Here is a 71,932-nt window from a genome sequence, read left to right as displayed (position 1 = left end):
GAGCTTGGCTTCAGCTTGAAGAGGACACCTAAAACCACCATGGGGGCACCTGGGACATGCCAGAGGTAATTTTTGAACCCCTAAAGAGCGAGTTTGGTCATTGAGCAACACAATTGTGCAGAGCTGTCCATTGTCTTCTGCCTTCAGATTGGCACATTGTCCTGTCTGCATGTCATAGACACAGGGTATTTCATCAAAATCCAGATGAAAAGCAGTTGCCAACTTCTTTCCCATCAGTGGCATATCGCAAGACTAAATTTAGCTGCGTGTTTCCAAAGGGGAAGTGGTGTAAGTCCACAAGTCAGATGAGCAGCACCAAGCTCCTGCCAGTGGAAGTGTTGGTGGTATTTGGTTCCGATTTCACTCTGCCCGGCGCAGCCCTGACCCTCTGCTCCTTCCCCATGCCCTGTTCTGTCTGTCAGCAGCTCCTCGGCATCACACTGTGGTCAGAAACATCTCAATTAATTTTCAAACATCCTCTTTTAAACATAGCCCTCTCTTTGTGTTCAAAAACCGTGCCCTCTCCCAGTGGGATCACTTCTGTTTTATGAGTTAAAAACTCCAGGGATCTGCATCATGAGTGCATCAGGCTTTTTCTGCACAGACAGCAGTGAGGTAAGGGTGTGTAACCATCTGCCCCCTCCCAGCAGTTGTAGCAGCAGAGCAGGCTCAGGGAAATCCTCCTCGGACCTGACTGGGCTTGGTAAGTTGGGCTTTTGGTACCTTTTTCTTTTCCTTATGCTTTGTTCCAGAACACAGGAACCACTTATTTGGAGGAGACCAGTTTTTCCAAGATTACCATATTTTAGCTCTTCATGAGCACTTTCAAAGCAATAAACCAAAATTTATCAGCAGGTAAGAGGCTGGGTACCCTGAGGTCCTACAGAGCAGGGTAAGAACCTGGTTACCCATGTCCTGCAAGGCACAGAGCATTCCAAATTCCATGGATCTTTAGCAAGATTTAGACTGCCAATTCTTCTTTCTTTGAAAATTGGTTTATCAAGTCCCTTAAGTGCTTAAGAAAGTGTTACCCTGCTTTTTGCATATGTAAATGACTGTAGATAACCAGGTCTGCTGCCTTTCCTGCCTGCTTTGGCCCCGAAATTCCAGTGTTCCTTTCAGCTTTGGGGAGGGATGTGTCACAAAAATAAAGAACCCCACAAAAATAATAAACCAAACAGCTGTGCTGTGCCAGTGTGTAAATTTTGGGGGAAAGGTGAAAATTTCCATCTCTCAAATAAGTGAAGTTTTAGAATATCTCCTGGAAGGAGCACTGGGATTGAAAAGTGACCCAGTGTAGTGAGTTTCAAATATACCAGGGTGTAGGGGCATGGTGAAAAGTGTTGAGTCACAAGCACACTGAGTGTGTGGCTACTTCAATTATGCAGAGATTTAAAGGATATTTGAAGAACTGAATGATTTTCTTATGTTCATGTTTCCCATTCCTCCATAAGAGCAGTGGTCCAAGTCGGACTCTTAATGTGAAGATTCCCATTGATTTTAACAGTACGTAAATTGCAAAGGGATGATAAGGAATCAAGTGTAATAAATTATTTTGAGACACTTATCTCTTCACTATTATCACTATTGGGGAAGGCAAATTAACTATTTATACCTTTTAAGTTCATCATTAAGGGGGACTCTAAACACATTTAATCTGTATTTTGAATACAGTTTTATTATATTTGCAGAACTCTCAGTTTCTTTTGAAGTTCCTTGGCACCTCACAGGAGTGCTTGTCAGAAATACCTCTAAATATCAATATAGTCTTTATTTTATTTCTAGATCACCTCTTTAGCTCTTGAAAATGGTTTTCTTGTAACGGAAAACATTGATTAATTACTGATGGTATTGATGCAGACAAGTAAAATGATTTTTCTGATTTTTACAGCTTATAAAGTACAATCTGTCTCAAGTAGCCATGATGCAGAAGAGACCTAGGAGCAGAAGGGATGTTACAGATGAAGCAGCTGATTAAAGCCCTTCCTGCATCTTCAGAATGATTTTTGTGGACATGGTAAACAGGAAAAGTGAAGTCTGGGACTCGATCTTGGGGCTGGAGACAGAGCAACGCAGGTCGAACCAATATGGTTATAACATACGTTCTCCTCTTTATTCCCGAGATGGCTGGTTATATACAGTAAGAATAGTTTACAGTAACAGGTGCATTTCCATTGGCAGTGAAGCGTGGACAAATATGTAAACAATCACAGTTTAAGGCAGCTACCGTGTCTTTACAGTAATTGCCCTATTCTATTGATACCCATACCTTAACCCAATTTCTAACTGCGCCACAAAGCTTATCTACTTCTACACAGGCCAAAAATCTGAGGCCTAGCAGGCCCAAATCTGAGGCCCAGTTTGGGATAGCTCAAATCTCATTCCACAGCACATTATGCCCATGATCTCTAAGAAATTCGGTTACAGAAAAGCATGCAGTTTAATGTTTGCTAAAAATAAATGCTTGAGAGAGAAAGAAAAATCACTGTCTTAATGAGAAGTGCACTGTTCATTAGTAATAATAACAGTAATAATAATATAATTATTCTATAATAGTTGTTGAATAATAGTTGTATTGTGCCTGTCTTTCCATCCCAGGGCTCCATGGAATTCTGGTGATCCCTGTTGCTCACACTTGTCACCATGCTGGCAGAAGGCATCCTAACCAGGCTCATCTATAAAGAAATCTGTCATCACGATAAGCCTTGCAAATCTCCTGCATCCCAAAAGGCTAAAGAGGGAATCTGGAAACAGAAACTTGTAGGTATCCCAAAAATTACAGGCTTTGCTGATGGATGTGAGAAGTGGGAGGAGCTCTTCGCCAGGAGCAGCAAAGTTGAAGCTGGGAGCAGCCCTCAATGGGAATCCATAGAAAAGGAGCCTGCAAAAGATCAGGAAATGCTGGTTAAAAGAACTGCATCCCCAGCTTTACATATCCCCAAGAGAGGAGGAAGCCTAGACCAGGTGTATTTGTACAGATCCTGGCCATGCAACAGCACTTACCAGAACTATCCTGACCAGCAGATTGGGGGGGACCATGTGGGGGGCCACACGTGATTTGGGCTGTGTCCTGGACCATGTGTGTGATGAAATTCCTGATGGCCCCGTCCTGCTCTCCACTGATATTCCCCTGGGTCAGTCCCCTCTGTGTGAGCAACCCGAAAAGCCCAGTGGGATGTCCCTGCCTGGAGATGAAGCTGCAGAAAGGAGCCTCGTGCTCAGTCACGAGCCCTTTTCCAACTCCATGCTCAACAAGTACATGGAAGCCAAAGTGGCAGAGCTCTACAAACAGTTTTTTGAAGAAAACCTGTCCAGGTGTGGTTCCATAACAAACCTCGTCACCTGCAGCTGGATAAGGAACAGCCTGGACCAGATAAGTGTTCAGATCTCCCAGGAGAAGAACATAGAAACCTCCAAAGCCAGAGGAGCCCTCTTGCACTCATTGGCTTTGTTCAGCTCCCGCAACGCTCCCAACAGGAACAGCTCTGAGTTCAGCACCCCAAACCTCCAAATCTCCAATGCAGTGAGTGCAAAATAGAGCTTCAGGATGGAATTCACATCCTGACTGAGCTGCTTGGCTCAGTAGAGGGATGGGATTCAGGTATGAATGTTTCACTCTAAGGATTAGGTTGGGAAATGGAAACATTTGCACGCTACACTTGTTCTAAATAATATTTTAAGTCTTAAACTCCTTTGGTAGCAGGGGAAGTAAAGGTCACTGTTTTCTGTTTTCTAACGGAGAAATTGAAATCAATTTCTCTCCAAAATACTGGTTAATCATGTTTTTATAATATAGATGGAATCATAGAACTGTTAGAGTTGGAAATGACCACTAACATCATCAAGTCCAACCATCAACCCAGCACAACTAAATCATGTCCTCAAGTGCTACATCCACGCATAAAAGAATTGTCTGCAAAATAAGCAAGCAAAGGTGACTGCAGCATTCCTGAAAAAAATAGTGCAAGATTCCTGCATCTTCATTTGGAAATTTAAATGCGAATTTTTGTATGGAAATACTGTTGATTAGCTCTCAAACACATTTTCTCCCCTTGCTCTTGCTTCTCAGCAAATATTTCAGATGGAAATTATTCATTATGTCACCACTGTAAAATGATAGATGAATTGGACTGTTACCTGCTCTGCAGAAGCTTTTTTCTAATAAAGTTTTTTGTTGAGTGTTTTTGCTTGTGGTTGGTTTTTTGTTTGTTTGTTTGTTTGTTTGTTTTAATCTTTATTTCTTGGGCATGTCTTAAAATCATCTCTGAACTCGAAGAAAATATCAGCAGGACTGAGAAGAAGCTGCTCCTGAGGGAAAAGTGATCTGAGTGGGCAATGTAAGGACGTGGGAACTGACAGGGGTCAGATTTTAGGCTTCAGGCACTTGCTAAAAAGACAAGCGAGCGACTCTCATTCTGGCCTGGAAAAATCCTAAGGAGGAATCCAAACAATCCTTGGGAGGTGAAAAACAGTTAGCAGGTGGTTTTTTTCTAACTTGTTTACTGGAAAAGATGTTTACAAAGAGGTGTAGGCTCTAAATGACCAATCATATTCATTGTACCTAAGTACTGTATAAAAAGAGGGTTTTGAAGAATAAAGATCCCTAGATCCCTCTCTCACTTGCTCTAAGCCTCAGAGTCCATGTCGTTATTTCCACACTGTCCCTAAAACAATAATAACATAAGGACTTCTCTCTTCTGATTAAAATGACAGGGAAAGATAATTCCTGATAAGGAAATAAATTAATAAAGTCAGACTTATACACATCCAAGACCTAACTGGTCATTGCCTGATCCAAAATTCCCACTGTAATGTATGTTGCAATGTAATTCATGCTAAATACAAAAACTACAGCATCTTCTACCAAAGCTGAGTGACAAGAAAAACTATATGCACCAAATGATTCAGATACCAGAGACAATAGCTGTCTTCAGAAATGTGTATTTCAAGAAGATTATTTGTCTAACAAACCCCTGTGATATGCATTCGATATGCATCCATGATATGATAATATTCGTCATCAGAGAAGCATATTCCAAAAGGATTTTCATGTAAATTATTCACCCAATTCCAGGAAAACTTTCATCAGAAGCGGCCACAAGAAAAGAACATGCATTAATATGAGAAAGAAGGACAAGATCAGGAGAAAATAAGAAGACCACCCCCCCCCCCCCCCCAGTATCCTGCAAAGCCTGAAAAAGGTATAAAAGCAGTATTTTGTGAAGTACAAGAGTACAGAGTTGTAGAGTCCAGACCCAGTTCACCCAGCGCCGATTGCCTGGCTTGGCGCTGTTTTGCTTGTGGCTTTTCCAATTTTACTTTGATTATTTAATAAATTCCTTTAATTATTAAATTGGCTAATTCATTTATAATACCACTGACCTTGGTGCAAGGAATATTAGCAATACTGAATCTCATCCTTGCTTTCTAAGAGCATGAGGAAAAGGATGATTTGCTTCCTTACGCATTGCCCTAATTCCATGTGTGTCTCATTAATCTCCTCAGCATTCAAAATCAAGACAGGAGTCCTTTGGAAGTGGCCAAATGGCTTCATTAAATTCCAGAGGAGTCCAGGGTGGGCAGAGGTCTCCAGATTTGCTTGGTGGAGGTGCAGAGAACAATTTAACTGAGCGTGAGAGGGTAAATATTCCAGAGGACAGCAGTAGCCAAAGGGTTTGCAATTATCTGTAGCAAGAAGTGCTCTGAGGCCATTTGTGCTGCTGTTAGCGTAGGAAAACATATAAACACACAAAGGCGATCATATGCGGTTCTTTATTTGAGCGTGCGGGACACAGGGGCGGTGAGACACCCAAATGTTGTGCCCAAGGATACAAAGTTGCTTTGTGATTTTATACCTTCAAGTTACACATACGTTAACTAGCACCCTCCCTCCTTAGCTACCGGCTCTAATTCTTAGTTACTATCTTAAATCATGCTTATGCTTTACCCTGAGCTATACTTGATTTGGTTAAAACAATGCTTCCCAATCATCTCTTGGGCTGGAGTCACACTTGATTCAATTAAAACAATAGTACGATACTGGTTGCAGTAAGCTGACGTTTGTTCCAAGGCCAGGCTGTGTCAGGTTCCAGGCTGTGCGTCTTCTACCTTCCCCCCACCACCGGTAGTTAGCCATACAGAAATTATTATTATTTTTTTAACCCTCCACTATCACTGCTGTGCCCCAGACCTTGCTTCCCCCTGGGATCTATTTATAGTTCATGCCAAAGTCTGGAAAGAAGTTAATTGCATGAGGTTCTTCTTCAGGAAATGAGGAAGTCGGAGGTTAAACCTGAGCTCCAGACTCCAGTGGTTTTCCATCCTTCCCAGTGCTGAGGAATGGTTGGAGGAGCCCCTCCCTGCTCTGCTGCTCACCTCAGCCCCAGCCCCAGGGATTAAAGTCAATGGATCAGCAGCAGCTGCTGCAGTGGGAGAATCCCTGATGGATCTGCTGCTCCATCCCCAGGACAGAAATGGAGTGGCAGAGGAGAAAATACATAAATAATGAGAGTTTGGCAACACCTAAGGTTACTGGGAAGTTGTGTTCATCCTATTCCTTCTCAGAACTGGTTTCAGAGCTCATTTTTAAATTAATTTTATGAAATATGTAGACAATTTTAGCTGGAATGGAAACGAAACCACATAACAGCAGTGTTTTGAGGAAAATAGGTCATTTAGACCACCTCAATGACGTTTTCACAGCACAAATGGAGGTGCAGGTAAATGCACATTGTTAATGTAAAGCACATTGTATTTTGTTACTGATTTTATGTAGTTTTGCCCATGGAAAAATATTGCCCATGTGCTTTCCCCCCCAGCATTTGTTAAACTGGTTCAATCCACAATTTAAGTAACTTCTCAAAAATAATTTCTCTCTGTAGGAAGAACGATGTTGCTGCAGAATATATTTTAGGGGCAAAAATCTGTTAATTTCTAAAAAGATGAGGCAAATACATTTATTACTATCTTAAATACTATTTTAATTGAATTTTATTTTAATTGACATGTTGCAATCCATGACCTGCTTTGGATTTTATATTTGGAAGATGCCAAGCCCCATTATGAGTTTAACTCCATCAGCTGCACCGGAGCAGTGCCTGTTTTCACAAGGAGGAAAAATGCTTCAGTGAACTCAAATTCCATGGGGAAAATCCCTGGAAAGGTGCTTTTCCAGCCTGCTGAAGGGCATCAGCTGGATTTCATTACAAAGGAAAGCAGTGCCATATTTTACAGGGCAGACATCCATGGACAGATTCTGCCTGGAGCTGATTTTTATCCACATGCCAGAAAAATCTCATGTTGAAGGAGAAATGCTGGCAGGGAATTTTTACCTTCATATTCAGCTCTCATTCTGCATTCCCACAGAGGAATATTCACCAGGTCCTGGGTCCCAGACCCTGTAGAAAGCTGGACTCTTCAGTTAAATTTCCCCAATTAATCCTGTAGTCAGGATGTTCCCCAGCCTGCCTCAGTTGTGGGAATTAAGCCCCTCTAGAAGGTGACTTCATCTACCTAGAGGATAATTAGGATTTTTACACATTAACAATTTTTCTGAGATTTATTAAATAGTCAAATGGCAATATCTAGTGATGGTTTCCTTTAGTATCTTCCAGGTCAGGATTTCCAGAGCTTTACAATCATTTTGCAGTGAAATCCCAAAGTCCATCTTTCTCTGGAAAGAGGATTATTTCTCATAAAAAGGATGTCCAGGTGTGCAGTACAACAACTTCCATCAATTAATGTTCTATTCCCATTGAATTTAAGAAGGACTTAAAACCTGGAAGGTCAAACCCTTCCCTTTGGGACTAAAAATTCTGACTGACAATCAGAAAAGTCTCAAACACTAAATACCTGTATTTTTCATGCATCTCTCTTTTAATCAGGAAAAAGCCATTTGCTTTTTAAACAAATGAAACTAAATCTGAGGGGCTCATTTTTTCACCCAAAATGCAAAATATTAATCTACTTTTAATGGGCTGTGTCATCGTAGGATTTGAGACGGCAGAAGAACAACAAGATGGACTCTCCATCTCGAAGACAAAGAGCAATCTTTATTTTACATTGACCTTTTTATAGACAGTTCCGAGCAAAATGAAACATAATTGGACACTCAGAACAACACCCCTTGAACACACTTGCAAGTAAACAACAAGTCGGGCAAGCACCATCTGTAAGGATGAAAAAACACCTGTGGAAACTGTTTTTCAGCTTCAAGGACTGTTTATGATCCTCCTCACAATTTCTCAGGCCAGTGTGAGAAAGTTATGTGACTCAATTTCTCCCAGACTCTGCTGTTGCTGCCTGATCTCGTTTTCAGCATCCACAGGGCTGAATTCTACTTTTAGCAGTGTGTTCTTTTCTTGCTCTCCACTAGTTTATACAGGGCACGGCAAATCCAATTTTTTCTCTCTGTTTTGCTCCTGTTTTACATACAGATTTCAAAAATTCAGATATTCGATTGTAATTAACCTAATTTTCTTTTTCTTTACCATAATGTCCTCACCACTTAATCCTTGCCTGCTTTTCCTATGAGTTCATTTATTTGTGATAATCCCATAAATCTGTTGGGAATATAAATCACTTGGGAGGGTCAGTGGTCATTTGGTAAATAAGTGCCCAGGTGCTGATGAACCTTCCACTCCCACATCCACCATCCTGGCTCCCTTCTGAGGGGAAATAAAAGAGTTTTAGTATGGAGCTGTGAATCCCAGGAGGTTGAAGATCTTCCCTTTTCGTTCTTGTTCCATGTAGGGGTTGTGGATACTCCCCTTCACTTGAGGGCTGTGCTCTTGGGAAGGCAAAAAATCCGGAAGAATATTTGATGCACTGGAGCAAAGTGGGGGGAAATTTGTGTATGGAGCTGAATTTTTGAAATTTGCACAAAATGTGTTTGGAATCCTGTGTCGTCGATGCCCATCAAGGCTTTGTTTTCCTTGGGATGCTTGTTTGGGGCTCTCTTTGGAGGAGAAAGTTTGTTGCTATTTTGTGTTATGAACAAATTTCCCGGTCCTGGAGGGGGCTGGGCTATCCCTGTCCTAGCCCCATATCGAGACAGTCGCTCCATCCCCCCAGAGGAAAACACAGAGCACCCATTAGCATATTAAAAGAGCTCTGAGCTCTCAGAATGCAACCCCCCCTCCCCAATTTGTGCCATCTCCCTGCCTTTTAGAAAAATTGGGGTTTTTCCTTTTTGCAGAGAACCCCATAGCTGGGGTGAGGCTGCTGTCCCTCGAAAGCGGCTGACCCCCTCCCGGCTACAGGTAACCCCCACACCCGAGCAAGTTTGAGGACGGAGGAGGGAAGCTGCCCTGAAAGAAAGCTGCCCAGCGGCATTCTCCTACCTCATTAAAATGTGAAAAGGAGTAGCTCATACCTAGATAGCCCAGTCATTGTTCGCTGTAACTACCTTTTCAGCAGGGATACCTCTGCTGTGACCAGGACAAATGCATATGCATTTGTATATGCAAATAAAACCCCCCCTGTGAATCCTGAGAGGGTTTTTTAGAGAAAATGCACCCCAAGGTGAGAAGCTAGATGAATCAGAGGAGAATTAGATAGTGCCCTGGCCAAGCAAGAAGTGGATGCACCCCCTGGCCTAGTTTGAAGATTCACCATTACCTATGAGGAGTTTGGATGGAATGGGAACCGGCTAGCTGAAGTGACTGAGACAGAGAACTGGAAACTCTCAAGGTTTTTCCCTGAGGGTAAAGAGCTGACTCTGCACTCTAGTGACAGACTGCCACTGCTCTGCCTTCTGATGGTAGACCAGAGAGAACTCCCAGCTGTTCCTATGGGAACAAGGACCTGGCATCTACTGTTTGCAGTGGAATGATAAACTGGGACAACACCTGCTCCTTCGGATGGCTGCAGCAGCGTGGAAAACTCTGATCGGACTCTGCAATCCTGCTGATGACTTTAATAATGAGCTGATCACTTTAATAAAGAGCTGAATATTAATAAAGGCATATGCCCTCTTCTTTTCATTTTGCAATGCCATGGGAACAATGTGGCATCTCACCACTTTTCCTGGGGCTTTGTTTTGTGGTGTTTCTGAAAGAAAGGTGAGTGAGGAGCTGAGAAGCTTCCCCTGGAGAAGGGAAACTGCAGGACCCTGAGGAGCTGGGACTAAAACCAGCTGCAGAAGAGCTGAGACTCTCAGGGGTTTTCTGTGTCCCACCACTGCTGCTCCTCCTTGAGGGTAAGTGGGAACAGCATCTTTCCTAAATGTAGCTCTGGTTGGGTAAAGCTGAAATACGGGCTCTGGGCTCTGTGTAACAAGGGCCCAGAGTGACAGGACAAGGGGGAATGGCTTCCCATGTCAGAGGGCAGAGTGAGATGGGATATTGGGAAGAACTTCCTGGCTGTGAGGGTGGAGAGGCCCTGGCACAGGGGGCCCAGAGAAGCTGTGGCTGCCCCTTGATCCCTGGAAATGTCCAAGGCCAGGTTGGATGGGGCTTGGAGCAACCTGGGATAGTGGAAGGTGTCCCTGCCCATGGCAGGGGATGGCACTGGATGATATTTGAAGTCCCTTCTAACCTAAACCAGTGTCTCATCCCATGATTTTTGTCTCCTTGTCTCCCCACGCTGGTGCAGGAAGGGTTGCCCTGCCTCTCTCTTCTGTGTTGGGACATAGAAGCTTTCCTTTCCTGGGCTCTGATTTGCTATTTAGGGATCCTTGATCCTCCTCAAAAAAAGCTTCTAATTCTGTGCAATAGTAAAATTTCTTAATCTGCTGTGTTGCTGTTTTTTGTTCTCATTCTCCATCTGTAGTGATTACACACTTCTGCTTTCCATTGCCAAATTTCTAAGGCCCACGGACCATTTATTCCCTTTCTCTATTACTCACCCTTACAAAGCTGATATTTCAATAATTGATTCCTAATCTGAGAGGTAACAAAAGTTAATGAAGATGAGTTAGAGAACTCCCAAACCTGCTGTCTCTCTCTTTTTTTTTTTTTTTATTTTAAGCTGTGTTGGTTCTTTGTTTCAAATGAGTGAGATTTATGAATGTAATGGAATAGGGAACAGAACTACAAATGAATTTCCTGAAAATCTTGCTTTGAAATTTTAAATTACCAAATTTTGTTCCTCTTTCCCAGTAGTTCAATTATAAAAAAACCCTTTGCTGGAATAGAAAGCAAAAACATCCATGTTGCACACATTAGATTTATATAAATCAAAGTGTGAAATGCTGTGTGTGGATATTGGTGCTGGTGTTTGCATGGGAATGGCCACGGGCACAGCTCCCTTTCCTATCCAGGCTCTGCTCCAGCTCAGCCATCAAACAGCAAGGACAGGTCACTGATCACAGGCAAATGGCTTGGGGACAGTTTTATTGAATATTTTTATATAACAAAGACATCCTTGGAAATAGCCACCTGCTTATGTTCATTCCATGAAGAGAAACAAAAGGCTGCGTCCAGCAGGTAAAAAACTTCAGGGAAGTGTGGATTTCTCCTGACAGTGTGTGGGACCAGGGTGTGGTGTCCTGGAGGCAGCCAATAAATGGGAACTGATCTCCACATTGAGGTGAGATCCATTAATTAAATATCCCAGATCTCACTAGTAGAGAGGCAGAATTTGCTCACACCTCTGCTGAGATGTATTCTTTTAACTTGTTCCAGCTGCTCAATGTAATTTTGTTTGAATTCTCCCTAAACCCAGATTTTTGACTGGAATCACTGATGTTATATTAAACCTCAGCCTGCCTGGGCTCTGGGTACCCACCAGGCTCCCCAGGTCCCTGCAGCACCAAGTTACTTTTTAGTGTTCCCGTAGCCTGTGATGTGCTGACAGACCCCACGTGGTGGCTCGAGGTTTTCCGGGGTTTCCTGTTCCTGCTGCCCACAATAGCTGCGGGTGGAATCCTTCCCAGAAGGGGAAGTGAGATGAGTGGTTTGGAGCTTTTTAGGGTAAGCTGGAAAAAAAAAAAAAAAAAAAAAAAAAAAGAGAGACTTACTTCTAAAAAGGGCCAAAAAACAACAAAAAAGGTGGTACCACTAAAACATCTGAGTGCTCTCAAATATCTGTCCCAGAGGTCAGCATAGAGCACTGAAGGGTTTCCCTGGAGAAAGCCAAGAGCTCCCGCAGGGATATTCCACCATGGTACTTGTGGGGTCATGGTCCAGAGGAGGGTGTTCCCTGGGGAAAAACTTGCAGAAAGGTCATGTTTTTATTGCAGGAGCCTGAATTTTGGTCACTGGTATCACATCCCACAATAACTCTGTTCTTCTCCCAGTCTTCCTCATTCCACCAGGAGCAAGGTGCCCGTCAGCACAATTGTGGGGATCAACATCCAGCCTAAAGACTGAAAAAGGTAGGAAAGAGCATAACATTAGGGAAAAAATGAAAGCCTGTCCATAAACATAGGGTCAAATGGTGTTCACGTGAAAAAGTGAATCAATAATATCAATAGCCATTACCAGAGGAACAGCATGAATTCTGTTATCATAGAACTTTGGAAGAACATTTTGTCTTTGGCTTTTGGCTTATTTGTAGCTAATAAATAATGAACTTGGTGGTCTTAGAGGCCTTTTCCAACCTTAATGATTTTATAAGCTAGCTTTCTTTGAAAAACAGAGCATATTTTAAAATAATCCTCCCCGTTGACCTTCCTCAAATTCTGTCCCAACTCTTTTGTTTTTTTCTACTTGCATTATTAAATAAATATATATTCACACACAAAACCAGTTTCCAGGATGCTGTTGAACTCCCCACTGCAAGGCTGTTTCCCCCTCCAAGATGCAAATGTTTCGTTTTTGACTTAAGGGAAATGTAGGTGAGCATTTAACTTTTTTGCTTTTGTTTTTGCAAGAATAACGAAAGACAAAATGGATCATTTGGGGCTGGAGGGGAATGGGAGATTGGCAGAACTCCTTTTCCATGCTGCCAAATGGAACAAGTCCTCAAACCCATAACTTTAACACCCAATTTTTCAGCAGAAAAATATGATGGCTTGAGATGTGAGCCTAGGCTCAGAGCTCCTTCCATTGCTCTTCCTCTGGCTAAATAATTTCTTAGTTACTTCTTAATTGTTGTTAAGAGCAGTGTTCTCCCTTCTTCAGAGTAATGAGTGATTTCTTGTTTGATGTTAGGAAGAAATTCCTCCCTGTGAGGGTGGTGTGGCCCTGGCATAGATTTTCCAGAGAAGCTGTGGCTGCCCTGGAAGTGTCCAAAGGATGGAGCTTGGAGCAACCTGGGATAGTGGGAGCTGTCCCATGGATGGGGGGTTGGAATGAGATGAGCATTAAGGTCCCTTCCAACCCAAACCATTGTCTGATTCTATGAAATTCAAATGAACCCTGGTAAAGCAGAAAGAAGTCTCTCCTCGAGGGTATCACTGCATCCCTCCTGTCTTCCAAAATGTGTCCTCCTCTTGCTTTACAAATGGGATGAGGAACAGGGAGCTCATGTGGTGCTGAGGCCCAGGATTTGTGTCCTGGGCCCCCACAGCTCAGAAGTGGGTCACCAGCCTGTCACTGGCACTCGATTTTGGTGTCACTTAGGTGACTGAAGGGAACAAATAGGCCATCGATCTGTCTGGTAACAGCCCCGGGCCCCAGATTTTAATTACCAGTGTTCTTTGGGCTAAATTTGTGCCTCTTGAAACATCATCAACCTAAATGAAGCTTCACAATGGAGGAATTTGACCCAATACATTTTTTCTCCACTGTTTTATTAAAATCTGTTAAACACTGCTGCAACTACCTTTATTTTTCTAACTATTCTGAGCAACTCAGGTTTTGATGCTGTTTTCAAGAGAGATGAAGAGAACTTTTCCTGTTAATCATTTTATAGGAAGCTTTAAGTAATTGTAGAGCCTTATTTGTCCCACATAGGTGCCCTCCATTCCTGCAGCTCTGTATATAGCCCAGCAAATTGGGTGATTTACTTGTTTTTCCAAATGAAAACTGATTTCTTGTAATGTTTGTGTTGTTCTTTGTGTGGGCACTGCAGAAATCCAGGGGAACCCCCTGTGTGATGGAGCTGTTTAGGGATGGGGATTTTTATGGGACCTGTTCTGTCAAGTCTGTCTGTTCTAACAGCAGTGAAGGTTATTTTTTTCCCTCCAAGAGAGGTTTATGAGGGACTGGTAGCCAAACCACATCAAGAGTTGGGACTAAAATGTGCATTGTACCATTGGTCTGAGGGCACATGAGGCCTTTCCTCAAGGAAGCATCCACAGAAGGAGCTCCTATTTGGGCATGTGGCACTAAAAAGCACCACTCTAAAGTGGGATCTCCCAGCTGGAAACTGATGGGCCAGGGAGGGAAACCAGCCTGAGGTGGAGCATTTGCTCCTCCCTTTGCAGCCACCCCCACAAGCGCCGGCGTCTCCAGCAGTGCTTCCAACCACTCACCCACCACAGCGGGAGCAGCTGTGGCTTCCAGGGATATGGAGAGCCAGGGACACAGAGCTGCAGCTGTTCTGGCTGGGTCCTGGCTGGGTCCTGGCTCTCCTGTATCCTCCAAGCCCCCTGGGTGCGAGCCCTGCAGGAGCCGCTGCTGGAGGACGCGATCCTGGAGAACATCAGCTGGGCTGCGGAGGAAGCCCAGGGCAACGACTCCTTGGAGCACGCATTCTTCTCTCTGGATTATCAGCAGGTCCAGGTCCCCTTTGAAATCACGCTCTGGATCATGCTGGCATCCTTGGCCAAAATAGGGGAGGCCTCCTGAGAGGATGAGGAGGGACGAAGAATCTCTGTGGGGGTGGTGTGGGCAGGGGTGGCCTTTGCTCCATCTCCTCTCTGGTTTGGAGCCTGAGGTAACATGCCAAACCCTTGGAATTTGCACACTGTGTGCCAGAGACACTGCACAGGTGGAAAACAAGATGCATTTTAGGTTGGAAATGGTAGTTTTCCATCTAGAAATTCACACTTGGGAGTGCTGTTGCTGTTAGGAGGAAAAATGCTAGGTTTCCAGGAGGAGGAATTTGATTTAACTGCAGGACACACCAAGGTATGTGTTCATCTTGATTTCCTTGCCAGCCACGCTCTGTGCAGGTGGTCCACTGACATCTTCATCTTAAAATGAAGATTCCTTATTCTTCTAAATGTGTCCTGTGTCTGGCCAAGGAATAATTCCATCCATGTCCAGGGTGTTACACAGCCTAAAATAAAATTTCTGTGCATTGATTGTCTGTGCAAGGTCACCTAAGAAAGCTTTAAGTTATGCAAAGTATCTGATATTTTTATATTTTCCTCTGAAAAACTGGGCACAGGAAAGTGAAAATTATATATAAATATTTTTCTCCAGGAATTGTCTTCAATTCTGTTAAATTACTGCTATAAAAGTTATTTTACAGCATTTTTTCTTGTATTTCTTTTCCTCAGAATGGAGAAGTCTCTAAGATTGGGTTTGATCAGATTTTTTCAGATGCAAAGGGTCTTTTTGTCTGACTAATTTCATATTACATAATGAGACCCTAATTCTAGTCACATGCATGAAGACATAATAATGATCAGAGATTTAAAAAAAATATTATTCTTATTCTAATTAGGTTTGTTTCAATGACTTTTTCTTTTAATAACTCATCTTGTACTTCTGGTGGTTGCTCTAGTCTTGGGCATTGCACAAGACTGGCTTGATTGGTCATTTTTTAGCTTTTTAGCTTTAAATGATAATGATTAAATGCTATTAAAAGTGGACTTTTTTATAATTAGTGGGAAAGCTTTTTGTGATTTTTTTGAATTTTAGTGTATAGAATCTGTATTGTGTTTAAAATTAGAAGTTACTATTTCGGTTAGTGCTGAAGATGGGCTGCTGACTAGATTACATAATTAATAATTCCAAATACTGTTTTATTTATGCAGATTATTACTTTTTGTTTATTACCTCAATATATCTCTCTAACCTTATGCTATGGTGAAATGAGGTCTGAACAGACAGTAATTTGAGAAAGTTTGGTATTTTCAGTAATTTTTAGATTTTCTAACTAATTTCTGAGCAACTTCACCCTCACTGTGTGAATTTATTTGTGCTACTCCGAGATGTAATCTGCTGACAGTGGGAGTGTGGGGACCTTCTGAGGCTTTGGGCTGGTGAAATAACACCAGTTTTATCTCTCCGTGCCCTCCAGGGTTCCATCTCTACAACAAGCTGCCTTCCATCGTTCCCAAAAGCTGTTTGTTGATATTTGTGGGACTCATCATGGGGGCACTAATCTATGGATTAAATGTAAGGTCACCACCAGTGATGGACAGAGACATCTTTTTCCTCTACCTCCTGCCCCCCATCATGCTGGATGCTGGCTACTTCATGCCCAGCCGCCCCTCTATTGAGACTATTGGCACCATCTTGCTCTACGCAGTGGTGGGGACCATCTGGAATGTGTTTGGGATTGGCTTTTCCCTGTATGGGATCTGCCAGGTGAAAGCCTTCCAGCTGCAGGACGTGTCCCTGCTGCACAACCTCCTGTTCGGCAACCTCATCGCTGCCGTGGACCCCATAGCCATGCTGGCCATCTTCAAAGAGATCCACATCAACGAGAAGCTGCACATCCTAGTGTTTGGGGAATTGCTTCTCAATGATGCTGTGACTGTGATGAGGACCAGCCTGAACTGGGATATTTAACCTGCAGAGGATGGTGCTGAGTGATGGGATGGGAGATCTCAGCTTGCAGAAAAGGAAAGTCAGGCAAGCCTTTATTTACTTCTACAGCTCCTGGAAATGAGGTTGTAGCCAGGTGGGGGTTGGTCTTTTCTCCCAGGGAACAAGTGACAGGATGAGAGGAAATGGTTTCAAGTGTCACCAGGGGAGGTTTAGATTGGCTATCAGGGGAAATTTCTTCATGGAAAAGGCAGTCAAACATTGGCACAGGCTGCCCAGGGAAGTGGTGGAGTCACCACACCTGCAAGTGTTTAAAAACCGTGTGGATGTGGCACTTGGGTGAAATTGGGTCTATAAATGGGATCGGAGACCGAGCAAACGCAGGTCAGACCAACATGATCATATCATACGTTTCTCTTCTTTATTTCACGAGATGGCTGGTTATATACAGTCAGAATAGTTTACAGTGACAGGTGCATTTCTATTAGCAAGGGAGCGTGAGCAAATATGTAAACTATTACAGTTTAAGGCAGCAACCGTATTTCCACGCTAACTATCTTAGCTAAGGCATGTACACACCTTAAGTGAATTTTCTAACTGCGCCACAGGTTTATCTACTTCTAGGCAGGCCAGAATCTGAGGCCTAGTTTGGGATAGCTCAACCTTTATTCTATAAGTCATCCTGCTCCTGCTACACTTGGGGACATGGTTTAGTGGTAAACATGGCAGTGCTGGGTTAACAGTTGGACTTGATGATTTTGGAGGTATTTTCAAACTTCAATGATTCTGTGATTTGTTGAGGGAAAAGGCATCAACAACCCCTTCTACCAGAGTATTCCTGGTCCAGTTCTCTGGTCTGAGGTCCTGGGCAGCATTCAGGTGAACTTAGAAGTTTTCAGGTTTCTCTTTGACTCCATGTCTGGGGACAGAAATGTCCATGAGGGCCACAGCAGTCCCCTGGTAGCAGCCAGACCTCCTGGGCAGGAGGTGACGCTGCACTGGCCGAAATCCCAGGAGTATATTTGGTGTCATGACCACATCTGGTGAACATCCAGTTAACAGCTGTTTCCCTCTTTCCTTTCCCCCCCAAGGTGCTCTACAAGCTCTTTCACTCTTTCTGTGAGATGCCGACCATCAAAAGTGTGGATGTTTTTGCTGGAGTTGGAAAATTCTTTGTGATTGGGCTGGGAGGAGTTTTAGTGAGGCTGAGTTTTGAGTTCACTGCCGCCTTCACCACGCGCTTCACCAAGGACATCCTCGTCATTGAGCCCCTCTTCATGTTCCTGTACAGCTACCTGTCCTACTTTACTGCAGAAATGTTCCACCTCTCATGGATCATGGCATAAGTGAGGCCCGGAAGCTCCTCTCTCCAGGAAAACTTCCTGCCTACATTCACTGAAAAATACTCCAAAAGATTTTTTTAGCTTATTTTATTTTCCACATGGCACAGTCAAAATAAACATGGGAAGAGTTACAAGGATTTAGTCAGCTCCTTGGAAAAGTTTGATCTTGGTTTGCAGCACATCTGTTCTCACATCCCATTCCCCATCTGCATGTCCTGCCTGGCAGCCCTTGGCATGACAGAGCAGCAAGTGATGAGATGGAAACTTAAGCCTGAAATATTCCTGCTTTTTGGGAGCAGAGGATTCTAATGGAAACCTCTGCTTTGGAGATTCTGACTTGGCTCCAGAAGCTCAGACACACCTCATGTCTGGTCTCAGGTGTCAACCAACACCTCCATCTCCAGTAACATTGCGAATCTGCTGGCCAGTTTCAGCCAAAGCTTTCAGAGATCATTCAGTTCATTTAATTTTCTTTTAACTGGGTAGATCTTTCAATAAAAGGAATAATTTTGGGCCAGATCCTTCAGATTTAAGAGACTAATTAAGCTTTGTGCTTACCTCGTCAGACATCTCACTGTCATAGCAGATGCTGAGACAAAAATAGCCAGAAAGACCCCAATGTTCACCAAAATCTCACCTTGGAAAGCAGAGAGAGAGGAAAACCAGAGGGATCCAGCCCTCCTGGATTCTGTGGGCTGGTATCTATTGAGTGTGGTTCTCCTACCCAAACAGGTCAGCTGGTGCTGAGGATCACAACCATTTAATATTACCCCAAAGACACCAAAATGCACCTACCCTGCATCAGCGGCTGCAGCGTAAACAACTGTGCAGCTGATGAGAATGAAGATAAAAAGAAAATAGAAAAATGAAGTGGGCTCCCAGCTCAGCACAGAAGCATCTGGGAGATCTATTTCAAAACGAATGATGTTGCTTTGGATATAAACCATTCCTGTGTCTTGCAGATTTTATTTCCTCAGCTGGTTAATAGGAGCAATATTTGAGTGTTACTGAAAACAATTCCAGCTCTGGGAATAGGTAGGAAAAGCCTATTTATAGGAGTGCAAGACAGAACAGTGAAATAAATATGCTGCATAACCATCGTGGAGCAGAAAACATTCAATCCTAATGGTGGTCTCCTTCTATCAATCACAATCTGCTGTATCCAATATGGAACCCATTTGCTGTTCTTTTGAATAATGCATTTTTTTCTAAAGCAAAACAATGGCAAAGGCAGCTGATTCCTGCACTGTGCCCTTCTAATTGCCAAATTATAAATGCCTCTCTTCTAGATCTGGAGTTCAAACAATTCATTCTGTTGTGGCCAAGGAATACTGTACTATAAAAAGCAGCTTTTGGCAGTTTGTTTCTTTGAAAAATAATTTGCAAAAAAAAAATCAATTCTTGTCCTGGTTTAGGACAAATTAGGGCAAAATCTCTAAAAGGAGCCCCTTCAAAAACAAACCCCCACAACTCCTCCCCCCCACAACTCCTCCCCCCCCCCCCCCCCACCGGGTTTGGGAAGAATTTCCTCGGAGGAAAAGTGGAAAAAACTTGTTTATTAAGAAAACAACAACAAAAACCACTCCCCAACACAAGAAAAAAACAGCCCCAGATGACAAGAAACGTTTTCACCAGTCCAAGAGAGAATGAACGACTTGGGCAGTCTCTGCTGGGGAGGGTGCCAAGCTTCTCTCACAGATGAAAACTCGGGGGGGAGTTTCTTGACGTTCCCAGATCAAGGTCCGGAGCCGGTTCTGATGTCTTCAGGAGAGGGGAGGAAGGAAAGAAGGGGAAAAACAAAAGCAGAAAAACGGCAAAAAGCAAGCAAAAAAGCAAGAGAGCAAAGCCAGCAGCAAGTGAAGCCGAAAGCCAGCAGGAGCAAGCGAGCAAGCAGCGGGGGGAGGGACGCGGCTATTAGACAAAACAAACCGAGAGCACGGGAACAGAAAACACTCGATTGGGATACAAAGCACTGTCACCCCAGGACAATTCTACATAGTCCAAAAAATATTAAAAAATCTGAATACAGCTCAGTCTGTGAAACTGTTTTGCAAATGGGCTTTAGTTTGATTTTTTCCTTTCTTATTCTCTTTTTTCCCCCCTGCCTCTTGCCTTGGTGGCAATGTCCATCTTTAGACAGGAAAAGACAAATTTATTCCCTTTCTGTGACCCTGTTGTTATCCCATGCCTGTTCTCCAATAGTCATTCCCAAACAACAGCTCTGGAAGTTACTTGCCCATAAATACTTGGATTTCTTAGTTTTTAACTGTAACTATATTCCTTGCTATTTTTTGAGGCAGACACAGAAACTGAAATTTTTTTTTTTTTTTCAGTCTGTGGTTCCAGTCCCTGTTGCTCTTTCTGGCAAAGCAGGTCAGACCTAAAAAGTATAAATCAAACCAGACCTGTATTAGAATATTTTTATGTGCTGGTACATTTTCTTAGGAGATGAAAGATGTGAACTCAAACATTTGGTGAGAAAGGGACTTGAATCATGATCTCCTGCTGCTGGATAACAGAGGATCCCACTCCTCAGCAAAAGCATCGTGACTTTCCCAATTCTGACCTTTTTCTATCCTCTGCTTTTGCCGCAAATCCTCTCCCTAAAGCCCAGTTTTAAATTCAAACAGACACAAATGTTTGTGTCTTCAAAGTAATGCAACATGTTAGTGAAATTCTGAGGTTAAACAGGATATTTTCAGTGCAAAGCAGTAACTGCCTGGCAGTTCTCTGAGCAGCTCTTAGTTGATAGTTCTGGGTGAGCCACCACCTCTCTCAACACCTTTGTTTAGGTCACTTACCTGTCCTGGTCACAGCAGGTGTAACCAGGTCACACCCAGAGCTATGGACAAGCCAAAGATCTGCTTCTCTGTTGGCTTTTCAGTGATCCAACATTGTGATGTTCCCTGTGGAGAAGACTAGATGTGGCACTTGGTGCCATGGTTTAGCTGAGGTTAGGGTTGGGTTGGACTTGATGATCCGGGAGGTCTCTTCCAACCTAATGATTCTGTGATTCTGTGATTTTCAGTGCAATAAAAATATTGATGGCCTTACCAAACAACACGGGAAGTCAGATCTTGGAAATTTAAAGTCCTTTTTCTATTCCTGCTGCAATATTTAGAACAAAAATGTTTTGATCCAGATTAAAATATTAAAAACAGAGCTTCAATGCTTCGAGCGCTCAATTGTTTTGACCTCCTAGGATTGCTGGCCTGAAAATGTATTGATTTGAAAAGCTGATGAATTAGGCTAATGCCATGTTCCCTGGAACTTGAAGAACCAGTTATCCATGAAAAATTGCCAGGCAATTGCAAGGTCAGAATTTGGCAAAGTTAAAAAACTGGAAACGATGTGTGGGGATGGGAAGAGCTGAGTGTTGCTTTGTGCTCTGATAAAATGCAACAGGTGATGAATTGTTCATCTCTTAAAATCCAGATTTGGACAGTTTGGGAAACCTATAAAGTATTTTATTGTCCTAGTGGTCCTGATACTCTTGGACTGATGTAGGAAGTGAATCAGCCCTCAGTGAAATGTCTTCAAACATCCATGACTTGATGAAACCCACTTTTTTTCATAACTGATGTGTTGATTTTCTGTGTTAAAGGAGAAAAACATATTGTTTCTTTTCCATTGTTTATTTTTCACTTCCTCAGCATCATTTCCTGTGCCATGGGCATGAAATGTTACATGGAGGCCAACATCTCCCTCAAGTCCCACACCACAGTCAAGTACTTCATGAAGATGAGGAGCACTGTGAGCAACACCCTCATTTTCATCTTCCTAGGAGTTTTCACCATCAGGGAAAACCACAAGTGGAACTAGCCCTACATTTGCTTCACGGTTATTTTCTGTCTCATTTGGAGGGTGCTTGGTAGGGGAAACTGTAGATCTTGATTTTTCATGTATGTTAATGTTTATGGGAGTGAGAAATGAGGTTCCATTAGATGAGAGGGTGCTCTGCCCCTCCATCATCCTTTCCTGCTCGCTCTGCAGTGTGATTATTCCAGATGGGAATGCTAGGACTGGACTGGAACATCCCAACCGATGCTTCCTGCTCCTCCATCTTACTCAATTCCAAATCTTGCATTTTGCTGCAGTTCCCTGCTCTGTGCACTCTCTGGTGCTGGATAGAATCTCTCATGAGATCTATTTTATCAGTGTCTCTTTTGCCATTATCTTCCTTTACCCTCTTTCATTGCCACAATCTCCTCTTCCATTTCAGTGTTTTTTAGTCCCTTGGTATTCTCCCAGCAGGAGGGAATCTGTAGGTATATCTCAGGGTTGCTGTTCCCTGAGATTCTCCTCGGGGTTGCTGTTCCCTGAGGTAATAAGGTTTTCTCCCAGGGTTGCTGTTCCCCAAGGTAATAAGGTTTTCGGGCTTCTCTAGCCCTAAAGGTTCCATGCCGGAGCCAGAGAAAACAAGCTGAGTCCGCCAGTGCATGTTTCCAAGGTTGTTTATTCTTCATTATCTTTCAGTTCTTTCTCAGCTCTGCCAGGCATCCCCAGCAGAGCAGAGCACATGGCAGACTGGGCGGATCAGAGGGTCCCGGACCCTTTGTACCATTTCTCTTGTCCAACCACCATCCACAACATACTTTTTATTTACAGACCCTTACCAATATTTACTACCTATGTTAACATGTCATTTCTACTCTAAACCAATCCTTGTGATACAACTCAGCAGAAGATGGGGGAAAAGAACAAGAACAAGGAAGACAGGGCCACTCCCCAATTCCTCCATCTTGCCTCTTCAATCCCATATACTAAAAATCCTAGATTCTACATTTACATTCTATGATAAACGAAATACTACTTATTTTGAATTCTCTCAGCTTGTGATTCTTCATACAATATGGGCATTCACTCCCATGGACTGGGATCAGAGGCAGTGTCCTCCTGGGCTCTGTGTGAGGCTAGTTGACCCCCTTGTACAGATCCCAGACCCCCCTGTCCAGTCTCCAAACTCTCCAGGGTGGCCAGAGGGATGTCCTGGACTCAGACAGGTATATACCTTGGAATGAGAGATCCATGAAAATCCTCTGACCCCATATTCTGAATTGTGGCAGATTAAGGGATTTAATTCATAACAAGCTCATGTACAGCAGCATCCTTCACTGGGAAACTGGAGGAACATTCCAGTAGCTGTCCTAAATAGATGAGATTTGGGACCTGAACTGCGAGGATGGTCCTACTCCTACTCAAGACTTTCAGGTTAGGCTTGAGAGTGGCAGAACTGGGGAATCACTGAGGTTGGCAGGGGCCTGTGGAAATCATCTGGTCCAACACCCTGCCCGAGCAGGGTCAGGCAGGCAAGACTGTGTCCAGATGGCTTTTGGTTATGTCCATGCATGGAGAGTCTACAGCATCCATGGAAAACCTATCACCTCACAACAATGAAGAGACGAAGGCTTGGTGATAATGAGGAGCAAGGCAGGAAAATACTCTCCTGTTAACTTATCTCTGCAGTTTCTTTAGCTACAATTACCATGAAAACCCAAGTCCTGGTTCCAGAATTCCCTGGGATCCCATTTTCATACATTGAAAATGACCAGAAAAAACAGATATGTGGTGTTTCCATTCTCCTCAGCTGCATCTTGTGCTGATTCTGTGTTGGGAGAGGCTAGACCTCCATTCCTCTTACAATGTTTGGTACCTAATGAGTGCAGAGTACCTCAGTTATGGGTATTTTTATATATTAATAATATTTGTGAAAATAACAGCATGCATTTTTGGCAAAGAATCCGAGAGCTTAAAAACATTCAACAGAATTTATGTTTACAAACCAGTGAGTCAAGCAGTGAACTCGAATTTGACAGACACTTCAAGAAATTGTTTAAATAGGTTAAGCCATGATTAGCAAGGCAGAGCACAATGGGGTTTATTAGCTGTTGGGACATGTCAAAGTTTGTTTTAATAACTGTGCACCATACTTGGAAATGTGCTCATGTTGGGGGTTAGATTTATTTCTTTTTTACTTATAGAATTTCCCCCCATAAGTTGCTAGGAGACTAACTACCGGGTACTTTTGAGTGCTTGACCAAAACAAAGAAGTGGCCAAAGGAGAGGGTAGCACTGGGCTACACCTTTTGTTTTTGGGTCTCTGGGAGTTTTCCCTCCAAGAGGGGAGATAACGTGAGTTTTGGGGCAGTTTCCGGCTCTTGCTCTTGGCATCGCAGAGGACGGTCAGGCTGCTTCTTGCTGTGGGAAGAGTTCACTGGCACCACCCCATCCCATCCTTGGAAATCTACCATCATTTGCTTCTGTGCCCAGGAACTCTGAGCTCGCCTCCTCCTGCCCTGCTGGGCCGGTCTTGCCCCACCACTGATACTTCTTCAGAGCTGCTTTGAGGCTTTCTGCTACTCTGTGGCCCTGCAGTGCCCCTGCTCTGCTGGGACATCTCCGCCATTCCAGCTACCATCGTGGAGCTTCTGAGCTCATCCACCAGCCTGGGATTTTCCACCGTTCCAGCTTGGTCTCTCAGAGTCCTGCAGGGGCAGTGAGATCAAACTGCCCCAGGCTTTGTGAAAGAAAGCCCTCGAGGTTCCTGGTTCTGTTTATTATTAATGCTGTAGTTGTTGTTGTTTGTTTGCTTTGTCATATATACTAGTAAAGAACTGTTATTCCTATCACCACACCTCTGCCTGAAAGCCCCTTTAATTTTCTAAATTAGAATAATTTGGAGGGAGGGGATTGGAATTCTCCATCTCTAGGGAGGTCCTGCCCCTCCCTAGCAGATACTTGTCTTTCAAACCAAGACAGCTCATTAGTCAGGTTTTTGTACATTCAAGTGTTTTATTACCATTAAGTGGTTTATCTTAAATTATTTGCTCAGATAAAAGTTCTCAGTGAGTTTGATTTATTTTTAGTTCAAAAATTCTTCATTGAAAGATATAAAAACAACAATGGTGCAAAAGCACCCCAAAAATCCTCCCTAAGCACAGCCCTTCTGAGGGCAGCTTAAATTATGCAGCACATTATTAGGGAAGGGCTCAGGCTGCAGCCACCGTTTTCCAGTCAAAATCTCCCTGGAATTAAATAAGAACACCTAAACCAGGGCTGGAAATTGTCTGAGTGGTTCTGAACAGGGTGTTCCTGTCCTGCAGCACCTTCCTGGGAAGCTGTCAGGGAGCTGGGAGGTTGAGAACTGGGAAGCAGCTGCACCAAGCCAGACTGGGAAACTCCTGCCTTGGAGATGGTGGTTGAGATCAGACCTGAGCCTATTCAGAGCCATCCAGCAGCTCTGGATTAATTATTAATTTATTATTAAAATTAATTTATTATTGTACCTTATGATACAAGCTAAAATTACGGTTTTGCTCTTTACTGCGAATGTTTGCAAGGCATTTATTGCTTTTTCCCAAATTACGCTTAACTCTGAACGTATCTTTGCTCTTTTTCCCGGTAAAACTACAACGTCCCATAGCAATCTGCCTTTCTCTTTCCATCCTACTTCTCTGCAAAGAAATGATGGCCGCTTTCGCTTTCCTTCTTCCCGAACCCATAGGGTTACCCGATTTATATCAGAGTCTTTGATATTTTCGCCTCTTTTCGAGACAATGGACGCTAAAAGCTGCATGGCAGCCAAAAGGTACCGGTCCATAATTGAATCCCTCCGCGTCTGCCGCTCTTACCTTCTCTCTGCTGACAGTAGGTGGCACTGTCGCCTTTCTAACCAATCCAATCGACAGACGCTCCCCGATCTGCCCCGAGTATCCAGGACTGTGTTCCGTAAGCGACACACACACGTCCTAAATCAAGCAAGGTCTTTAACATTTAAGTCTTGCTTACAGCATCTAAGCTCAGCGACGGCTAATACGTCTCACTTACAGCATTGAAGCCCGGTGGACGGTAAATAAGTTCCGCTTACAGCATCGAAGCCCGGCGGACAATATCTGAGTCTTGAACAGACAGCGTCTAAGCCGTATTGACCAGGCTCTGTCCCTGTTCGGGCGCCAGAAAAAGGCGGAGCCCTGGTAGATCGGGGGCTAGAATAACGTGCGTCCACACCAATATGGTTCTAAGCACGTAATCCGATTTATTCTGTGAGATGGTGGGTTAAATACAGACAGAATAGTTTACAAGAACAGGTGCATTCTGATAGGCAGTGAGAATACAGAAATATGTAAGCTATTGCAGTTTAAGGTAGCCACCGTGTCTTCCCAGTAACTGTTCTATGTTAGTAACACTACTACCTTAATACATTCTTAGTAGCAGATAAGTTTATCTGCTACTACGTATGCTGAACGTACTGAGGCCTGCTAGACCAGGCCTGAGGCCTGGTCTGAGGCCTGGTTTGAGGCCCAGGTGTGGATAGCTCTACCTTATGATACAAGCTATCCTCCTACAATTATTATTATTAATTAATTATTAATTTATTAATTATTAATTATTAATTAATGATTGGATAGTAGGGGAAATTTCTTCATGGAAAGGGTTGCCAAACATTGGAACAGGCTGCCCAGGACAGTGATAGAGACAACAGCCCTGGAAGTGTTAAAAAAACATGTGGATGTGGCACTTGCTGACATGGGTTAGTGGTGGCCTTGGCAATGCTGGAAGAATGGTTGGACTTGATCTTGGAGAGCTTTTCCAGTCTTTACAATTCCAGGATTCTAGGATTCTGGAGGTGCTTGAGGCACTGATCCAGAAAAGGGAGATGCCCCTACATTCCCTTGCAGGACTTGGGGATTTTTTGGTGGGCAATGCTGGGATTGGTGTGTAAATTGTAAAGTCCTTTGTTATAGGTTGACACTGTTTGGTTTTTAGTTAAAGTAGAAATAGTTTCCTGGAATGTTTTGAAACTGGCACCTATCAGAGTCCATTTTTAAATATTGACATATTGTTAGACTATTGAGGAAGCTAGATGCGACTTTGAGGAATACCCATATAAAATTCTGAGTGAGGGCAAGTTGGCCCTTTCCTCCCAATCACTTGAACAGGTAACATCGAGCCGGGCCATTCTCTTAGGACGGCCTAGGCCGGCTCGGTCTGGCCCTGCTGCTCCCTTCCCCTTGGGAGGGGAGTTCAGCTTAAGGCCTGGCCGTGCTTCTGGGCCCTGGCTGGCAGGTGGGGGAGGCAGCTGAAGGCCTGGACCCAGCCGAGCCGGGAGGGAGTGGCAGGAGCTGGGCCTCTGATAACCCCTTTGGGCCCAGCTGGGCTAAGCCTACCCCAGTTGCCACCGAGAGATGGGCAAGGAACCGCCCCCCCCCCCCTTCCCCCTCCTCTGGTGACTCCCGGGCTGAGAGAGAAAGGGGAGGAGAAAGAAAAGTGCAGCCTTTTCAGAGCAGCTGATCACATTGACCATCCCAGACCTGGGCAGATTTAACCCTTTCTTGGCAAGATGAAGCTTTCAGAACTCCAACCCTTTCCCTAAGAGAGAGAGAGGAAGGACAGAGTGATTTGACACTAAAGAGACAGCATGATATGAAGTCAGCGAAAGAACTGATAAAGATCATTAGAAGGAGGGACTGAGGAAATTGACATTTCTGACTGGACTTCTCTGGATGTAAACTATGGAAACTGGACTAACATATCCCTTCAAATCGTGGGAAGATATGCATTTAGGGAGATGTGCAAATTTGTGTGTAGATTTTGAACAAAGGCGTGTGTGATAGACTAAGTGATATTAATCTTAAGAGATACTTAAGCAGAGATAGAGATAAGGCCATCATGCTGGTAAAGAAGTGAGAAGATATCTCTGTTCCCTGAGAAGAAGAATTCTTTGTTCCTTTGAGTTATGCATCTTTAAAAGGTGACACCCTAATATGCAAAAGTCTGGACCCATAAGCAGCCTGGGAAACTGCTAATGGGAGGAGTCACAGAAGCAGGTTTTTTTGGCAGACAACTGTTTTTTGTGGCAGTTAAAACCCACAAGAAAATAGTAGGGAAATTCCATGGAGACAGCAAGAGAGACTCCTCTCCCAAAGTGATGGAAGATTATGTTTAAATGGTGAAACTGACTGAAAATCATAGTTTTGTCTCTCCGTGTTGGTTGTGGGAAAGTGAACAGTTTGTGGGGAAGAGAGAAGAGTTTTGAAAGAATCAAATTTTCTTTTTTTTTTTTAATTTCAATTTTTTCCTTTTTTTTCTATCCTTTAGTGTGTGTTAATAAAACTATCTTTGCAACTTTTAAGCTGGGCCTGTTTTGCCTTTTTCCTCCCAAAAGTCTATCTCACAGAAATAAAAAAAGTAGGCACAAAAACCATCACAAATTTGGTGCGTTGGCCGAGAAAAGTTAAAATTGGCGAACATGAAACTACTACAATAGACAATAGAACTCTCTCAGTGCTTTAAATATTTGAGAAATGATTCCGCTGAAATCTGAGGAATTCCTTTGGTGTGAGGAAGATCATCTAAAAAGGAAAATAGAGCCCTTGCATGGCAGCACTGGGGCTCTGCTGATATCCAAGCCCTGGGGAGATTTCCTCCTGTTCTTTCCCAAGGTATCTGCAGGAAAAAATACATTCTGCTCAGAATGATTAATTGTATGTCATCTCTTGGCCTTGAATTAGTTTAGGGAATGCTAATAATAATTTATGAGGAAGGATTAAATTAAGACAAAGACCAGGATATCAGCTGAAGTAAATTTTGTTCATTTAAATCACCGGCGCTGCCTGAGCTGTAGAGTAGGGGTGGATGTGATCTGAGGGAGGGAGGCTTTGTTTTATTTATTTTTTAAGTTGCAAAGAACCTTGACATCCAAGTGCTTTCCATCTGCTGGTCTGGGCACCAGTTCTGCAGAGCTCCAGAGATGGGGAATGTTCAGTTCAGTCAGTCACAAGGTTCAGTTAACTGAGTTAGCTATTCCCAAACATCCCAAACCATCACAACCATTAAATGGATCGTGACAACAAGTTCCTACCAGGAGCAAACAAAGTGTTTGGGGTACACCTGGAAGAACAATTTCTAGTCCTGTTGAAGCTTTGCAGGTTTTATCCTGCCGGGAAAGCAGGGCAGATGAAAGAGGCTGCTCCAACACCAGAACAAGGTCACTGTGGCTCAGCCCCATGCCAGTGGCTTTTGTTCCAGTGCAGGAAAATCAGGTGTGAGGAAAGGCTGATTTTTGTGTCGGTGGTCACTTTGCAGGGAATGACCATCTGTCCCCTCGTTGACCTGTTGGCTGTCAAGAGGAAAAGGGGGAGTTCTCCCACTGTGGGAGAGCAAATCCACATTCGGGTAAGTGGAGCATCCATCAACACATGGCCAGAGCTTTCTGATATCTTCTGGAATGTGCGTGTCTCCAGGGACCCTGCAGATCTGCAGTTTTACCCAAATCCTCTGCAGGTCAGCCCCTTTCCATGTTGGAAATCCTGTTCAGGTTCCTAACCCTGGGTTATTTTTGCATTGGAAGAGCAGCTGCTGACATGGCTGGTAAAATCCCAGCTAGCTCTGATTCCCGGCTGTGACAAGGGCCATTCCCAAATCTGCCAGCAGATTTAGGTAATGGTGCAGAACAAGGGTGTTCTTCTGTGGCAATCAGGTGTTGCAGTGTCTACACTTCAGAGCAAGGACTAGAGAAGACTCTTTTCTGTACGATTTTTCAGAGACCTTTATTCCCCAAGAGGGGGGGACGAAAAAGAGCAGGAGACAAAGCCCGTGCCTGCTTTTAAAAATGAAGGGTGGGGGGTGTGAAACAAGCAGGTGATTGGTCCCAGGACAGATGGACGGGGCTTTTTCCATAACATAGGGCAGGGTCAGGGGAAAGATGGACAGCTGACCGAAGCTTCTAGGGACAGGGCAGGGGTAGGAGAGGTACGAAGGGGGCACATGCCTGGACAGCACCCAACCCATCAAGCGGGGGGAAACAGGGAGGAACCATTGAGATGCAGAACTCAAAACAGCTTAACAAAAACCCACCACCACAAGCCACCAATCAGGCTGATATAGCATAAGGTAGAGCACAAACATGAGAGAAAACTATGATTTCTTGCCCAAAACTTTAAGCTCTGACCTGACTCCAATTTCTCTGGTCTAAGAAAGAAAGAAAGAAAGAAAGAAAGAAAGAAAGAAAATGAGGCTTGGTTGCTTTCAGGATTAGGAAATTCCATGTGTTCTCCAGTCCCATCACCACCACTTGTTTGGATATTTTTTCAAAAAAATGAGGAAAGGGAGGATAAGGTTGGTGCTATATTGGACGGAACCTCTGAAGTGCACCATCCCTGGAATTATTCAAGGCCAGGTTGGATGGAGATTGGAGCCACCTGGGACAGTGGAAGGTGTCCCTGCCCATGGCAGGGCCTGGAATGAGATGAGATGTAAGGTCCCCTCTAACCCAAACCATTCTGTGATTCTACATCCATAACCCAAATGTGGGATTTCATTCCCCTTGTTCTCACCACCCAAATGTTGGTATTTGCAGTCATAGAGGACTTCAGGGAGAGGCTCACCTCCATGAGATCAGCTGCTCTACCACTCAGCTGAGCCTTTGCATTTGCATCTGCATCCAATGGAAAATTAATATATTCCTGAATCTAATTGTTCAATCCCAGCCACATTTCTGTGGGTATGGCTCCTTCAGGAATATTATTGTCATTGTCTTCTTTAGCAATAAACCCACTGGGGCTGAGGACATTTGTAAAACCTGTTTGGCATCCTCAAAATAGGATCAGACTTTAGGGCTTTGTCTGAGGTTAACACAACAGCTCAGGAGGCTGAGGAGCTTTTTCCAGTCGTGAACAGAGAAGACTTTGTTCTTTTGTTACTATGTGAATGGTAAATCATCTCAGAAATGTGTTTATTAGGAGGTGTGAGCTGAAAATGGCCATACACCAATTAAGCTGAGAAGGTAAAAATGCAAATAATTGGAAATCAGGGATGCAGAAGCCAGAAGCAGCTTTCTTCCTCAAATTTATTTTGCCATCTGGGTAGTTGGGATATTCTTGCTCGCAGGAGTGATGATCAGAGTATGTGAGAGTAATTCCAGAGAATCAGAGTAGTTTGGGTTGGAAGGGACCTTAAAACTCATCTCATTACACCCCCCTGCCATGGGCAGGGACACCTTCCCTTGTGGGAATACAGATTGGAAACAGGTCTCAAAGTACTGCTGAACTCATTAGAGGTAGATGTGCTAGAGGGCTACAAGCCCTGACAAGTCAAGGCAAGACCCTGAAGAAGGAAGAGATCAAGGTGTATGTATATATGTTTGTGTGCAAGACAGTACAGGCCTGTACAAGTCTGTACTAGCCCATAGTTAAGCAATGTTACTAAGAAATATAGATATAGTTGTTATGCTTGAAAGATATATAAACCAGCAGTGTGTTCAATAAAATCAGCTTCATGATGCAAACCATTGAGACCCTGTCTCTTCAATCACCCGACAATTGGTGCCCTCTGTGAGGATAGCAATGAACACCTAGCTGAGCGGCAGTTGGAGACCTGCAGGACTAAGTGCTCCTGAAAGGAAGAGGGAAGCTGGCCAGTGATGACTAAATCCCTCTGGAAAGCAGGTGAGCTGCAGGGGACGATGGGGCAGGGGATGTCTGCTCTGGAAAGAGATGTTTTTGAACTTATGACAAAGCTTTTACAACAGCATGGCAAATCCTTGCCTTCATGTAACTTAAAAACTCTATTGAAATGGACAGCAGAGAAGTGTTGAGCAGCTTGAATGTCCATAAATCTATGGGCCCAGATGGGATCCATCCCAGGGTGATGAGGGAGCTGGCAGATGAGCTTGCAAAGCCACTCTCCATCTTTTGCCAACACTCCTGGCTCACTGGTGAGGTTCCGGATGACTGGAAGCTGGCCAGTGTTACTCCCATTCTTAAAAAGGATAGAAAGGTGGATCCTGGTAATTATAGGCCAGTTAGCCTGACCTCAGTCCCTGGTAAGGTAATGGAGCAGTTTATATTGAGAGCTATTATGCAGCACTTACAAGATGGCCAGGATATCAGACCCTGCCAGCATAGGTTTAGGAGGGGTAGATCATGTTTGACCAACCTGGTCTCCTTTTATGACCAGGTCACCCACCTGGTGGATGCAGGGAAGGCTGTGGATGTTGTGTACCTGGACTCCAGCAGGGCCTTTGACACTGTCTCCCACAGCACACTCCTGGAAAACCTGGCAGCCCACGGCTTGGACAGAAGCACTCCTTTCTGGGTCAGGAACTGGCTGCATGGCCGGGTCCAGAGTGGTGGTGAAAGGTGCTGCATCCAGCTGGTGGCCAGTCACCAGTGGTGTCCCTCAGGGGTCTGTGCTGGGGCCAGTTCTGTTTAATATTTTTATTGATGATATGGATGAGGGTATTGAGTCTTTCATTAGTAAATTTGAAGATGACACTAAGCTGGGAGCATGTGTCAATCTGTTGGAAGGGAGAAGGGCTCTGCAGAGAGACCTGGAATGATTGGATGGATGGGCAGAATCCAGTAGGATGAAGTTTATTAAGTCCAAGTGCCGGGTACTGCATTTTGGCGACAATAACCCCCTGCAATGTTATAGGCTGGGGACAGTGTGGCTGGACAGTGCCCAGGTGGAAAAGGATCTGGGGGTTCTGGTCTATGACCAACTGAACATGAGCCAGCAGTGTGCTCTTGTGGCCAAAAAGGCCAATGACATCCTGGCCTGTATCAGGAAGTGTCCAGCAGGACCAGGGAGATCATTCTTCCCTTGTACTCAGCATTGGTGAGACTGCACATTGAATGTGTCCAGTTCTGGGCCCCTCAGTTTAGGAAGGATGTTGAGATGCTTGAGCGTGTCCAGAGGAGGGCAACAAGGTTGGTGAGGGGCTTGGAGAACAAGCCCTATGAGGAATGACTGAGGGAGCTGGGGTTGTTTAGTCTGGAGAGGAAAAGACTCAGAGGTGACCTTATCACTCTACAACTTTCTGAAGGATGATTGTAGTCAGGTGGGAGTTGGTCTCTCTCTTTGGGCAGCAACTAACAGAATGAGAGGACACGGTCTTAAGCTGCGCCAAGGGAAATATAGGCTGGATATTAGGAAAAAGTGTTTTACAGAAAGGGTAATAAAGTGTTGGAATGGTTTACCTGGGGAGGTGGTGGATTCACCATCCCTGGATGTGTTTAAGAAAAGACTAGATGTGGCACTTGGTGCCATGGTTTAGTTGAGGTTAGAGTTGGGTTGGACTTGATGATCCTGGAGGTCTCTTCCAACCTAATGATTCTGTGATTCTGTGATTCTGCAGTTAAGCTACCAGGAGTTACCGAATCCACAATCTTTACGACAGATTTGTGAGACAAGGTGGGAGTGAAACTGTGGGATTGTGCAATAAAGGGGAACAAAACGGTTGCAGAAATGTGACTGCTGCTGCTGCTGCTGCTGCTGCTCTGGGTGGTGCAGCCTGGCGCTGGCCAGCACGGCTGTAGCCTGCACGGCATGCTGAAGCTATAGCACACCAAAATACAAACTGACGCTACGTACTGACTGAAACTGTTAAAATTTAACCTGTGATTTATGGTTTTTAACAGGGTTATCACTGGAAAAATTCAAAGGTGTTTGTGTGGATGTGTTTTCCTACATATCGGTAACACAGCAAGAATGCATGATTTACTGGGAGTAATTAGCTGTCATAAATTTAACTTTTTTTTTGTTCAAATTCAAGACAAACTTTGAACCTTATTTGTTGTAGTTATTTGAAACTTAGCTATAATTAGTACATGAAATTCCACTGTCAGCTTTATCAGCTGTTTGCTTTTTACTTCATATTTTTAAGAAGATAATTTTATTGTGAATTTTTTGGTATAGCTATTTAGTGATCCAAGTATAATTATTTTTCCTTCCCACATTTAAATTATAATTAGACTTGATATCAAAACAGTTTAAGTATATTGATAGACCACAAATACAATAAATAATAGCTTATTTTTTAGAATAATTTGAACCCCTAACTTTGTAACTGTTTATATGCAAGTGTCAGTTTTACAAACCCACTAACCTAACCAAGTTACTTGTGCAAAACTTATGGCACTATTATATAACTAAATTTTTATGGTTTTAGCCTTTAATATTTATATCTCATTGTTGGCCGGGGAATCAGCCAGAGTCAAGACAGCACTCCATATGAGTTAAAAATCTTGCTCGTTTATTCAGCTATATGACGTACATTTATACTGTGCTAAGCATATCATGCACCTAACTCTGAACATCACTGGTTAAACCATAGTGTTCACACATCCTTGCAGTATACATAATTGGTTCAGAAGCTCTGTCCATGAGGCTAAATGCTGCAAATCTTCCCTAACTTATGGTCAGTGCATCCAGTCTAGCATCCTGTTACAGCTACTGTTCCAAGCTTTACTTCCTCCTTATCCCATCTAAGGAATGGTTCAAGGACGTTTCAGCTTCTATTCATCCTTTAGGCTAAAAGCAGGATTGTGCAGGTCCCTGCTTCTCCAGCCATACGTTCACAACTCATTACTTTTATAAGGCCAAACTCAAATCTATTGTACAGACAATCTTAAAAAGCTGCAGCACTTCAATCCCTCTGATAAATTTATGTTGCTGCTATTTTGGTACAATTGTTTACCTGCATGTTTTTTACCTTGATGTTTAACTGTTGTATTTCAATTTTTTAGCAACTTTTTTGTAATGATAGAGTCTAAATAAGTTAATTTCTGTTAAGATTAATTTTTTAGTCTTAATGATGTTAACTAAGTTTTTTTAGGCATATTTTTTGTTATGTTTTAGTGAAGTTTTAATAAAGTTGATTTTAAGTTTTGTTGAAATACATTTGTTTAAATTATAAGATATACTTCTGCTATACAAATAAATGGCGTAAAGCATGAATGAATTTTTGTTAAAATTTGCTTATTTAAATGATGAGATACAACTATTTTGTTATAGACATAAGAATAATTTTTACTTCTTTGTTTATCATAATTAGCACTGAGGAATGAGTAACAATTTCATATTATGATTGTTATTAGTTATAAGCTGTTTAATGTCCTTTATTGCTTTATTACTACTTAGCTAAAGATAAATGACAAAGTTGACTGCTTTACAAACCTTCACATACTGTTGTATAGCTATTTACAAGATGTATTATTTTAAGAAACTTTCCTAACTACTTGTCTTGGGTTATGTAACCAAAAAAATGTGTATTCTATTTCATCTGTAGAAAGCAGTTGGGAGATGGTTTCTTTTTTCCTTATCTCTTGTAACTCCAGGGGGGAGGAGGGTGGATGCTTTCTGATAATAGACCATCTGTTAAAACCAGGTGGGGCAGTGTTTCTTATCTCTTTCATCAACTGTCCACCCTCCGGGGGATATCTTCTGTTAATGGGCCATAAAGGCTCACCAATGACATGACACTTACATCATCCCATTGTGAGATGCACCACTCAGTGGGGAGGAGCCAACCATTCCCTACCCAGATAAAAATGGGGACACAGGGAACCCAGGCATCCTCTTTTCCACTGGATTCTCAGAGGAAGACTGGACTCATCTCACCACCACTGAACCTGTCCACAGGATCGTCTCTACTTCAACAGAACCACATCTGTCACTCCAGGAGGACTTATCTGGATTGCTTCCAACACCCTGGCTGACAGGGTGTCAGGTCGTATTCCTGACTCTGTCAGGGTTTTCTAGGACTTTTGTTTGTTTGCTTGCTTGGTTTGGTTTTTTTGGGGGGTTTTTTTGTTGTTTTTTTTTTGTATTACTGCATTTGTATTTTTTAATATTCCTAGTAAAGAACTGTTATTCCTATCCCCATATTTTTGCCCGAAAGCTGCTAATTGCAAAATTATAATAATTTGGAGGGAGGGGGTTTTACCTTCTCCGTTCCAAGGGAAACTCCAGTTTTCCCTGATAGATATCTGTCTTTCCAAACCAAGACACTACTATTACTAAAAGGCTTTTAGAATATATTAGGGAAACTCTTCCAGTTAAGGCCTAGGCCATGGCTAAGTCCTAGCCTTAGCTGGTTGAGAAATATGTCAATAAACCCAAGTGTTTTCTGCACCAAAACTCTACTCAGGTCATTTTGACTTGCAGAATTTGGACCCATAATAGCTAGACCTCCTTTTGAAGTGAACTTGGAAGCCTCTACCCAGGAATGGTTCTCCAAGCCCTCACTCTAAAATGATGCTTACTAGCTATTGCAGATTCTGGGTAATGGTATAGTATTTAGGGAATTGATAATGCATTGTTTTAAATTACCATTTTATTTTGCATATATTATTTATTTTTGCTTAGTGTAAGTTTATTGATTTGTCACATATTTTACTTTTTATATTGCCTTTATGTTCATAACAAGAAACATGTTAAAAAACAAAAGCAGGGGAGTGTGGCTCTTTAAGAACATTTACATTAATATTTACCCTAAAAATTTTGAAAGCAAACTAAATCAAATTTGATCCCTAGCAGAGCAATACTACTTTAAAGATTTGCATGTGCAGAGGCAATTCTTAAAAATTTTTACGTAAAGATTTTTAATTGAGTGTACAATGATAAAGCCCAGCTAATTTACTAACCTAGGGAGAAGGTATGCATATGTTTTATCACCAACAGATCTGAAGTAGTTACCTGCTTGTCGGGAAAAACATCAATCACCTCCAAGAAAATGAGGCCCAGAGAAAAGAAAAATTACCTAATTTTCAATCAGCCCTCATGACCAAGAACAGAAGTAGGACTGCCAAGACATGGCTGTGAAGACTTTGAAGGCTTGTGTTACATAAACCTATTTGACCACTTTCAATCTATTCATGCTAGCATCCAGGCCCTCCGAGAAAGTGTTACCAAACTAAGGGTTGTAGATGACTGATTGGCTTGGACACATGCTTGGGAAATAGGGGGCTTACTGGCTGGCTTAAGAATTTAGTTAAAACAGGAATTTATGTTTTAGCTGTGTTGTTGCTTATGATGACTTGTTTGCCATGTGTTTTACAATGTGTTCAGAGACTGATCAATAAGTCCACGAAAAATATCTTAATGGTGGAAAGAGAAGGGAGAAATGTGGGAATACAGATTGGAAACAGGACTCAAAGTATTGCTGAACTCATTACAGAAGTAGATGTGCTAGAGGGCTACAAGCCCTGACAAGTCGAGGCAAGACCCTGAAGAAGGAAGAGATCAAGGTGTATGTATATATGTTTGTGTGCAAGACAGTACAGGCCTGTACAAGTCTGTACTAGCCCATAGTTAAGCAATGTTACTAAGAAATATAGATATAGTTGTTATGCTTGAAAGATATATAAACCAGCAGTGTGTTCAATAAAATAGGCATCATGATGCAAACCATGGGGACCCTGTCTCTTCAATCACCCGACATTCCCCTACCCCAAGTTGCTCCAAGCTCCGTCCAACCTGGCCTGGGACACTCCCAGGGATGGGACACTTCAGTGCTTCCCCCCAGTGTCATGTTGGTGGAACACACAGCTGCCAACAGCCATGTGAGGGCACTAAACCCACACCAGGCTGCAGGGCTGAGCCAGCTGCTCTGAAACTTTTCTGTCTCTGACCTCCCAAAAACACAGTTTTAAAATTTTAGAGCTGTAGGAAGTTCCAGGGTCATCAGTACCTGAGTATGGAGGGCAGCAGAGCAGAGCCGTCTCCCAGTTTAGAGATGCCACTAGGAGGGAAAGCAGTTGGGGAAATTACAGGGATTTAACTTTTAGGTGGAAAACACACGGAGGCTGGCATTTTTATATAATTTTAAACAATAATAATGTATTGATATAAAGTATGATGTGCTGATTTCATTTAGTGGGAAGTTGTGGAGGCAGATGAGCCTGCCAGGCCTCTGCCCTGGAGGAATGTCCCTTGAATGGAATATGATAAGCTCATCTCAACCCTCCCCAGGAGAGATAACCCTTAGATGAGGCACTTCTCTCTCTGGTCAGGGCAAAGTACTCACAATGCTCTGATATACCCATTTAGATACTTTCCAACCCATTGTTTTCTCCCCTTTGGTACCACCCCTGCTTTCCCCCATAAATACACCAGCTTTACCCCTGTTCAGGAGGGTGCTGTCATCCCTGGCTACCCTTTGCAGGGCTAGACAATAAAGGCTACCCTGTGGAATCTGCCACACGGCACTTCTGTCTCTCATTCCCTGATTTGGCCTGGGAACACCTCACAAAGCAGAGCTGAAATCACTTGTAAGAGCTGAATCACTTGCAGCCACTGGCTGCGCCTTGCCGAGGCTGCCCGGCAGCTGGAGACTGCCCAAAACCCCCAGAAGGCTGTCTCTAGTGAGACCTCTCTCTCTGGGAAGATTGTGGCTATCCGGACTGGACTACAGACCCCCGTCTAGCCCATAGGAAGTGTCTGGGAGAAGGCAGTATTTATTATTCAAGTCAAAGCATCATTTATGTGTTACCTACATTTATATCCTGAAGATACTGATTTCCTGAGACAAATTGTCCTCAAAAACCCCAAAATGAGCCTTTCCTGCAGGTCAAGGCCCAGAGGGCAGAACATGGGAGCCATCAGCCCTCCTGTACCTATCACAGAGAGCAGATTCATGGCCCTCAGCATTTATTCTCTGCTTGCCCACACCTGAAAGCAAAGCACTCGTACTCCAGCACCACTGGATGAGTGGATGGAGAATTATCCCAGTGCCTTCTCTCCTTGTTTCCCAGCTCCATATCCAGAGCTGGAATCATCCCCTGTTGTGTGTGTGGCTTTTGCTGTTTGCTGGCTGGGTTCATCATGTATGCAACTGGCGTAGAGCAAATCCTCTCTCCTCTTTAGTTCTTGGATCATTTGCTGGCTGGCATTGAAGATATATCTGGATACTGGGGACAGTATTACTGGAAAGTCAAGTAAGGATTTGCCAAAATACAACTGTGTACACATGTAGGAAAAAAGGAGGTTGGTTTCTATTCCCAAAGTTTCCACTGTGGGCAGCTGTGCCTTGTTCATCCTCGTGGCATGAGGGAGATGACAGAGGGGCAGCTTTTCCTTGTCCAAAGGGACACCAGGTTTTCAGGGCACTTCCCTGCTTGTAGACACCTCTTGTGCATCACCCTAAAAAAACCCCTTTCTCCTCTCCTGTTGTGTTTGTCCCTTCTTGCCCAAAGAAATCTGCTGGAAGTGCCATGGCTGTGACATGCAGCCTGTCCCAGGCTGTGCACAGTTAACATTAAAGAGCTGAGTTTGCAGCACTGCTTTTTGTGGACTGAAATTACAGAGGACCTCTACAGATTTCTGTAGCAAAGTGTTCAATTTTCATTAAATTCTGTGTTTGTACATTTTAAAATTTAAAAAATGCATCAGGATTAAAAAAACCCCTTACAAATACCATAAAATATACTAAAAAAACTATCTGCCAGGTTTAATTCCTTGGTGGTCCAGATATAGATGCAGCTGGTGAAGATTTTTTTAGGAATGCCCATGCTTGGAAGTGCAACTAGAGGATATGGGAGTCACTGCTGCTCAGGAGCATCCTGGCTCCTTGTGAGCAGATCTCAGAGAGACTGATGATCTCAGAGGTCTTTTACAACCCAAATTATTCAATGATTTGAGCAGAAAAGAAGAGGAAATGGCTCAAGAGGGAATCTGCAAGTGTTTAAATCTGTGGCTGCTGCATGTACTTGTAGCACTTCTAGAAGAGTTCATGATATATCTGGAACTTTTGGGGAGTTTTTATTGTATTTAGTGAAGTTTTAATATTCTGACTCATGTACTATAATGCAGAAATAATTAGGGACTGACCTCTTGGATCATCGATTTCTGAGGAAGACTTAATGGGATATAATAGAATTTAATGGGATTTAATGGAATATGGAGCAGTCACGGGCTATGACCCTGCTGCCTTGCTCAGGTCTGTTGGTACTGGGGAGTCAGGGGAGATGCTAAACCCATCTCATTTTGTTCTCCAACAGACTGGAATATTTCAACAGCAAATACCTGCAGAAGATCCTGCTCAGGGACTATGACCAGCCCAAGTCCAGCATCGTGCTGCTCTACGAGAAGCTGGAGCGCAAACGCCATCGAGCTGGCCCAGGCTGGGCAGCTGGGCCATGACCCAGCCCACCCCTCCTTCCTGTGAGCAAACACCAGCTCAAACTCAGCAGTTGGGGGCTAAAAGTGATGGGTTGGATGAACATCACCCAGCACGGACTGTGGCACATGGATGGTCACCTGTATTCCCACGAGTTATAGGGAAACAGCGATCTGAGGAAGAGGCTCATTTTTAGATGGCCATCAATTTTAGATGGGTTTGCACTGTTAAATGTTCTGAATGGCTGTTTCAGACCTCACAGATGATTCTGCTCTGCCACAGCTCCCCATGGCTTTTATCCATCAAGGAGCATATGGACAGCCCAGCTCTGATGCAAATGCCAAATTCCTGCTTTGCCATGAGCTCCATCTGCAGGGATGAGCTGTTGTCTATGTTGGCTGTGGTTGGATCCCAAAGGGGCACTGAGATTTGAGGATGCACTTCTTGTGCATCTTCCAAAATAAGGTGTTCTGCTTTCCTTTGCAGCAGCAGCGACAGGACTGTCATAACAGACCAAAAATTGGAGGGCACTCCAAATCCTGATGTTCTGGACAACATGCAGGAAATATTGGCAAGGAACCTGTACTGGATCAGGAGGACAGTATAACTTTTCCCTCAATCCATATTTTAAGTGTCCAATAACACAAATTTCCGTGGTTATCTGAACAGCCTGAGCAGATGTTATGAATATTTCCATGATTACCCAGGATGTCTCTTTGTGAGCAGAGAATAGTTGGCTGTGTGGAGCCAGATCCAGTTTCCAAGTCAGTGGCACATTTCTGTTTGCTGCCTGACAGCTTTTGTAAGGTTCACCCAGTCATCCTATAATTTCATGGAATATTTTTGGCATCGGTACCTGGCAGTGAAAAGGAGAAAGGAGGAGCACATGGAATTTGAGGCACTGGGTTAGCAGATCCAGAAGCAGCTCCTAGGGCAGAGCAGGGATGGGGTTATCCTCATGGTACGTTTTTCCCCATGAAAGAGAGGTGTGAGTGGGAATTAATCTGCAGAACTTTTAAATCCACCCATCATATTTGCAATGGAACTGGTACCAGTGGTTAAAAGGCATAAACCCCACTTGCTGTTTACAGAATCATGGACTGTGTCTAGGGTTTCACACAGCACCTGGGGCTGTGCATTGGAATTGCTGTTCATAGGAAGACTTAGCCTTAAAATCCACCTAAGCCTTTGTTTTATGGATTACACACAAAATACAGAGTTGTCCTGGGGTGACAGGACATTTTCATGCTTTGTATCCCAAATAGTTTTTTTTTTTTTCCTGTTCCCATGTCCCCAGTTTGTTTTGTCTATAGCTGAGCCCCTCCCCCAGCTGCTGGCTTCTGGCTTGCTGCTAGCTTTAGGCTGCTTTGCTGGCTTTGCTCTCTTGCTTTCTGCTTTTTGCTTGCTTTTTTGCCATTTTTCTGCTTTTGTGTTTCCCCTTCTTTCCTTCCTCCCTTCCCTGAAGACATCGGACCTGCTTCGGGCCCTGATTCAGGAACATCAAGGGAACACCCCCCGGAGTCTGCACCTGAAAGAAGTTTTGGCACCCTCCCCAGCAGAGACTGCTCACCCTCTCTTGGACTGGTGAAAACATTTGTTGTCATCTCGGACTGTTTTCCTTGTGTCGGAGAGTGTTTTTTTCGTTGTTTCTCAATAAACAAGTTTTTTCCACTTTTTCCTCTGAGGAAATTCCTCCCGAACCCGGTGGTGGGGGAGGGAGTTGTGGGGATTTTCCCCTAAATTTGTCCTAAACTAGGACAAGAGTCCTTAGGGGTGGGGCTGGTGTGGGCAGCTCAGCAGAGAGAGATCAGCCTCCACCTCCTGTCCCTTTGCTGAGCTGAGGGAAGCAATGTGATAAGGCTGGGAAGAAACCTATGGACATGGTGAAGGGATGAAGATGAAGGCACAGCTCCAGTTTGTGCTTAGCCCTGCATTAATCCGGCCTAACCCCTTGTAGTGACAGCATTATCTCAGCTCCCACTGGTGTTAGTGGGAGATTTCAACTTGGCTGGGTGGTGGCTTTTGAAGGAGGATTTATGGTTCCCGTTGTTTGCATGATTTATATGGGAAAGTGGGGTAAATACAAAACATTGGGGGCTGAAGCTGTGAAGGCACCTTGAGCAGTCGTTGCACTCATTCTGTCACCTGCACTACCAGGTGTAACTCAGTCATGTCATTCAGTGATTTCTTCGGTGACTTCACATAAAAAAGCAAAGTTTGGAGTCCTGTGTCCCTTCTGTGGCTCTTTCCATCCCCACCTCTCCCAAATCAGTGTATGCCCATAACTGAGCAGGGTGGCTGCAGGAGGAGGAGAATCCTGGAGGGAGGGCAGGGATGCTCCCGTGTCCAGCAGCCTCTGTGTGTCCTCTGCAGGGCCTGGCATATATGGGAACTGACAGTGGTCAAATAAGAGGTTTTCAAGCTTCAGGCACCAGCTTGAGCCTGTGGGAAAGTCAAGTACAGGGCTTTCTCACTTTGGTCTGGGAAACCATAAGGAGGGATTCAAACAGTCATTGGAGAGAGAAAACAACCTTTGCAGGTGGTGTTTTTCTAACTTGTTGTTTACTTGCAAGAAACAGTCAAGGGATGTTGTTCCTATCTGTCCAAGGACGGTCTTGTGTTGGTTTGCTAACCAATGAAACTTTATTCTTTCAGAACTGTCTATAAAAGAGGATTTTGAAGAATAAAGATCGCTCTCAATTGCTAATAAGCTTGGGAGTCATGTCGTTATTCCCATGCCGTCCTTAATACAATAACGACAGGCATACAACAGGCACACCCTGCCCGGGGACAGCAAGCCCACAGAGCAGGCCAAGGAGATCCTGATCCTGTGGCCCAAGAGCCTGCTGGTGAAGGTGAGCGGGAGTGGCACCTGCAGCTCCAGGAAGGAGGTAAGAGGGAACACAGGCAAGCAGGACCATGCACAGGCTGCTTTCCCCACAGCCTGGTTGCTGCTGATGGTTTGTTTCCTTTGAAAGACAAATCTTGTTACTTTAACTTAAAATTTAAAAAGGATCTCAATCCCAAATTGCATTCCAATGAATAGGAAAAATACCAAGGGAAAAACTCCCCAACCCAGCTCCTGGCAAACCAAGGAGCCATCCCAAGCACAGTCCTGTTCAGTGCTTTGTGAACACAGACTTCCACCGATGCTGGGAAAGTTCTTTACTGAGCAAATGTTACTGACGGGGTTTCACTCTGTAGACTCTGAGGTCTGGTTTTCCGATGTTTTCTTTTCTGGGAGATTTCATCGAAGACAGGAATTTGTCTCACCCATTGTCAGTGGTCCAGAGGGACTGTAAATATTTGAAATTGCTCAGTGTTTTTTTCCCCCAATTCTTTTTAAAGGACAGAAGCATTTTTTGTGATCTTTCTTATTCATTTTGGAGGTGAGTTTTTTGTTTTTAAACACATCTACAGTTCTAGGCCAAGCTTGAAAGAAGTAAAATAGATGGAAGTTTTGCTTACCAGATTCCTGTGAGAAAAAAAAAATCCAGCTTGCTACTGGTGTAGCTCTGTGTTGGTTTATGTTCTGAATCAGAGGAGAAACAGGGTTAATACAATGTCTGTGACTGGTGAAGACTTTTGCTCTTTGGAAATTGGTGAGAGAAGCTGGGTCAACATTTAGCTATGGAAAAAAAAAAGGTTTCCAGGAAGCATGCATGAGGAGCAGGCTTGGTCTTTTCAGTTCCTCCCATCCTCTAACTCTTTAGAGGAAAAACATTTAACACTCGTCATATTTTGCTCCCAAATGCCCAGGTCAGCAGTAGTGCAGAATCACAGAACATCCAGTGTTGGAAGGGATCCATGAGGATCATTGAGCCAACTCCTTACCTTGCACAGGACAGCTCCAAGAATCCCACCCTGTGCCTGAAAGTGTTGTCCAAACACTCTCTGATCTCTGGCAGGGTTGGTGCTTGCAGTAATTGCTGAGCTATCCCTAAATTTCACTCACTTATCCAAATTTTCGGTTTTGATGGCTTGAGCTGGAGCACTGTCCAAGTGTGAGCTGTGATCTCTAAACTGAGCAGCCAAGCTCCATCATTGAGGAGAACAAAATGACCTTTTAGAAAGAAACAAACTACCCTTCCCTATTTAGATAGTAATTTTCCATGACAGCACAAGAATTCAGGAGTGCCCTGGACTTTTTCCACTCCAATTTCCTTGTGGAAGTGCCAATCATGGAGGAGCCCACTGAGAATGGTGGCACCACACCAAAAGCTGCTGGTGCTCAGCCCTTCCTTCCCAGAAAGATATTCTGGCTCTTGCAAACAAAAGATTTTATTTGATCATTTACATGCTGATTGGTACTTACAATTCAGAATAGATAGACAAGAACATGGCATGTTCCTGGAGAATATTTGGTATAATTAAACTTCAAAAGAGGAACATCAAACTCCGGCTGATTTTGAGCACAACATTTCCTACTTTAAGGATATTTGATTGTTAATCCTTGTGCTCCTGCTTTCCCCATTCTCTGCTGCTTTTAGTGGGAAATTCAGGAGCTTTGGGAAAGCTGTTTCTCCTGTTCCTTTGAGTGCTTGCAGCTGGGCTTTGGGGGAACAGAATAGTTTTGGGGGAATTGCAAAAGCAGTAGGATTCACTCTGTTTCTGTACTGACTCATGGATGATGGAAAATGCCCTCTGAGGGTGGGAAATGCCCTGTGGATTATGGAAAACGCCATTTTGATGCTGAATACTGACTCTTGTGTCATTGGAGACACTTGGTGGTGCTGCTCACATCCCTTCACTGCAGCCACCTTGGCTTTGTGCCAGGCAAAGGGGAGCAGATGTAGATCCCAGAATAGTTTGGGTGGGAAGGTGTCGCGGTGTGTGTTTCCCAGGACGCGCACGGCGGCATTAGGGATTGCGACACATTCCCCCGGGGAGACTCTTCTTCCCCGCCCAGGGACTCCGATGCTCTCAGCGATCGCTTCTTGGGCGCAGAGATGAAGCAGAGGTGAGACGGGTTTTGGGGTAAACTGAGGAGATTTATTAAAGGTACAACTGAAGAATAAAGCCTAAAGCTGAACCCCAAGAACTGGGAGCATGCCTCCCGCCGTGGGTTTTATAGAAAGGGCTACACAAAGCAAACAACCAATGAGGGTACACTCAGGGAGGAGTCTAAGGCGGGGATACAGAACCAAATCCAACAGAAATAGCAAAAGGAGTGGAACGATACAAAATAGCAAATGATATATCGAGCTAAGGAAGATTGGCAAGGAAGGTTTTAGAAACAGAAGCAGGGATACAGAGAATTGACACATAACGGTATGCATAATTTAAATCATAACACACAAATGAAATAGAAAGCTGGCCTGAAAACTCAAACCAAAACCCCACACCACAACAGGAAGGGACCTTAAAGATCATCCAGTTCCAACCCCTTGCCATGGGCACCTTCCACTAGATCAGGATGTCCTGTCCAGCCTGGGAGATGATAGTAAATACTGAGAGCTGATCCCAGTGACACCTGTAAGGGTGGCTCTAACCCCAAAACCATCCATCAGTGCCCAAAAGGACAAGCCTGGCCTGTTTTATGCCACCAGCAGCTTTCTGCTATTTTTAAACAATAGCTGCCTCATTTACTGTGAATAGAAATAAAATGATACCCCAAAGTGATGGGATAATGCTCTAACAGAGCCCCGAAATATTAACACCATGTTAACTATACATATATAATATTAAGGAGGGTGGGTGAATGCTGTTACTTCATGCTGTAGGAGGACAGATTGCCGAATTTGTCAGCAGAAAGAAGGAATACTGTGCTAAAAATTATATTTTAGCCTATTATAAGCAGCTCAATACTTACCAATTTTTTTGGGGGAAAAAAGCAGCTACTCGTGTTCCTTCCATGCCAAATTGAAAAGAAAATGGTATTTTCCTGATTAAAAAGAAAGCTATTAATGAAAAATGTCAGTAATGTTGGAGATTTTTCTGACTGTCAGATATTCCTTCTTTTGTAGTCCCACAGGGAAGGATTTGGCCTTCCAGGTTTTGAGTCAGCAAGAAAAACTTGGATGCTGCTGCTCCCCACGTTTTTCTATTCTACATCTCACCACGAGATGGAAGCATTACAATTGTGTTTGCAAACCCAACTAGAAATCCAGGGAGGGAAACAGACTTCCAGCAAAGGGCTACTGAAACCCCTGTGGTGCTGGTGAAACTCCTGCAGTTCCATTGCCAGTCTTGGAAAAGGTTTTGGTGATACCTTGAGCGTTAGGAGCTGAGGGAATAATTTAAAAATCCATTTGGTTCAGTAGAAACCCTGTTTTTTTCTGTTTGGCGAGTGTCTGTTTTTCTTTTTTAGAGAACTGCTGAGCACTTTGCTGTTGAATATGAAGCTGTTGTAGCTCAGCTAAACCCATATTTTATTAGTGGTTGGTTGATCTTTCCCCCCAAACAAAATCAGGGATGTGTGGGAGAACATCCTCGTGTGGGTTGGTGGCTTCACCAGGCTGGGGAGGAGCCAAGTTCATCTTGGCTGCTGGACAATCCATCTCCTTCCACAGGAGAAGGCAGTGCCCTCACCAGGATGGACACAGCTCTGTGGCCAACTCCAGGCTTCAGCCAGGAGGGGTTGGGATTGGAGCGGGGTGATCTTTGAAGTCCCATCCACCCCAGACCATTCTGTGGCTCTGAGTCACCTCTCCTGGGTGGCTTTAGGTGCCTTAGGGGTCTCCTGCACCTCAGGTGTTTTTACAGCATGGAGAGGGGGCTCTTGGAGCCTCCTCCAAGGAGAGTTTGGAGAGCAAAGGGGGAAAAAGTAGGGAGAAGCAGCAAGAAAAGAACAATCTTCCTCCCTCCAGAACAGGTTAAATGATTTACATCAGGCAGAAGGACCTTAGCAGGAGAATGAGGTGACTTCAGCTCTGAACCACAGCCCAGAGGATTAACTCCAAGACTATCTATTTCCAGCAGAAAGTTTGCCTTCCTCTTCCTAAGGACAAAATTCCTGCCAAAGGCTGCTTCTTCCTGGAGCTCTGCATCATTGCTGGCTCCGAGTGCTAGCCGCATTTGGGGCTTGCCTTATTTTAGGCAGGGATCCAGCCCAGCCTGAGCTGGCAGGGAGGGTTCTGAGACCCAGGACAGCTTTTATTTACCACGGAGCACCCAGAAAATCCTTGCACCTGTAGCCAGGCAACTTGGTCCTCTTTTCTCCTGCCAAAACATGAGTGCGCTCCCCCAGAAGGAGCTTATTTGGAGCTGCCTGTGAGCCATGTGCATAAATGACACAGCGCCTTTGGTAATTATGTCAGAGCCCTTTAATAGAGCATGCTCTGAGAATCATTAAATGCCCCTGGGAATGACTTTCCAGGGAGTCAGGCGCTGCTGCCGGAGCTGGAAAGGCATTGTTATTAAAATGGTTATTAAAAGTGTTATTAAAAGTGAGAACAAGGGATGGAGGCCAGCGGTCCTCGTTAGGGGAGGGAGGAGAACAAACCGAAACAAAACAGAAAACCAGGCTGGGAGGTGTCCAGAGTTACTTTGGCAGTCTGGGTTCCTGGACCGAGGTGCCAAATCACAGCTGCGTGAGAGACTTATTCCCAGTTTACAGAGGCACAGAACAATCCAGGAGGCATTGAGCTACCTGATTTTTTTAGTTCCTGTTTTTTTTATCCTGGAGGGTGGAGATTAGCACTGGAGTGAAAGGACAGGGAGCTCATTAGTGCCAGCTCTTTACCTGCCTCCTTGGCCTGCAGCCAACATGGGGAACAGCCAAGGTGAGAAACATCCATATCCTGGGGACAGCTTTGCCTTCTGCACTCCCTGCCCCATTCTCCCAGCTGTAGGGCTGCTCCTTCCCATCCTCTCTGCTGAACCATTCCTGGGGAGCTCAGACCTCTTCCAGAACTCAAAACATAATTGCTATATTGTGCAATTTTTGTTCTTTAAGCTTCTGACACTGGCTCAGTTTTATTTCTAAATTCTTGACAGTCCATAAAGAGCTTCCAGTGTTGTTCAGAGATGTGCATGCCCCATCCCTGGAAGGGTTTTAGGCCAGTTTGGATGGAGCAACTTGGTCCTGTGAGAGGTATCCCTACCCACAGCAGAGGGATTGGAATGGGATGATCTTTAAGATCCCTTCCAATCTCATGATTCTATGTTGCAGCAAATCAGCATCTGCAAATACTTCCTGCCATCTCTTCAGTCTATTTTTAGCAATCCTTCTTTTTTTCTTTTTTTGTTTATTTTTACATGGCAAAAGTTAAACAAATGAGAGTGGAATCCTTAGGGATTGCAGAGGGTTGGTTTATGAGGCAGGAGTGTCATGAACAGATTTCACAAGGCACTAAAGTCCTTCTCTCCCTCAGTCCCAGAAGGAGGACTCATGCTCAGTGCAGGGCAAGGCCACCCTGCAGCCCAAGCTCTGCCACTCCTTCACTGGTAAGTTGGGGAGCTGGATGTCATTCCCTGCCCTTCCCTGCTCACCCTCATCCCTGTGGAATGGCCCAGCAGGTGACAGGGAGGATGTGGGACATCCTTAAATGAGCCTCATGGGTGAGCAAGGAGAGCCGAAAGCCTTCCCAGCCCCAGTGCTCCCTCTCAGCCCAACCTGAGGTTGGTGTGAATGGTTTGGGCCCTTTCAAAGCCATCTTATCCAACCCCTCTGCCACAAACAGGGACATCTCCAACTAGGTCAGGTTGCCTCATCCAACCTGGGATGTAGATGTTTTAATATACAGTTTACCAGGAATACTTCAGTTATGTTCTTCCTGAAGAAAACCATGACTGTAAGCAGAAAAAAGTGATAAAAACCATTGTTTCTAGGGAAGTTTTTTTTCCACAAGGAAAACATGAGCATCATGGCCCCTGACACACAGTGGTGACAGAGCGGAAGGAGATTGTATTGCTTCTTCCATGGTTGCATGTTCATCCCCATCAAAAAAATCCCATAATGTGACAACATGAATTTCCAGGTGCTCCAGCAGGACACCTGCATTTTCCAGAGCTGGTTTAAGGTAGTCACCAATGTGAATTTTTGCTCTGCAAAGTTGCAGTATTGAGGTGCCTGGCTTTAGGGGTCAAATCTTGGCTAGCTCCAGACCCCGGTGCGTTACCTCTATAATGGATCGAAGGTAAAAGACAGAGGCGCCCCTTTCCTTGTGACCACGGTCCCAGAGCTTTATTGTAGAACTCATTCCAGAAGGAAAAAGGGCCGAACCCATGTGCCGGGGGAGGTTTTAAGCCCGGGAAAAGGGGGGTGGGGCAGGGGAAGGGAGAGGAACTACAACCAATGGGAAACAACCCAGGGAGGGGGAGGGGGTGTGGGGAGGAATTGAATAGGAAATACCAAAACCCAGATGGGGATACAGAATATACCATGTGCAAAATATAATAAAACTATTTTTGTGTGAAAATATAACAAACCACCCAGTGCAATATAATAACAAAAATGAACTAACTATTTAGTTCACTGCAACTCCTCACCCTTTTTATGTTAAAATAAAGTTAAAAGAAAGGTGTTGAGCCTATTCTGATGCAGAATAAGAATCTGTCCATCACTTGTGGTTTGTGGGCAAGTCAGGCTGCTTTCAGTCTGCAGAGTCTGCATGGTTGACTTCTGAAGTACTAGGGATTAAACTGCTGAGAGCTTTTAAAATTAAACAACGTAGAACTCCAAACGCTAACACAATTAAGAACAAAACAACAAAAGCCAACAAAATTGTTTTGATTATTGAAGTCCACCACCCTGAGAGTCCCCAGCCTTTGAACATCTCGCTGAACCAGTCTTTGGATTCTTGCTTTACTTGTCCAACTAAGCTTTTTTGTTCTTTGAGGGCAGTGTGGACTTTGGGTACTTTCGATGTTAAATTCAGGCAACAGAGCCCTTCAAATTCCTGGGACTCGTGTCCATGCAGCAGCAGGAGGAAGTCTATGGCTGCACGGTTTTGGAGGGTGGCCTGCCTGGTAATTTCCTCGTCTTCTAGGAGGGAGCTGATGGCGGTGGATGTCAAGTTTGCCTGTTTGACCACCCAGCACTCTAGGTGACCCAATTCACCTAGAGCTTTGGCTGCTGCTCCCCATGGAAGGAAGAGGGATGCAGCAATTCATTTTGACTTGGCCCAATGAAAAATTTCTGAATCACAATTTGGGTCCAAATTTTCAATGCTTCTCTTATGAATTTTGTTGGCCAAATTGTTTTTTCGAGTCCATTTGCTAATCAAGGTTTGATGGGTGCCAACAGGGATAATCACCTGATGGTACATGGCCCTCCTAAAATCTGGGATGGGATTCCTGCCCATACCCGATCTCCACAAATTAGGAACAGACCTTTAGGGAGGCTTTTGGGATGTGAATGCTATGGGTTGTCTGCTGTAACATGGCTCAGATTATTGCACCACCTTTTGGCAATGAACTCTTCTCAATATTGCAGTATGTTGTAAAAGGCTTTAGTGCTAGACAATGGGGTGAAGATAAAGTGAATGTAGTATGGTGCTGGAGAGGAACCTAACAGCTCTAATTCTTGGGGTTCTTGAGCTGCTCTGGGCAACTTTGGTATCCACTCTTCTATGGGATTCTTAATCATTACAGCCCGCCGACGGCGGATTTTATTTGGTTATGTGTTGTGTGATTTGGGACTTGGGTTAGGCACATGTGTGTCAAAGCTGGTTGAATACTCTCCTGCTTGTAGGGGAATCCCTACCAGGCAGGTAGACATAGGATCTCTTGCTGCTGCAGTGGACAGGCATATATTTTCTTGTTGAAGTCTCTGTGCCAGGGTCACACAGATGTTTTGGCGTGGTTGAGGGACGATCCACGCAGCTGTCAGACTGCTCAGCACGAACAGGATGACAACTTGGACAGGGCTCATCACGAGGTTGAGTGGGAGGTAGGTATTTTCTAAAAGGAAAAACAAACATGTTTAAAGCATATTAAAGGTCTGAGGTCTGCCAGAATTAACCTGGTCTTAAGAAGGTTCTGTCTTCCTTTTCCAGCGGCGTCTTCTTTTTGAACCACAGCTACTTGCTTCTCATTGTCTTCTGCTGGTGCTGGATTTTTGGGGACAAAAGGTTTTACCCACTTTTGGGGTATCCAACAAAGGCCCGAGGGGGTGGATACGCACGCGTAGCCATGCACCCAGGTCATGAGCTCATAGGGACCCTCGATTTCCCAGGTTTCTGGGTCCCTAATTAAAACTGGTGGATGCTGTGACAACTTAAATTGATTATTGCTGTTAAAGTGACGTACCACCAGAGGACTCATATTTTCAAATGAACAATTCAGAAAATTAATTGTAAACATGGCTTTGTGGAGTTTTTGTTGTGGTGACATCCACACTGTAGAATTGTTTTGCCTAGCCAGGACCTGTTTGAGTGTCTGGTGGGCACGCTCAACCACAGACTGACCTGTGGGGGAGTGGGGGATGCCTGTTGTATGCTCCACTCCCCACTGCTGGACAAACGCTAGGAATTCCTTGCCTTTGTACACTGGGCCATTGTTAGTCTTGATTTTCCTAGGGATCCCCAGTACTGAAAAGGCCTGCACAAGATGCTGTTTAGCTTGTACAGCCGTTTCTCCTGTGTGAGCAGAGCCATAAACTGCTTTTGAATAGGTGTCAATGCTTACATGTACATATTTTAGGCAACCGAAAGTGGGAATTTGTGTGATGTCTGTCTGCCACTCTTCACAGTTCTCAAGGCCTCAGGAGTTAACCCTCATACCTAGCGATGGCATGGCTCGGTGCTGGCAATCAGGGCAGGTGGCTACAATGGCTTGAGCCTGACCCCGTGTTAGCTGGAACTGACGCATTAGGCCTGGTGCATTTTGATGGTATTGCTGGTGACTTAGCTTTTCCTGTTGGAAAACATCTGGAAGGCGTGCCATTTCTGCTGGGGCTGCTAGGGAATCTGCCTTGCGATTACCCTCTGCGATCTCGCCTGGAAAATCGGTATGTGACCTTACGTGCATCACATAAAATTGGTGCTCTTGATGCGAAACTAAATAAATTAGTTTTGAGAGCAGCCTGAAGAGACGCTCATTCTTGATGTCTTTGAGAACTGCCTGCTCTTCTCTGGACACTACCCCTGCCACGTAGGTTGAATCAGTGACCAAAATAATTTGCTCTGGGAACTTTTCAAAAGCTCTTATGACTGTGGCCAGTTCAGTGACTTGGGGCGATCCCTCCACAAACTCTACATCAGCTTCCTAATGCTGAGTTTGGGGATTTCTCCAAGTTATCACTGACTTGTGGGACACCCCAGACGCGTCAGTGAACACTGTGAGAGCTTTGAGCGGCCTATGACTCCTTTTCTCATGAGGAATGAGGTGGAACTCCTCGTTAAACAGTTTGTGTGACAGGGCGTGGACTGATATTTGTCTGCTGTAGCTGTCCAGGGATATCTGGAGGTTGGCATTCCCCTGGAGCAGACACTAGAACATCTCTTTGGTCAGCTTCTCGGGAGCGTTCTTTCCCTCCCCAGAAAGCTTGACTGGGAGGTGAATACAAAGTCATAACCAGCCAGCTCACGCAGTCTCAACCTGGCCTTCTGGATCAGCTGAGCTATCAGCTCTTATGGCCTTGTGATAGTCTTGGATCATTGGCGGGAGAGGGAAACCCACTCTATTATTAAGAGTGAATGTCTCTGCCCTTCGATCCATTGGAATATCAAACCATGCAAGTGTGGCAACATTCCTAGAACAATGAATTTTAAAGGCAGCTCGGGCTGATAATGGTGAGCCTGCCTCTCGGCCAAAGCCTTTTGTGCTTTTTCTATTGCGGTTTTTGCCTCTGGGGTCAGTTCTCTGGGAGAGATCAGCTCTCTCTCCCTCCTCAATAACTTGTTGAGGGGATCTAGGTCCTCATTGGTGAGACCTAGCCAGGGCCTGACACAGTTCAAAGACCCACACAGGGAATGGAGATCTGCTAGGATTTTGGGATAACTTTTGGTTTCCAATTTTTGCAGAACAATGGTCCGCGCAGTGATCTCCAAGCCCAGGTACTTCCCAGGTGGCACACTTTGAACTTTCTCTTACTGCATTTGGAATTCAGCAGAGGTTAAAACTTTAACCACTAGGTCAAGCATGTGTTGGAGTATTTTGTCACTGAGGGCACACACAAGCACATCATCCATGCAGTGGAGGATGATAGCTTCTTTTCTTTTGGCACATACCGGGGACAGCAATAAAGCCACGTACCACTGGCAGATCATCGGGCTGAATTTTAAGCCCTGCGGCAATACTTGCCAGAGGTAACACTTCATTGGGGGTTCTCGATTAATGGTAGGAACCGAGAAGGCAAACCGTGGGGCATCCTCTGGGTGTAGTGGAATTTGGAAGAAACAGTCTTTGACATCTAGTGTGGTGGTGTGGAATTAAGTTCATGGTAGGTTTGTTGGGTTTGTGCAGGTTGATTGTACAATGGTATGTTCCTTGTACCCTATCACCGTGGAGGCCCAACCAGGAAAACAGACTGGGGACACTGATCTGGGTGCAACAACAGCAGCAGGGCAGAAGCCTTGCCCTTAGTTTATTTTTCCATTATATATCTGTGGCAAGGTGACCATGGATTGGAGAAGGGTATCGCCACCTCTCCTGTCACATTGGTCCAGGAGGCTGTCATTCAACCTCCCCTTCTCTTGGAGAAAGTATTCATAACATTGCCAATATTTACAAAACATGGTCCTGTGTTTACAATTCACCAGCGTGAGAAACTGCACATTTCTCCTTTAATATGAACGCTCAGCAAACCAGGAAAATTCATGGCAACATCTCACCCTTTTAAGTATATTAAAAAGAAAACAGAAAAAGAAAAATGAACAATTCTATGACAGGAAAAAAGAAAGAAAAAAAAACCTGTATAAAGTTCACCGACCTTCATTTAGGTGACGGTGTGAGGGCTACATGTTGGTCTGATTCTGCCTTTGCTACCCAGGGTTTCACCCTGAACCCCTTGCAATAACCTGCTCAAAATATCTCGAGCATAGTCTAACATAATTCAACCAACACCCTCATATTTTTAAATTTTTATAAGATACAAGGGAATATACGGTGCAAAAGGCAGGAGCATTCCAAGAAAGATTTAACCACTCAATTGAAAATTCTGAACCCCAAAAGTTCTGTCCCAAAACCGCAACCCCCAAACAACGTGCCCTTTCCCCACAGAGGTCACAATGGCTACCATACATAAAACTGAGCCGTAGCAAACAATTCCTCTGAGTCCATGATTAACAGTCCGCTGGCTCTCAGCATCACACTGCTTCAGTCAGTCCTTGTCCAGCAGCTCCACAGGATCCAAAGTCTCTATGGAGGCCATATAGGAAAAGAGAAGATGCCAGTCCGTGTCCCTGTTAATCAGATCTTGAAGAGGCTTCTGTGATGGGTGGCACGAGGGTGGCACTGGATGCACAGGGTTTCAGGATCAAACAGGATCAGTCCAATGCACCTGAGGCAGCTCAGCAGACTTTCAGTGGCCGCCGTCTTAGCATGGATCACAGAACCTGAGGATAGAGAACTTAGAAAACACAAATTGAGCAATTGACTTTTTCTCAAAGAATGCATGCAACATAGGATGTGGACGTAGAAACCCACTGCAAGGTCCAAGGAAAACTGACCATAGCTATGTGGCAACATCAACACTTCCTACACTTGAGATGATGGCTGTACACCAGCCAGAGAATTTTGCTCTTGTTCTAGAGCTTGGGAAACTGTTTCGTCCCCCTGACGTCTTCATCTTTTTCTTTGCCTCCGAGTTTTCGGGCTTGGCGTGGGCTCAGCATGACCCACTGCCTCGCATGTTTCTGCAGTATGGTCTGGACCCACACCTTGTGCGCAGAAAAACAAGGGAGTCACTTTCTGTGCCTCCTTTTCCTGTTCTCCACTAGGCTGAATATCTGCCTGTGTCTCATGTCCAGCATTCTGCCTCTGTTCAGCCGGCTGTGAAGCAGCCGTTGGGGTCATCACCATAGAATCACAGGTGTTTAGAACTGCACAGGTCTGCATCATTTTCAGGACATTAGAAATCTCTGGAATGGTCCCCAGGAGCCTCTGGCAAGCAGAATTAGCATGGCTCCATGCTAATTGCTCCAATAATATCAATCTTAAGATACTATCTTTGACTCTCATCTCTAAAAATTTCACCAGACGCACTATAAAGTCATGAAAAGCTTCCTCTGGCTTCTGTGCCATGTCTAAGAAGTCTTCCTTTGGGGAGAAGGATAACTTGGTTTTTATCAATGCAGATATCCCTATGTATCTGCACGAATCTAAAACAGTGCGAGAAAGGCCAGCTTGCACATCAGGGCAAGCATATTGACTCCTCCCCATAAGTAGGTCAGCTCCGACCCCAAACAAGGGATCGTCTCGAGGCAGGTGTCTATTTATGACAGCCATTTGTCCAGCTAGGAATTTCCAATTTCTTTCAAAGGTAAAAACCTGTTGAGGTTCAAGCATCACTGTTGCAAAACCTCTTATTACATAAGGAAAGATCAGATTCTCAAATTCTGCACTGATCCATTGAATTGCCTCAGTGAAGCTTGTATTATTTTCTGCCACGTCCCTTGATAAGGGAAACAGGACTGCCCATGATGGGTCATCATGGCTATGATGCTGTGGACCCACGTCCACAGGTCCCTGAACTGGCTCGGGCAAAGCTGCATCTGCAGGCAGCAGCTCTCTTAGGTCAGCAGCCTGGTTCACCTGGGATGCAGGACTAAAAACCTCATCCGATTTCACGACAGGAAAAGCGTGCACATCAGACAACGCTTTTTCCCCGTTATCATCTCCCACAGCCGACCCGGCCCCGTAGGGGGGGCGGGCGGGGGACAGTGACTCGCTCAGACTCCTCTCTGAGCGGGGGGGGGATTGTCGCGCTGGGCAGGGGGGCGTGGCCGACGGGCCACAGCTTTCAGCTCCTGCCCGGCCAGTCGATGGGTCGGTGGCCAGGTTGGCGGCAGCAGCGGCAGCCGAGAGCCCCTCCCGCTCGGTGCGGGGGGGCATTCCCCGAGTGGCAGGGAGGGGGCGCGCGGCGGTGCCGCGCGGCGGCGCGGGGGGGTCGCACGGCACGGGGGGCCCCGCAGCGGCGGGCAGCGTTGTGCCCAGCCCTCCCCCCGCGGCGCCACACCGGCACCGGACGCATGGGGCGGGGCGCGGCACGGTGGGCGGCGGCGGCGACCCCGCGCACAGCATTTGGCGCAGCGGCGGGACGGGGCAGGGAGGGGCCGTCCCCGCCGGGCTCGCCTGCCGAATCCTGCGCGGAGCAGGTCGCGGCGGGGAGGGGCGGGCCGGGGAGGCGACGGCAGGGGGCGGCGCCGGCAGCGCCAGGGGCGGCGCGCACGGTGGCCCCCCCGGCTCCCCGCAGGGGGCCCGAGGCGGCGTGGCTCCGCGCGGCAGCTGCAGGGCGGACCCCGCAGCGGTGGCGGGCAGCGGGGGGGTCGCCGCGGCACGGCGGCCCGGGGCGGCGCGGGCGATCCCCCGCGCTCGGCGTGGGACCTGATGCCGAGCGCTCCGCCCCCTCGGCACCCCAGCTCCCCGCCCGGCCAACCGCGCGGGGAGCGGACCGAAAAAAGCTTCCCCGCCCTTCCAAAAACCCCGCTGGGCGCGCCCAACCCCCGACATGGGGGTGGGGGTCTTCTGCATCGGCTCTAACCCTGCATCAGAGCAATCCTCGTCAGAAGCGACGGAGCTCGCAGGGGAGCCAGTCCTGCTTCCTGTCGAAAGCCCAGAATCAACTTCAAAGTCCTCTCCAGCATCTTTTAGAAGTGGGAAGACTGTTCCCCAGGTCCCTAAGAGAGCGCTAGCTCTCATATTTCCGTTCAGAACGGATAAAAAAAGTTTTTCCCCCAGGGTTTTCCATGGGTCGATTGAGAGTGCTTTTTCAGCACTATAAAAAATTCCAACTTTCTTTCCCCAGCTAAACAGTTCTCTCACGTGTTTCCTGGTCAAGTCAGCGTCACACGACAACAAAAAGGAGTGGAGCAGTTCCATCATCAATCGTTCCTCTGAGAACATCGTGGGTTTCTTCTTTTTGCAGCTGTAGAAGGCAGATTTTTTTTTTTCTTCTTTTTTCTTTCCTCACTAGCTTGCAACTTGACCACGTTGGGCACCAGTTATCACCGTGGAGGCCCAACCAGGAAAACAGACTGGGGACACTGATCTGGGTGCAACAACAGCAGCAGGGCAGAAGCCTTGCCCTTAGTTTATTTTTCCATTATATATCTGTGGCAAGGTGACCATGGATTGGAGAAGGGTATCGCCACCTCTCCTGTCACATTGGTCCAGGAGGCTGTCATTCAACCTCCCCTTCTCTTGGAGAAAGTATTCATAACATTGCCAATATTTACAAAACATGGTCCTGTGTTTACAATTCACCAGCGTGAGAAACTGCACATTTCTCCTTTAATATGAACGCTCAGCAAACCAGGAAAATTCATGGCAACAGTACCCCATTTTCCCCTGTTGGTATTATCCTGCAATTCCCCAAATCATATAACTCTTCAGTTATTTGTCAGTCTTTTCTCATGGTCTGTGTAAACCCCTCCCTGTTGACCCTGATTGGTTTCTGTAATGTCACCCCATGTTCGTACCACCTCTTTGGTTGAAGCCCATTGGTTGTAACCTCCTTACCATGCCCCACGTCACTGCTGTATAAAACAACAGGTCAGAAGAGCCTGGGGGGCGCAGTCTGAGGATCCGGCAAGTGGTAAGGAGGTCCCGTGTGACCCCCAAATAAATCTGTCGTTTTACTGGACTGGGTCCTCCCTTCTTCTTCTCCGTTGTCAGCATTCTCCACCACCTCACACAGCCTCTCAGGACAAGAACTCACAGGGATCAGCCGGCTTGTGTGACTCGCCTGGCTGTACCTTTTAGCTTGCCGCGGAGCCTGAGCTAGCCTGGGCAGGCAGAGAGACTGAGTTCTCTTAAAGGCACCGCGACAATCTAGGACAGCCAATTGCCAATTTTGAGGGAGCATTGCTGGGGAAGGCATCCCTGGTTGGAGTTACCCCATGTCCTCAATTACTTTATTTATGTCTCGGAGGTCGGTGAGGAGCCTCCACTAATCTTTCCCTGGCTTCTTTATTACAAACACCGGGGAATTCCAAGGACTGGTTGTCTCTTCTATGTGCCCCTTGGCTAATTGTTCTTCTATGATCTCCTTGAGCGCCTTAAGCTTTTCCTTACTGAGTGGTCACTGATTTACCCAGACTGGGGTGTCATCCAGCCACGTTAACTTTTGGGTAGGGCGCTCCACAGTGGCCACTTCTAAAAATCCTGGAGGTTTATAGGGATAACTGATTTGACCCCCCCCACTGGGACATGGTGTCTCTCCCCCACAAGGGAGCCTTATAGTCGATGACAAACACTAACTAACTGACTAACACTGGCCAATTTTCCATCCAGCCCCTCAACTTGCACAATGCTTTTTGAGATTTTCCCCAATTGAAGCCCTCCTATACCTTGAAGTCTGCCAGCCATGGGTTGCAAGTCCTGGTGTGAAGGCCACATCTTTTCCGGTGTAATCGTAACATTCGATCCCGTGCCTAGAAGGCCTTCTACATGGAGATGGTCTGTCCCAGGGGTTAGGTTGCATACCATAATGGGTTTGTCCTCGCCAACTATTTCTGCCCAATAGACGTCAGGTGCTTTGTCATCTACAGGGACCCTCGCTGGAGTGGGAATGGCCTGGGTGATGATTTGCCCCTTGGCCAGGTGGAAGGGTGGCTGAGGGCAACACGCCAAGAGAATGAGTTTGGGCCTGATTCCCTAATGGTCGTGGGAAGAATCTCAATCTCCATGGGTTTGTGTGCTGTGTCCCCAGTAACAAAATACTCACTGTCCAGTCCTGTGTGATCTACTGTCAAGTCTCGTCACTTCTCTGGCAAGTCCACTTCAATGACTGTCCAGTGGTTAGACTTGAAAAGAAAAGCCTCTGTAGTTAAAAGCTTGAAACGCCATGGGGTTGCCAAGTTCTGTTAGATAAACATTTTTCCTTTTTATCTTTCTGCTGCCTTGCACCCAGCTCCCTTTCCTCCCCCCTTTTTTGTTAAGAGAGAGTCTTTTCCTACAGTGGAACCCGCTGCCTTTGTGTCTTGGTGCAATACGGGCTCGCGCTCAAGTCTTAGTTTTTTTGACTGTTGGTTGTCCTATCCTTCTGATTCTTCTTCTTCTTCTGCTGCTGGTTTTGGGGACAGTTTCTGGTGAAGTGTCCAGGCTTTTTACACTGGAAGCAGGTGATGTGTTGAAGCTGTTCTGGTGATGTCTGTTTCCTCTTCACTTCTGGTGTTACAGCTGCTACAGTTTTTGGGTTGGTCGATCCAGGCTTTCTCTCTGGTGTGCTGAACAGATCTGCTTTCTTTGCACATGCTTCTGTCATTTGTGCCAGTGGGGGTGGAAGGTTGAGAGGCAGTCCTAGGATCATTCTGCAGCAGGCTTCGTTGGCATTCCTCTGAGCCATTTCAATTAATTCTGATTGTGCCACTGGGTCTTGTACTTGTCTTTCTATCTGTGCTCAAAGCTGGTCCAGGAACTGCAAGAAATTTTCTGAGCCATACTGTTTAATATTGATATAGCTACCTTGTGTCTCAACTGTTGGTAGTTGGTTAAAACCCTTTTTTGCAACGTTACATATTTTATCTAGAATGAATTTGGATAACACTCGAGTTTGGTCCTTGGGGTTTGCCCACTGCCCCTCACCGCACAGATGTTCATAGGCGATATCTTCCTTCCAAATCTTGTGCACTCTGGGTTCTTTGCTTTAGTTCTTCTAGAAGTTTTCTCAAAGATCTTTTCCAGGTGCTTTCCCATAGATCAAATTCTGAGGGTGTCAGCAGGCACCAGAATATATCTTTGAGATCTGTTGGTATTAATTCAACAGATGATAGGGTAGCTTTCATCATGCCTTTAAAGATTTCACTGTCTCGGCCAAATTCTTTTTGGCTTTTGCACAATTCTTTCTTATTATTGTAAGAGAAGGGTTGGTAATTTCTGATGGCATTATTTTTCCCAATATATGTAACAGGCGTGGCTAAAGGTATTGTTTCTCTTTCTTGGTTTTGATTTCTACGGCTTTCCCACCTGGTCCCGTTTCTGTGGGAACTGTCTAGGGACTCAACCTTCCCCCCACTCCCCTTCCCCCCGGCCCCATTCCTCCTGTGGCAATTGCTGGGAGGATCACGTTCCCCTGGGGCTCCACTCCCGTGGGAACCACCGGGATCTCTGCCCCCCCTGCTGGCCCCACCCCCATGGGAACCACCAGTACCAGCCCCCCCCCCCCCCCCGCCCGGCCCTGGCCACCCCCCCGGCCTTGCCTGCCCCAGGGGGGACTGGGTGGGGGGGCGTGGGAACCAGGAACAGAAAGGGGGGTGGAGTTGTCTGGAGGGGTGGAGCAACCATGGGAACTATGATTTCAACATCTGGGGGTGGGGTTGCAGGATGATGTCATGCAGGGAGGGAATATGGGGGAGGGAGGGGTGGTGTCTGAGGGGAGGAAGGGGTTGTGGGACTGGAAGGTGTTGGGGGAGGGGACATGTGGGAGAAAGGGGGTTTGGGAAGAAGAAGGGTAAGATGGACGGTCAGCCTTGCGGCCACCGCCATTTGGGGGATAGAGGGTTTCACTTTCAGGGCCAGCAAAACATGAAACTTTAGGTACAGCTACTGGGAAAGAGGGGTACAGGGAAAGTTGTCTGTCAGCCTGCGCACAGCTGCCAGAGCCAGGGTGCTGAAAGGGAAGCAGAGGACCAGGGGGACAGTGGCTCTCATGCCAGGCTCCCTACATTTCTCGGGCTGTCCTGCACATCTCTCTCAGCTCAAGGGCAGAGGGAATGGAAGAACGGGTAGGGAAAATGGTGAGAGGGGAGGTTTGCAGTGGCTGTTCTTGCATCTCTTTCTTAATTAATTCTTTATGAATTAAGAGGAACACCAGGATAATATTAGTTGCTATTTTGTCTCCCTGTTCTACTCTAGATGTTAACAGTCCTCCAACTTTGTCCCAGGCATAGACAGAATTTGCATTCTGCTGTGTAAACTGAGACAGATGTAAAGACAACCACCGAATAAACTGTTTTAATTTCCCCTTAGAGATTTTAACGTTCCCACCATTTAAGGTATCTAGGGTTTGGGAATAAATGCCTCTTTCCTGTGCAGAGAGCTTAGAACCCATTTTTGATGTTAAAATCCAATCTGCACAGTTTCAATCTACCTCCGTTTGCAGCAAATACAAACCAAAACCGAAAGCTGCAACCAGACTTAGGAAAGGGTTCACAGTTTCTCCTCCCTTCAGCTCTGAGGTAAGAGGGAGAAACTCAAGTGTGAGGAAGCCCGCGGCTTTTAAATTTGCCGCTGGCAGCTACAGTCACTGCTACAGCACGTGGCTGTTGGAGCCGGGGAAATCGCAAAAACCACAGATCAGTGCTGCCTGCACCAGTAAAAAAAACACCCGCCCGTGTTTCCCCGTGCTCCCTCTGCCGCGCCTGGGACCTGCCGCTATCCCCCACGCCTAAACCCCCCACCCACATGGGGCGACCCTTCCCTATAGCCGGAGTTCTGTGCTCCGTCGCCCACACGTACTCAGGGGTCACTTCAGGGTCCCCAGCAAGGAGCACTCACACCCTCTCTCAGGACCTCGGCTGGTCGGAACTGCTGCAAAGGAGTCCTTCATCTTGGAACCAACTTCTCCTGGGTTGTGGATGAATTTGCTGGCCCCGTCCCTGGCTGTTGTGTCGTGGAAAAGGTGACAGTCACGACCAGGGCAGTCAACTTTCCAAAAGCTTATAAAATCCACGACAGGAAATCCAGCTACGGCATGGAGACTCAGACCGAATGGGAGGCCACCACGGTGGACGCCAGCTTATCGAGGTGCCTGGCTTTAGGGGTCAAATCTTGGCTAGCTCCAGACCTCAGTGCATTACCCCGATAATGGACTGAAGGTAAAAGACAGAGGCGCCCCTTTCCTTGGGACCACGGTCCCACAGCCTTATTGTAAAGCTCATTCCAGAAGGAAAAAGGGCTGAACCCATGTGCCAGGGGGAGGTTTTAAGCCCGGGAAAAGGGGGGTGGGGAGGGGGAGAGGAACTATAGCCAATGGGAAATGACCCAGGGAGGGGGAGGGGGTGTGGGGAGGAATTGAATAGGAAATACCAAAACCCAGAGGGGGATACAGAATATACCATGTGCAAAATATAATAAAACTATTTTTGTGTGAAAATATAACAAACCACCCAGTGTAATAAAATAACAAAAATGAACTATTTAGCGCACTGCAACATTGCAGGTGGGGACTGACAAATGATGATGTTTATCCAAATGCTTTATGTATTTCAAAGTGTAAACCCGGGTTTAAATTATCCTTTTTGGCTTTTTCTTCCATGGAAACAGTGATCTTTGTCTCCTGTTTTATGATTGAGAAGTGACCCTTGGAGTGGAACAGCTCATCCCCAAAGAGCACATGGCCACCATTGTGTTTCTCATGGTGTTTCTCTTCCCACAGTGGGGAACACCGAGAAGGTTTGGGAGGTGAAGGGGAGCCGATCCATGTCTGTGTGCCATCTCACCACCCCAGCCCAGCGGCGCAACCTGGGGCGGGAGGAAAGAGCTGAGTCTGGAGATGTACAAACACAAGGGATGCTCTGGCTCCCCATGAGGGGTCTGGCTCCTTTAGGCAGTGCTGCTCGACATGTAGATAATGTAAATAAGATGCAAGTTGGAAGGGACAGCGTGGACAGGGTGGAATATCTGGAGTGGTTGGCATGGAAAGTCACTCTTATTGCCCAGTGCTGAGTTTTTAGTGGGAACTGAGGGAAAAGATGCTCAGCAGAGCATCAGCAATGCCAGGGAATGGCTGAGGGGGCATTTCTAAAAAATTTCTAGGAAAAATTAGCCTGTTCAGTCTGGGAAAATTGCTGAAACTGCCTACTACTGCAAGGAAGGATGTTTTGATAAGGTGAGATATGGGATCTTCTCATTAGTTTCCAGGAACAGGCTAAACAACAGGGAGCATTTGGATTATAGGTTGGTGTTGTTTACGGACGGCATGAGAATAATGACATGACTCAGCTTACAGCAAATGAGAGCAATCTTTATTCTTCTAAATTCTTCTTTTATACAGTACTTTGGTCCAATGAATATGATTGGTCATTGTCTTGGTTTAAAGACAGATATCTGCTAGGAAGGGGCAGGACCTCCCTAGAGATGGAGAATTCAAATCCCCTCCCTCCAAATTATTCCAATTAAAAGGAAAATTAAAGGAGCTTTCAGGCAGAGTTATGGGGGTAGGAATAACAGTTCTTTACTAATATATATGACAAAACGACAAACAAACAACAACTACAGCATCAATAATAAACAGAACCAAGAACCTTGAGGGCTTTCTTTTACAAAAGCCCAGAGCAGTTTGATCTGGATGCCCCTGCAGGACTCCGAGAGGCCGAACTGGAAGGAAGGAAAAGTCCCGGGCTGGTGGATCAGATGAGGAGCTCTGCGCTGGCAGCTGGAGGCAGGGGTGTCCCGGCAGGGCTGGGCAGTGCAGGGCTACAGAGTAGCAGGAGAGCCTCAAAGGTCCGAAGAAGCAGCGGCGGTGGGGGGAGAGGCTGGAGAAAGCGAGTTCAGGATTCCCGGGTACACGAACAGATAACGATAGATTTCCCAGGACGAGGCAGAGGCAGAGGGCAGCCTGACCGTCCTCCTCGGCGCTGAGAGCAAGAGTGCCTCCCCCTCCCCCAGATCTGTCTTTTTTGCCTTCCCCAAGGCTCATCATCTCTCCCCTCTGAAGGACACTCCCAGGGACTCAAAAACAATAGGTGTAGCTTCGTGCTGCCATATCCCTCAAGCACTCTTTTTGTTCTGACTAAGTAGTCATTAAGGCTTCTTGGAAACTTATGGGAAAAAATTCTGTGAGAAGAAAAAAAAACCAAATCTAACCCCCAACATCATCCACCCCGAATTTTTTTCCATACCAACCTATTACATTGAATTTAAACCTTTAAAATATATATATATATATACACATGCATGACCTAAATTATATACATCTATACATACAGATATGGGTACAGACACATGATGTGGGTAGTTCATCCTAAAACAAGGTCTCCTTGAGGTATGCATCGGGTCTCTCCATCCCTTTGCATCACCCACCAGGTGCATCCTGGTCCCTGAGCGAAGACAACCCCACGGACGGGATTGTCTTTGCTGGAGGCAGAATTAATCCAAACAGTTTTTCCCAGCATACCTCTCATGTGTACTACTGGAACCTTATCTCCATCTGTTGTTCTCAGGGGCTCAGATTGGGCAGGGCCTGCTCGGTTGGTGGAACCTCGAGTGTTCACTAACCATGTGGCCTTTGCTAAATTAATCTCCCAGTTTTTGAAAGTCCCCCCACCCAATGCCTTCAAGGTGGTTTTAAGCAGGCCATTGCACCGTTCAACTTTCCCGGCTGCTGGTGCGTGATAAGGAATATGGTACACCCACTCAACGCCATGTTCCCTAGCCCAGGCTGCTATAAGGCTGTTCTTGAAATGGGTCCCATTGTCTGACTCGATTCTCTCAGGGGTGCCATGTCTCCACAGGACTTGCTTTTCCAGGCCCAGGATGGTGTTCCTGGCAGTAGCGTGAGGCACAGGGTAGGTTTCCAGCCATCCAGTGGTGGCTTCTACCATGGTCAGCACGTAGCGCTTGCCTTGGCGGGTTTGGGGAAGGGTGATGTAGTCAATTTGCCAGGCTTCCCCATACCTGTATTTGGACCATCGCCCGCCATACCATAGGGGCTTCACTCGCTTAGCCTGCTTGATTGCAGCACACGTCTCACAGTCATGAATAACCTGAGAAATGCTGTCCATGGTTAGATCCACCCCTCGGTCTCGTGCCCACTTATAGGTGGCATCTCTGCCCTGATGACCTGAGGCGTCGTGGGCCCATCGAGCTAGGAACAACTCTCCCTTGTGTTGCCAATCTAGGTCTATCTTTGACACTTCTATCTTGGCGGCTTGATCTACTTGCTCGTTGTTTCGGTGCTCCTCATTAGCCCGACTCTTGGGGACGTGGGCATCTACATGGCGGACTTTTACAGGTAGCTTGACTACCCGAGCAGCAATGTCTTTCCACTCATCAGCAGCCCAGATTGGTTTTCCCCCACGCTGCCAGTTGGCCTTTTTCCACCTTTCCAGCCAACCCCACAGAGCATTGGCTACCATCCATGAATCAGTGTAGAGGTAGAGCTTTGGCCACTTCTCTCTTTCAGCAATGTCCAGGGCCAACTGAACAGCCTTGAGTTCTGCAAGTTGACTTGATCCACCTTCTCCTTCAGTGGCTTGTGCAACCTGTCGTGTGGGGCTCCATACAGCTGCTTTCCACTTGCGGTTCATCCCTACGATGCGACAGGAACCATCAGTGAAAAGAGCGTAGCACGTTTCTTCTGCTGGCAGCTGATTATACGGTGGAGCTTCTTCGGCACGTGTCACTTGCTCTTGTTCCTCTCCATCTGTGAGATCAAAGTTTTCACTTTCTGGCCAGTTTGTGATTATCTCCAAAATCCCAGGGCGATTTGGGTTTCTGATACGGGCGCGCTGAGTGATGAGGGCAGTCCATTTGCTCCATGTGGCATCGGTGGCATGGTGGGTAGAGGGAACCTTTCCTTTGAACATCCACCCCAGCACAGGTAGTCGGGGTGCCAGGAGGAGTTGGGCTTCTGTGCCAATCACTTCTGAGGCAGCCTGGACTCCTTCATAGGCAGCCAAGATTTCTTTCTCTGTTGGGGTGTAGTTGGCTTCAGACCCTCTGTAGCTCCGACTCCAGAATCCCAGTGGTCGACCCCGAGTCTCACCAGGCACCTTCTGCCAAAGGCTCCAGGACAGGCCATGGTTCCCGGCTGCAGAGTAGAGCACGTTCTTCACTTCTGGTCCTGTCCTGACTGGGCCAAGGGCCACTGCATGAGCGATCTCCTGCTTGATCTGGGCAAAGGCTTGTTGCTGTTCAGGGCCCCAGTGGAAATCGTTCTTCTTGCGGGTTACCTGGTAGAGAGGGCTCACAATCTGGCTGTACTCAGGAATGTGCATTCTCCAAAAGCCTATGGCACCTAGGAAAGCTTGCGTTTCCTTCTTGCTGGTCGGTGGAGACATCGCAGTGATCTTGTTGATGACCTCAATGGGAATCTGACGCCGCTCATCTTCCCACTTTACTCCCAGGAACTGGATCTCCTTGGCAGGTCCCTTGACTTTGCTCTTTTTGATGGCAAAACCAGCTTCCAGGAGAATCTGGATGATCTTCTCTCCTTTCTCAAACACTTCCCTTGCCGTGTTCCCCCACACAATGATGTCATCAATGTACTGTAGGTGTTCTGGAGCTTCACCCTTTTCCAGTGCAGCCTGGATCAGTCCATGGCAGATGGTGGGACTGTGCTTCCACCCCTGGGGCAGTCGGTTCCAGGTGTACTGCACGCCCCTCCAGGTGAAAGCAAACTGAGGCCTACATTCTGCAGCCAGAGGAATGGAGAAAAACGCATTAGCAATGTCGATTGTGGCGTACCACTTCGCTGCTTTGGACTCCAGCTCGTACTGGAGTTCCAGCATGTCCGGCACAGCGGCGCTCAGCGGTGGAGTCACTTCATTCAAGCCACGATAGTCCACAGTCAGTCTCCATTCTCCGTCAGACTTGCGCACAGGCCAAATGGGGCTGTTGAAGGGTGAGTGGGTTTTACTGACCACCCCTTGGCTCTCCAGCTCTCGGATCATCTTGTGAATGGGGATCACAGCATCTCGATTCGTCCGATACTGCCGGCGATGCACTGTCGAGGTGGCAACAGGTACTCGTTGCTCTTCTACCTTCAGGAGTCCTACTGCAGATGGGTTCTCTGATAATCCAGGCAAGGTGTTCAATTTCTTAATGCCCTCTGCCTCCACAGCAGCTATTCCAAAAGCCCATCTGAACCCCTTAGGGTCTTTGTAATAGCCATTCCTGAGATAGTCTATGCCCAGAATACACGGAGCCTTTGGGCCAGTCACAACCGGATGTTTCTGCCACTCCTTCCCGGTCAGGCTCACCTCGGCTTCTAACTGAGTCAATTCTTGTGATCCCCCTGTCACCCCGGCAATGGAAATAGGTTCTGCTCCCTCATGTTCTGACGGCATTAGGGTACACTGAGAACCGGTGTCAACCAAAGATTTATATTTCTGTGGCTCTGATGTGCCAGGCCATAGAACCCACACAGTCCAAAAGACTCGGTTTTCCCGTGCCTCTTCCTGGCTAGAGGCAGGGCCCCTCTAGCACCGGTTACTACTCTCTTCCTGTGTATACATAGTAGAGGTTCCTTCAAGGGGGTCTGACAGAGCATCCTCATTTCTGTAATACCTGACAGCCTGGTCATGGGAGGCTGAGGCTACCTTCATTCTAGTGGAACCCCCCCGGTTAGTGTTTCTCTCTTTGAGCTCACGCACCCGTGCTGCTAGGGCAGAAGTGGGTTTCCCATCCCACCTTCCCATGTCTTCCCCATGGTCACGCAGGAAGGACCACAGGTCAGCTCTTGGGATGTACTCTCTCTCTCTAGCTGAAGGACGTTGGGTTCTGACTCTGGGGCCTGTGGCTCGCACCGGTGCCACATGGGAACTGTTCCTCCTCATCTCCTCCCTCACCTCCCTTATCTCCTCTTGGAGTTCTTTAACCACGGCAGAGACCTGAGTCTGTATTGGGCCACTGATCATACTGTCAAAATTTCTAAGCTTGCTGGCTACAGAACCTACAGTCACTCGGCTGGTATCAGCATTAATCATTGACATGAATGTTTTATATTCAGATGGCCCTTTAGTTGCTAGATTCCACAACATTTGCCCTGTGCACCTGACATTGTCGGGGTCATTGTTATGCTGTCCATCCCTCCCAAAAACCACCTCCAGTATTGCCACTTCTCTCAGCTGTTGGATCCCTTCCTCAACAGTCTTCCAGCGCATGCTAAGGTGGTGCTCCTGCATTCTGTCTCTGTGGACAAACCTCTCCCTTACACTCATTAAAAGCCGGTCCCAGAGGTGAAGGGGTCCTTGCTCTTTTACAAATACCTGATTCACACCTGAGTCTTGGGTCAAGGGTCCCATATTCCTTGCCTCACCACCATCCAGTTGCACACCTCTACCCATAAGGTCCCAGACCCTAAGTAACCAGGCTGTATAAGGCTCACGTCCCCGTCGTGCAACATCTTTTTGCAGAGTACGGAGATTTTCATATGACAGGGACTCGGTGATGATCTCAACTTCTGGCTCCCCTGTGGGTTGTGAGGGCCTTCCTTTTTTATCCTTATCACTTGGGTGCTCTGATTTCACCTTATATTTCTTCCTTTCCACAGGGGCAACTGCTGCTGGCTGTGACTGCCCCTGTGGTTCAGCTGGAACCTGGACAGTTGTAACGTCAGTGGGTTCCACTGCTGCACCTTCAGACTCTTCCTCTTCAGGGCAGGGGGAGGGTTTGCCAGCAGCTGGGGCTAATGAGGCCACCACTAGGGAAGTGTGCTCCTTCAGCATCTTGCCCATCTCCTTCACCAGAACTCCCACCCAATCTGGGTGGTTCATTCCTGAGGTGGGCTTTATGTCAGGGTCAGGTGGTGGGGCAGCATCTTTAGTCTGTGGGGCAGTGTCAGGCTCCATGGCAGCACCCTCAGTCTCTAGGGCAGTATCCTTATTCTCTGGGGTAGGTATCAGGGTGGTTATCCAGGCCAATCTCCCCTTATCTCGGAATATTAAATAGAATAGGCCTGTGAGCAATACTAGCCATTGTATGATATCATTAGCATTCAGAGAAGATTTAAACCCTTCAAAAACTGGTGGAATAGACCCAAAGAGCTGAGTAAAGGGTTGGGAAAAAATTTCCCCTGGTGTCATTTCCTCACAATAGGTACCATTGTTAAAGTAACCCCACAAACAAACACTTAGAGTGTGATAGCCATGTATCCATGTGCCTGCCTTCCAGAGGAAGTTAAAAATCCATGAATTCCTCACCTTATTAACCCATAGTGCAAACTGGATAACAGCCACAGTAGCCTTAGTTATAGGGCCCATGTTTAAATAAGGGCCTGCAAATGGGAGAAACACAGCCACAACCACATGCCACCCAAACCAAGGTAAGCTAGACCACATGATGCTATTTAGGGAGGTTTCTATACCCAGTGCACAAGGTCACTTAAGAACTGTTATTCCTTTTCCTCTCAATGCCCTCAAGCCCCACAGTGGGCGCCAATAATCTGTCTTGGTTTAAAGACAGATATCTGCTAGGAAGGGGCAGGACCTCCCTAGAGATGGAGAATTCAAATCCCCTCCCTCCAAATTATTCCAATTAAAAGGAAAATTAAAGGAGCTTTCAGGCAGAGTTATGGGGGTAGGAATAACAGTTCTTTACTAATATATATGACAAAACGACAAACAAACAACAACTACAGCATCAATAATAAACAGAACCAAGAACCTTGAGGGCTTTCTTTTACAAAAGCCCAGAGCAGTTTGATCTGGATGCCCCTGCAGGACTCCGAGAGGCCGAACTGGAAGGAAGGAAAAGTCCCGGGCTGGTGGATCAGATGAGGAGCTCTGCGCTGGCAGCTGGAGGCAGGGGTGTCCCGGCAGGGCTGGGCAGTGCAGGGCTACAGAGTAGCAGGAGAGCCTCAAAGGTCCGAAGAAGCAGCGGCGGTGGGGGGAGAGGCTGGAGAAAGCGAGTTCAGGATTCCCGGGTACACGAACAGATAACGATAGATTTCCCAGGACGAGGCAGAGGCAGAGGGCAGCCTGACCGTCCTCCTCGGCGCTGAGAGCAAGAGTGCCTCCCCCTCCCCCAGATCTGTCTTTTTTGCCTTCCCCAAGGCTCATCATCTCTCCCCTCTGAAGGACACTCCCAGGGACTCAAAAACAATAGGTGTAGCTTCGTGCTGCCATATCCCTCAAGCACTCTTTTTGTTCTGACTAAGTAGTCATTAAGGCTTCTTGGAAACTTATGGGAAAAAATTCTGTGAGAAGAAAAAAAAACCAAATCTAACCCCCAACAGTCATTCAGAGCCTACACCCCTTTGTAAACATCTTTGCCAGGAAACGTGTTGAAAAAACACCACCTGCTGATGGTTTTCACTTCCCAAGGATTTTTTTGGTTCCTCCTTAAGATTTTCCCAGGCCAGAATGAGAAAGCTGTTTGCTTGTCTTTCACACAGACTCTAGCAGTGCCTGAAGCCTAAAATCTGACCACTGTCAGTACCCATAGGTTGGGAAAAACTTGATAATCTCAAAGAAGGTTTTATTAGATGTTGGAGTCCATGCTCCCATGGATCCTCCACAGAAAATGAAAAATAGAGAAATTGAGCTAAAACCTTTGGAAAAATTAAAGTATATAAAGCCACACACACATGAAGTAGAAATTTAAGCCTTAAACCTTTTCAAAGTGCCTAACTGCTAGGGTAGAGGTAACAAGCTTCAGGCCTTGCGATAGAGTGAAGACATAACAAAAATAGGGTAGACTGCTGTTTGTAACTCGTATGAACTTTATGTAGGGAAGACAGAGTTTTTCATATATGCTAAGATAGAGGTTTTTTACAATAACAAGATAGAACTTTAGGCTAGTAAGATAGAGTTTTGCGTTAATAGATATGTTATGTGCGTAGGTTCTGATACTGTTTTTCGTAGTTTTACGAACTTTAGAATTGTACCTAGATTGGTTAGTGTGTAGATAAAAAATATGAATATGCATTTTGCAATTAGGGATAAAAAGCCTCAGGGTTGGAGGTGGAGGCATCGATTGATTGATCAATTCAATCCATCGATCCAACCTCCATTCTCTGCGACCTGAGGAACGATCCTTGACAGGGAGCCGAGACGGGATTTTAAGGTATTATACATCGCGGTCCCTGCTCCAAGGGACCTGGGCCCCGGGGTCCCCCCTTTTTTCCCCTGCAGCACTTGCTACCGGTGCGCTGGTCGGGACAGCCGGGGACTCTGCGTGGGGAGGGACCCCGGGGCCCCAGTGCCCTTGCGATCCCCCGGACGGGAACCCTGCACGGCTCGGGCCCCCACTGCCCTCGCGATCCCCCGGACGGGAGCTCTGTGCGGTTCAGGATTTCCGATTTCCCGTTGCGTCCGCGTCCCTGTGGCTGAGGGCTCTGTGTGGGTTTGGAATTTCGGGGTCCCTTTTGTTACCATGATCCCTGCGGCTGAGATCCCTGTCTGAAAATTGTGATTGATTCCTCTCTGTTAGTGTGATCCCAGCGATTGAAAATGCAGACAGTAATAAGAGGTTGCTTTACCCTGAGGCTGTAAATTATATGCTTTGCCTATAGTTTTATTAGAGCTTTGTTTGTTAGGAATTTTGTGCTTTGTTCGCTGTTTCATTAGAGTTGTGTGTGTTAAGATTTCTATGCTTTGGTTATTGTCTTGTTTAGACTTTGTTTGCCTAGGTTTATAATTGGTTGTAGAATAAGGCCGCTCTCAGAACTCTTTGCCTTCAGATATGTGCTTTTGTATAAATAAACTACTTTATTTAGATACTAAGATGTGGTAAGATCTTTAGAGACTTTATACCCGTACCCAGCCTAGGCAATTAGGGGATGGAGGAAAGAGCAGAAACAGCAACAGATTTCTTCTGCTCCTCAGGAACTGATGGATCCTGGCAATGAACATTAATCTCATGAAGCCCAAAGTTAAATGACAGTTAAGTAAGGGGTTGTGTCTTACCTGAGGGATTGTCCCACACTCAGCCACAGTTCTGCTAATGAAAAATTTTTGCAGCTGAGTTAAAAGGGAGAAATATGTTCTTACCGGTTTTAAAAATTTATGGAAGTAATAGTTCACCTCAAAGTTAAAATGATGAAGCTCCAAACCCAGTGGTGATACCAGGAGATGAGGGTGACAGCCCTTAAATAGATGGGAAAGGTTTCTGATATGGTTGGTCTGTTGCATTAATCCTGTAATGATACTTTGGGATGATCTGTGCTGCCATAGCTGGGAGCTGTGGGTTTTGAGGGGTTTGAAACTGCCAAGAGGGTGACCCAAACCCTGGATGCTTCTCCCAGGAAAGGTGTGAGCCCTTTGCACAGCAGATGCAGGTAAACTCCAGTGATAGGACCTGAGGAAGACAGATAGCCCCAGCTTTGGGTAATTTTCTTTGAAACTCCAGGTAAGTTCAAGCCTTTAAATTCTTGTCCTTCCTGAACCTGACAGGACAAGTTTTAGTTTTACGTTGGCACTTTTCTTTCTCTTCTC

The 71,932-nt window shown here is 45.7% G+C and overlaps 1 protein-coding gene and 1 pseudogene across 1 annotated transcript; both read left to right on the top strand.

Annotated features, from left to right (window-relative positions):
• Positions 1-2,123: 2,123 nt before the first annotated feature.
• On the top strand, positions 2,124-4,109 carry LOC134564922 (TLR adapter interacting with SLC15A4 on the lysosome-like). The gene is given in 2 exon segments (XM_063424218.1): positions 2,124-3,048; positions 3,050-4,109. Coding segments are annotated over 2 exon segments (894 nt in total). The 5' UTR covers positions 2,124-2,643; the 3' UTR covers positions 3,539-4,109.
• Positions 4,110-14,394: 10,285 nt separating this feature from the next.
• On the top strand, positions 14,395-62,364 carry LOC134564847 (sodium/hydrogen exchanger 2-like; annotated as a pseudogene).
• The last annotated feature ends 9,568 nt before the right edge of the window (positions 62,365-71,932 follow it).

This window comes from Prinia subflava, assembly GCF_021018805.1.
Source record: "Prinia subflava isolate CZ2003 ecotype Zambia chromosome W unlocalized genomic scaffold, Cam_Psub_1.2 scaffold_22_NEW, whole genome shotgun sequence".
In the NCBI taxonomy this organism is placed as follows: Eukaryota; Metazoa; Chordata; class Aves; order Passeriformes; family Cisticolidae; genus Prinia; species Prinia subflava.
The sequence above is the reverse complement of the archived record's forward strand: the minus strand, read 5'-3'. Positions and strand labels throughout refer to the sequence as shown.